The sequence below is a fragment of the Salvelinus alpinus genome, chromosome 2 (assembly GCF_045679555.1).
Source record: "Salvelinus alpinus chromosome 2, SLU_Salpinus.1, whole genome shotgun sequence".
NCBI lineage: Eukaryota > Metazoa > Chordata > Actinopteri > Salmoniformes > Salmonidae > Salvelinus > Salvelinus alpinus.
Window position 1 is genome coordinate 88,931,792 of NC_092087.1, and position 52,028 is coordinate 88,983,819.

A 52,028-nucleotide genomic window follows, 5' to 3' on the forward strand; every position below is an offset into this window, starting at 1 on the left:
TCCGATGGCACTGAGGAGTACACCACATCAGTCACTGGCTTCATCAATAAGTGCATCGATGACGTCGTCCCCACAGTGACCGTGCGTACATACTCAAACCAGAAGCCATGGATTACAGGCAACATCCGCACTAGGCTAAAGGGTAGAGCTGCCGCTTTCAATGAGTGGGACTCTAACCCGGAAGCTTATAAAAAATCCTGCTATACCCTCCGACGAACCATCAAACAGGCAATGCATCAATAAAGGACTAAGATTGAATCGTACCACACCGTCTCCAACGCTCGTTGGATGTGGCAAGGCTTGCAACTTATTATAGACTACAAAGGGAACCACTGCGGCGAGCTGCCCCGTAACACGAACATACCAGACGAGCTAAATTATTTATATGCTCGCGTCGAGGCAAAGATCAAAGATCAAACATCAGACATACAACTAATGTCTCTCCTGAGTTCTGCCCCGAACAAAAGAAAGACAGGATCTTATATACCCGAGATCACACCTTACGCTGTATCTCTGTCTCGCACAGTCCCTTTCTCACCTTTTCTCACAGTCCCTTTACTCACCTTTTCTCACACACGAGGGGCTGCGGGTTTTGGCAGAGAGCTAGACACAGACAGAGTTCTCAATATTCAGCTATACAGTGAGCATAAGTACAATGGCACGTAAGCAAATTAATATCAACATAATAAATGGTGGGGGACTTCAGAAGACCCCCAAAATCAACTTTAACCCTTCAGTAACCTGCCTAAATGACTACCGACCCATAGCACTCACGTTTTTAGCCATGAAGTGCTTTGAAAGGCTGGTCATGGCTCACATCAACACCATTATCCCAGAAACCCTAGACCCACTTAAATTTGCATACCGCACCAACAGATCCACAGATGATGCAATCTCTATTTGCACTCAATACTGCCCTTTCCCACCTGGACAAAAGGAACACCTATGTGAGAATGCTATTCATTGACTACAGCTCAGTGTTCAACACAATAGTGCCATCAAAGCTCATCATTTACCTCTTTCAGCTAGGGGGCACTATTTTTATGTTTGGAAAAATAACGTTCCCAAGGTAAACAGACTATTTCTCAGGCACAGATGCTAGAATATGCATATAATTGACAGATTAGGAGAGAAAACACTCTAAAGTTTCCAAAACTGTCATAATATTGTCTGTGAGTATAACAGAACTGATTTTGCAGGTGAAAACCTGAGGAAATCCAACCCGGAGGTGCCTTTTATTTGGAAAAATCCTTGTTCCATTGCTTGCCCATCCTCCATTTAAAGGGGCATCAACCAGATTCCTTTCCCAATGGCTTCCTCAGGCCGTGACCAGGCTTTAGACATAGTTTCAAGCTTTTATTTTGAAAAATGAGCGAGATTTATCAAAACGCGCCAGGTGTCCTTTGATTAGTTCATGCGCCCGAGAGTTGTAGCTCGACATTTTCTTTCTCTGTAGTATTGAATAGTTTACCGTCCGGTTGAAATATTATCGATTATGTATGTTAAAACCCTCAAAAAACACACAGCCATTTTCCCATCCAAAGATAGGAGTCACAAAAACAGAAATAGAGATAAAATGAATCGCTAACCTTTGATGATCTTCATCAGATGACACTCTTAGGACATCATGTTACACAATACATGTATTTTATGTTCGATAATGTGCATATTTATATCCAAAAATCTTAGTTTACATTGGCGCCATGTTCAGAAATGCCTCCAAAATATCCGGAGAAATTGCAGAGAGCAACATCTAATAACAGAAATACTCATCATACACTTTGATGAAAGATACATGTTTTACATATAATTAAAGATACACTTGTTCTTAATGCAACTGCTGTGTCAGATTTCAAAAAAACTTTACGGAAAAAGCAAACCATGCAATAATCTGAGACGGTGCTCAGATATAAACAACATTTCTCCGCCATGTTGGAGTCAACAGAAATACGAAATTACATCATAAATATTCCCTTACCTTTGATAATCTTCATCAGAATGCACTCCCAGGAATCCTAGTTCGACAATAAATTGTTGTTTTGTTCGATAATGTAAATTATTTATGTCTAAGTAGCTACTTTTGCTAGAGCGTTTAGTACACATATCCAAACGCTCGTGCAAGTCACGCATAACGTCGGACGAAAACTTCAAAAAGTTATATCACAGGTCGAATAAACTTGTCAAACTAAGTAGAGAATCAATCTTCAGGATGTTGTTATCATACATATCCAATAACGTTCCAACCGGAGCATTCCTTCGTGTCTGTATAAGTTCTGGAACGCAAGGCGATATCATGTGGAATGCGCATGACCAGGAACTGGCAATCTGCCAGACCAATGACTCAGTCCCCTCTCATCCGGCCCCAAAACACAGCATAAGCTTCATTCAACGTTCTACCGACTGTTGACATCTCGTGGAAGGCATAGGAAGTGCAAACAAATCCATATCTTCCTGGGATTTGAATAGGCGATGAGTTGAAATACAACCAGCCTCAGAATTTCCACTTCCTGTTTGGAAGTTTGCCTGCCATATGAGTTCTGTTATACTCACAGACATAATTCAAACAGTTTTAGAAACTTCAGAGTGTTTTCTATCCAATAGTACTAATATGCATATATTAGCATCTGGGACAGAGTAGGAGGCAGTTCAATTTGGGCACGCTCTTCATCCAAAGTGAAAATGCTGACCCCTATCCCTAAAAAGTTAAAAACAACCTGAGGATTGATTATAAAAAACGTTTGACATATTTCTACGAACATTACGGATACTTTTTGGAATTTTCGTCTGCCCTCGTCTGCCCTTCAGGACCGGCACGAGCCTGTGGTTTTCTGAACATAACACGCAAACCTAATGGAGGGTTTTGGTTATAAAAATAATCTTTATCGAACAAAAATAACATTTATTGTGTATCTGGGAGTCTTGTGAGTGCAAACATCCGAAGATCATCAAAGGTAAGCGATTAATTGTATTGCTTTTCTGACTTTCGTGACCAAGCTAATTTGCGGCTAGCTGTTCTTACTGTTTTGTCTAGTGATTGATCAACTCACAAACGCTTGGATTGCTTTCGGTGTAAAAGCATATTTTCAAAATCTGACACGATAGGTGGATTAACAACAAGCTAAGCTGTGTTTTGGTATATTTCACTTGTTATTTCATTATTATAAATATTTGTAGTATTTTTTTTGAATTTTGCGCTCTGCAATTCAGCGGTTGTTTACGAAAATGATCCCGCTAAAGGGTTCCGTGCGTCATGAAGTTAAGCTAAGGACGCTGGGACTAAACACCTCCCTCTGCAACTGGATCCTGGACTTCCTGACGGGCCGCCCCCAGGTGGTAAGGGTAGGGAACAACACATCAACCACGCTGATCCTCAACACGGGGGCCCCTCAGGGGTGCGTGCTCAGTCCCCTCCTGTACTCCCTGTTCACTCATGACTGCATTGCCAGGCACGACTCCAACACCATCATCAAGTTTGCCGAAAACACAACAGTGGTCGGCCTGCCTGATCACCAACAACGGCGAGACAGCAAATAGGGAGGAGGTCAGAGACCTGGTCGTGTGGTGCCAGGACAATAACCTCTCCCTCAACATGATCAAGACAAAGGAGATGATTGTGCACTACAGGAAAAGGAGGACCGAGCACGCCCCCATTCTAATCAACGGGGCTTTAGTGGAACAGGTTGAGAGCTTCAAGTTCCTTAGTGTCCACATCACCAACAAACTATCATGGTCCAAACACACTAAGACAGTCGTGAAGAGGGCATGATAAAGAATATCCCCCCTCAGGAACTGAAAGATTTGGCATAGGTCCTCAGATCCTCAAAAGGTTCTACACCTGCACAATCGAGAGCATCCTGACTGGTTGCATCACTGCCTGGTATGGCAACTGCTCGGCCTCTGACCGCAAGGCACTACAGAAGGTAGTGCGTACGGCCCAGTACACCACTGGGGCCAAGCTTCCTACCATCCAGGACCTCTATACCAGATGGTGTCAAAGGAAGGCCCTAAAAATTGTCAAAGACTCGAGCCACCCTAGTCATAGACTGTTCTCTCTGCTACCGCACGGCAAGTGGTACCGGAGCACCAAGTCTAGGTCCAAAAGGCTTCTTAACAGCTTCTAACCCCAAGCCATAAGATTCCTGAACAGCTGATTAAAGGGCTACCCAGACCCCTCATTTACGCTGCTGCCACTCTCTGTTTCTAATCTATGCGTAGTCACTTTAACTCAACCTACATGTACATATTACCTCAATAACCTCGACTAACCGGTGGACCCGAACATTGACTCTGTACCGGTACCCCCTGTATATACTGTATTCTCTCTTGTTATTTTACTGCAGCTGTTTAATTATTTGTTACTTTTACTTTCTAATTTCAATTTTTTACTGAACACTTATTTTTATTAAAACCTCTTAAAGCATTGTTGGATAAGGGTTTGTAAGTAAGCATTTCACTGTAAGATCTACACCTGTTGTATTCGGCACATGTGACAAATACAATTTGATTATTCTGATGGTCAATAGTCTAAGAGCCCTACTGTACATGCTGCCTGTATCATCACTAGGTCTCCTTCTGCTGTGTGTGTGTTTTATAATTTTGTTTATTTATTTATTTATTTACTACACCTTTATTTAACCAGGTAGGCCAGTTGAGAACAAGTTCTCGTTTACAACTGCGATCCTGGCCAAGATAAAGCAAAGCAATGTGACAAAAAACAACAACACAGAGTTACACATGGGATAAACAAAAGTACAGTCAATAACAATAAAAAAAATATAAAGTGTGTGCAAATGGAGTAAGGAGGTAAGATAATAAATTGGCCATAGTAGCGAAGGAATTACAATTTCACAAATTTACACTGGAGTGATAGATGTGCAGATGATGATGTGCAAGTAGAAATACTGGGGTGCAAAAGAGAGAAAAAAGTAAATACAAACAATATGGGGATGAGGTAGATAGTTGGATGGGCTATTTACAAATGGGCTGTGTACAGCTGCAGCGATCGGTGATGTCACGCCCTGACCTTAGAGAGCCATTTTATTTCCCTATTTGTTGAGGTCAGGGTGTGATTTGGGTGGGCATTCTATGTTTTCTATTTCTTTGTTTTTGGCCGAGTGTGGTTCCCAATCAGAGGCAGCTGTCTATCGTTGACTCTGATTGGGAATCATACTTAGGCAGCCTTTTTCCCACCTATGTTGTGGGTAATTATTTATTTTTTCTGTGTGTGTTTGTGTGCGCCACGGTTGTGTCACGTTCGGTTTCTGTTTGCCAGTTTTTTGTGAAGGTTTCACTACGAATAAAAGATGTGGAATTACATGCACGCTGCGCCTTGGCTCATCTATGACAGGGAGTTTGAAGACAGCGATCGTGACAGAATTACCCACCACAAAAAGACCAAGCAGCGTGCGCCAAATTGTAGGACGAGCTGGACCGGGGAGAAGATTATGGCAGGGGACAAGACCCGGTCACGGAAGCCTGAGAGGCAGCTCCAAAATTTTTGGGGGTGGGGGCACACGGGGATATTGGCGGAGTCAGGGTTTAGACCTGAGCCAACTTCCCGTGCTTATCGTGGGGAGCATGTGACCGGTCAGGCACCGTGTTATGCGGTGATGCACACTGTGTCTCCAGTGAGCATTCACAGGCCGGTGGGCTCTGTGCCAGCGCCCCGCATTTGCCGGGTGGGAGTGGGCATCCAGCCAGGACGGGTTGTGCCAGCTCTACGCTCGAGACCTCCAGTGCGCCTCCACGGCCCAGTGTATCCGGTACCTGCTCCACGCACCAGGCTTCCAGTGCATCTCCCCAGCCCGGTGAGAACTGTTCCGGCTCCACGTACGAAGCCTCCGGCAACAATCCACGGTCCGGAGTCTCCGGCGACGATCCACGGTCCGGTCCCACGGAAGCGGAGGGATCAGCGTGCGGAGCGGGGGCTACGTCCCGAACCGGAGCCGCCACCGAGGATAGAGGCCCACCCGGACCCTCCCCTATAGAGTCAGGTTTTGCGGCCGGAGTCTGCACCTTTCGGGGGGGGGTACTGTCACGCCCTGAACTTAGAGAGACGTTTTTTTCTCTATTTGGTTAGGTCAGGGTGTGATTTGGGTGGACATTCTATGTTTTCTATTTCTTTGTTTTTGGCCGAGTGTGGTTCCCAATCAGAGGCAGCTGTCTATCGTTGTCTCTGATTGGGAATCATACTTAGGCAGCCTTTTTGCCACCTATGTTGTGGGTAATTATTTATTTTTTCTGTGTGTGTTTGTGTGCGCCACGGTTGCGTCACGTTCGGTTTCTGTTTGCCTGTTTTTTGTGAAGGTTTCACTACGAATAAAAGATGTGGAATTACATGCACACTGCGCCTTGGCTCATCTATGACAGGGAGTTTGAAGACAGCGATCGTGACAGGTGAGTTGCTCAGATATCTGATGCTTAAAGTTAGTGAGGGAGATTTTTGCAATTCGTTCCAGTCATTGGCAGCAGAGAACTGGAAGGAAAGGCGGCCAAAAGATATGTTGGCTTTGGGGATGACCAGTGAGTTATACCTGCTGGAGCGCGTGCTACGGGTGGGTGTTGTTATGGTGACCAGTGAACTGAGATAAGGCAGAGCTTTACCTAGCAAAGACGTATAGATGACTTGGAGCCAGTGGGTCTGGTGACGAATATGTAGCGAGGGCCAGCCAACGAGAGCATACAGGTCGCAGTGGTGGGTGGTATATGGGGTTTGGTGACAAAATGGAAGGCACTGTGATAGACTGCATCCATTTTGATGAGTAGAGTCCTGGAGGCTATTTGTAAATGACTTTGCGGAAGTCGAGGATCGGTAGGATGGTCAGTTTTACGAGGGTATGTTTGGCAGCATGAGTGAAGGATGCTTTGTTTGCGAAATCGGAAGCCGATTCTCAAATTTATTTTTGATTGGAGATGCTTAATGTGAGTCTGGAAGGAGAGTTTAAAGTCTAGCCAGACACCTAGGTATTTGTAGTTGTCCACATATTCTAAGTCAGAACCGTCCAGAGTAGTGATGTTAGTCGGGCGGGCCGGTGCGGGCAGCGACCGGTTGAAGAGCATGCATTTAGTTTTACTAACGTTTAAGAGCAGTTGGAGGCCACGGAAGGAGTGTTGTATGGCATGAAGCTCATTTGGAGGTGTTTTAATTAACACAGTGTCCAAAGAAAGGCCAGATGTATGCAGAATGGTGTAGTCTGCGTAGAGGTGGATCAAGGAATCACACTCAGCAAGAGCGACATCATTGATATATACAGAGAAAAGAGTCGGCCCGAGAATTGAACCCTGTGGTACCCCCATAGAGACTGCCAGAGGTCCGGACAACATGCCCTCCGATTTGACACATTGAACTCTATCTGAGAAGTTGTTGGTGAACCAGACAAGGCAGTCATTTGAGAAACCAAGGCTGTTGAGTCTGCCGATAAGAATACAGTGATTGTGTGTGTTTGTTTGTGTGTGTGTGTGTGTGTGTTTGTGCGTGTGTGTGTGAATACTACTACTGGAGAGTGACTTACACCAAGAGGAGAATCAGTGTCTTGAAGGCCTCCACAGTGAACATATCCTGCTCTTACACTCATCCCACTAGTTATATAGAACAAGGTTCATTCTGGTTTACACAGAAAAGACCCTGTAGATCTCAGTTCATATCCAGTGTGAAGGTCGTGTGGAGTACAATAGGAACACAGAGAACCACCACACCATGACAATAACAGACCTGACAGAGAAGGACTCGGCTGAATACAAACTCAGATTAATAACAACAGTTGAGGAGAGAGTTACAAACAGCATACAAAGACATTATAGACGATTCTGTGCTTACAACTTTATGGCAACAATTTGTGTCTCAGACTAGACTAGGAGGGCTGATCAATTTAACTTTTTAGATCATTATTGTATGGACCAGGGGGACCTGATCTTAGATCAGCACTCCTACACTGAGACACTTCATGAATACAGGCCCTGATGTAACAACAAAAACACAGCTCAAAGCAAAACAAAAAGTTAAATGATTCAATAGGTTGTGGCATGTGATCTGTCTATGTGAATACTGTCTGTCTGTAAGTCTATTGCATGTATTTAATGTGTGCGACATGTTGCACGTCTGTCTATTTAAGCTGCCTGAGGCAAAATACTTTCCTAATGGATACAATAAAGTCATCATCAACAACGTATTGAACAGATCTGTAGAACTGTAAACACATATTTCTACATTGATTTGTTCATTTTTGTTCATTTGTTCATTGATTGTTGTGAAGCTGTTTTATTCTCAGAACCCCAAATATATAGGAGGATAAATGTTCAAACGCCTGACCAGAGGGGAAGATACAGGAAACCAAGGACCATCCTGACCACTCTGACCATCCCGACCACTCTGACCACCCTGACCACTCTGACCACTCTGACCATCCTGATCACCCTGATCACCCGTCAAGCTGTACAGCAGCCTAAAGACTGACCACCAGGTTCAATAACAGCTCCTATCCCCAAGCTGTGAGGCTAAACAGCAAGTGACTCACACACACACACACACACACACACACACACACACACACACACACACACACACACACACACACACACACACACACACACACACACACACACACACACACACACACACACACACACACTGCAGTGCTACAATGTTTGTTTGCATGTCTATTTTACCCTGGCTAATCATCTCATCACTATGTAGATCAACACTCCTACACTGAGACACTTTATGAATACTGACCCTGATGTAACAACCAAAACACAGCTCAAAACATAACAAGAAGTAAAATGATACATTACCTTCAAGTATATGACCTATGACTAAAAACAAAAAAAATAAACTATATTTCAAGATATTGTCAAGAGTACTGACAGAGTGAAGTGAAGGGGAGAGGTCTTGTACAGTGAGTCAACTTACTGGTAGTGAGTGGGAACTGCTAGTAGGTGTCAGTTCTGTGGTTGATACATATTTAAAGTAGTCACAATACAAGTAGCTGATACAGAACTGTCCTTTCCTTCCTCTTTAAGACATTATGCATGACGACCAGAACTGCATGTCAGAAAGGGGAGGTTACTGTATTAAAATGGGTCCTACATTTCTAAAATGGACAAAATGTCCCCCATTTCCACTTTTATTTAAATACAGAACCATGTTAACAATATGTTGACTATTCTATATGGAATGTTTATAATATCTTAGAATGTGTTGCCTTGTCCCTCTGAGTTCTACATGGAACAGGTCAAAGTTCAATTTACATTTGGTCAGTTCCATGATGTCATTCATTCTATTCTACAAACACATTCAATTTACACTCCTCATCAGCTGCATCAAAGTGGTACTGAAGGTTCCAGTGTTCTAGACTAGAGTTCTCCCTACTGGGATCTCAACATTACTGCAGTGTTCTAGAGTAGAGTTCTCCCCACTGGCATCTCAACATTACTGCAGTGTTCTAGAGTAGAGTTCTCCCTACTGGCATCTCAACATTACTGCAGTGTTCTAGACTAGAGTTCTCCCTACTGGCATCTCAACATTACTGCACCATCCTAATAATCATGTCCTCATTAATGTTGGGTTAATAACAACATTACAAACTGACATTACATCAGATAGAATGGTGAAACACAACTCTGGCTACTTGACAAAGTCACATTTAATCACACAAACACTGATGTCTGTAGTAGAACAACATGCCACTATCATATTATGTTACACTGTTGACCCTTGTGTACAGTACTGGTAGTAGCATTAGTTAGCAGAGGAATCAGTATCATCATCACCATAACCTGCTGTATTGACTGCTGCTGTCCATATACTGTATAGTCTAATGTGGCCTGTTATCTATATATAGTCTAATGCAGCCTGTTATCTATATATAGTCTATATATAGTCTAATGTAGCCTGTTATCCATATATAGTCTAATGTAGCCTGTTATCCATATATAGTCAAATGTAGCCTGTTATCCATATATAGTCTAATGTAGCCTGTTATCCATATATAGTCTAATGTAGCCTGTTATCCATATATAGTCTAATGTAGCCTGTTATCCATATATAGTCTAATGTAGCCTGTTATCTATATATAGTCTAATGTAGCCTGTTATCTATATATAGTCTAATGTAGCCTGTTATCCATATAGAGTCTAATGTTGTGGCGTATTCTGCACAGAGCCTTCACCGTGCGCTGCCACTTTAAGAGCACATCAGCAGTCAGGAAGGAGGAAATAAAGCTCTTCTGGCTCTCTGTGTGGAGCTGTTGGTTGGTGCACAGTGTGTGCAACTCTGCAGAAGACTTGTTTATTTTCAGCGTGCTTAGTTGTAAAGTGTTAAGTCGATCGCCGGTGTTACCTCTCTTGGTCGTGGTTTTAAAATACTTATTTTTCCAGATGTTGAAGTTAGGTTCACTTTAGGTTCTGAATGAAAGATGAAGAGACGTGATTTATGTACGTCTGTGTTTGGGCCAAATGAAAGCTGGTCCAGACTGGGCAAAATCTCAACCAAACACCGACGTCTATGATTGGTTCAGATTTGGTCCGGACCAGACAAAAAAACGACGTCTGTGAACATGGAAATGAAGCCCGGTCCAGAATGCACCAAAAAAAACATCCAAGAGGCGTCAGTGTAGGACGGTGCTTAATGAGGTACAGCCTACAGTGTAGGACGGTGCTTAATGAGGTACAGCCTACAGTGTAGGACGGTGCTTAATGAGGTACAGCCTACAGTGTAGGACGGTGCTTAATGAGGTACAGCCTACAGTGTAGGACGGTGCTTAATGAGGTACAGCCTACAGTGTAGGACGGTGCTTAATGAGGCACAGCCTACAGTGTTGTCTGAAATGTCATTTTAGGAATGCCCATCTATGTTGTAGGCAGTGGCGTGCCGTGGGCCTGGGGCCTAGGCCTTCAGTGAGGTACTACACAGTCCCACCCGAATTAATCCACCTCTTATTATCATCAATTATGCCATGGCTCTAGACACTATACATTTAGACAGAAACGCAGTATAACCAGGCGTTGCGTCACCTTGAAATTGACAAATTGAAATTTTTGGGTAAACAGTGTTTAACAGACAACTCAAGTTTGCAAAGCCAGTGTGGCTCCAAAAACCAAATCGATCACTTGCAAATAATAGGCATTCCCAGCAGTACAGTTTGCAGTGCTTCTCGGAGCCTTTGAGCCATTGACAGCGCTCGTAGTTGAAACTTTGAAAGTGGCGAGCGAACGAACCCCTTTCCCGCCTGTGACAGGCTTTGTGGCGTCGGGCGACCTCTCCTTACAATGTCTAACTTTTCTTGAAAAGTTCGTCTTGAGAATGGCGTTATAATTATATCCTCGACGAAATCGATATCTTCTCCTCCTTCCGCCATTGTGGGTTCAAAAAACAGCTTAGTAGAGTTTCCTAGATCTGCATAGACCTGCCCATAGGACCTGCCTCTCAATATTGGTAATCCAATCAAAAGACGTGGACGCCCTACGCCTGCTAGCTGGCTCCTGTGTAACACTGGAGCCAGCCAGCAGGCGTACAATAGCCAACTCTAAAGCTGATTGGTTGACACAAAATTTTAATTTCCATTCACTTTAAGCTACAAGCGCCCGCACTGTTGATTCTGAAGGCCTGAGAGCAGATTTTAGACCCCTGGCAACACATGATGGCTGAATATGATTGGATAAAAGATCTAACATAAAGACCAGCCCTCCAAATCTCAACCTGGGGCTGGAAGCAGTGCAACCAAGAGGAAAGCTATGAAATGAAGAGTATAACTCTTACTCTGGGGAATAATTTAATACATATTTGTGGGAAAATATATTTAAAAAAAAATTATATTCTGATGATGTTTAGGCCAGCAGAGAAGGCCTTGCAGGCCCTGACGGCCCACCACTGGTTGTAGGCCTACCATTTGTAAAACACCAAAGAAGACTGCCAGTTAGGACCTGACCAAAAAAGATGTCCAAAAGACGTCGGCCTGTGTTTACGGGGGTGTTTTCTACCATGTCGGCCCACAATAGAATTTCATGAATGCCCATCCATTTGGTAGGTCCACCGTTTGTAAAACAGGCCATTTCATCAACTTAATTAGTCCTGATTCCTGTGACTAATCAATTTGGCTAATTAAGCTCTTAATTTCAGCTACCCAACTTTATCAGGAGGAGTAATCCTGAGCCTATTTGCAATGTGTTTACACAGCGGCAAATACAGAAATAAGATTTTTCTCTCACTATGATCAGCTTAGTAAAACACTGAAGGATACAAACTTGAAACCACTGATCATGACAATTTAGCCCACGGGATGAATCTCCTGGACAGCAGTGACTAGCCTGGTTGTCCAGTCCATATTGTCTATTTTACTTTGACCTGTCCTGTTTTTAGAATATGTTTTCTGTGTTGTCGGAGGTGGGTCTTGGTCAGTTTAGCTCAGAAAATGCTGCCCTCGTCAATTTGCCACCATAGGCCTAATCCTATGCAGGCCGGCCTTGTGTTTCATGTTAATACTACTCCTAAACGCAACCCACCATCACTGTGTCTCAGGTTAATACTACTCCTAAACACAACACACCATCACTGTGTCTCATGTTAATACTACTCCTAAACACAACCCACCATCACTGTGTCTCATGTTAATACTACTCCTAAACACAACCCACCATCACTGTGTCTCATGTTAATACTACTCCTAAACACAACCCACCATCACTGTGTCTCTTGTTAATACTACTCCTAAACACAACCCACCATCACTGTGTCTCATGTTAATACTACTCCTAAACACAACCCACCATCACTGTGTCTCTTGTTAATACTACTCCTAAACACAACCCACCATCACTGTGTCTCATGTTAATACTACTCCTAAACACAACCCAACATCACTGTGTCTCATGTTAATACTACTCCTAAACACAACCCACCATCACTGTGTCTCTTGTTAATACTACTCCTAAACACAACACACCATCACTGTGTCTCATGTTAATACTACTCCTAAACACAACCCACCATCACTGTGTCTCATGTTAATACTACTCCTAAACACAACCCACCATCACTGTGTCTCTTGTTAATACTACTCCTAAACACAACCCACCATCACTGTCTCATGTTAATATTACTCCTAAACACAACCCACCATCACTGTGTCTCTTGTTAATACTACTCCTAAACACAACCCACCATCAGTGTCTCATGTTAATACTACTCCTAAACACAACCCACCATCACTGTGTCTCATGTTAATACTACTCCTAAACACAACCCACCATCACTGTGTCTCATGTTAATACTACTCCTAAACACAACCCACCATCACTGTGGCTCATGTTAAAACTACTCCTAAACACAACCCATCATCACTGTGTCTCATGTTAAAACTACTCCTAAACACAACCCACCATCACTGTGTCTCATGTTAATACTACTCCTAAACACAACCCACCATCACCGTGTCTCATGTTAAAACTACTCCTAAACACAACCCACCATCACTGTGTCTCATGTTAATACTACTCCTAAACACAACCTACCATCACTGTGTCTCATGTTAATACTACTCCTAAACACAACCCACCATCACTGTGTCTCATGTTAATACTACTCCTAAACACAACCTACCATCACTGTGTCTCATGTTAATACTACTCCTAAACACAACCCACCATCACTGTGTCTCATGTTAATACTACTCCTAAACACAACCCACCATCACTGTGTCTCATGTTAATACTACTCCTAAACACAACCTACCATCACTGTGTCTCATGTTAATACTACTCCTAAACACAACCCACCATCACTGTGTCTCATGTTAATACTACTCCTAAACACAACTTACCATCACTGTGTCTCATGTTAATACTACTCCTAAACACAACCCACCATCACTGTGTCTCATGTTAATACTACTCCTAAACACAACCTACCATCACTGTGTCTCATGTTAATACTACTCCTAAACACAACCCACCATCACTGTGTCTCATGTTAATACTACTCCTAAACACAACCTACCATCACTGTGTCTCATGTTAATACTACTCCTAAACACAACCCACCATCACTGTGTCTCATGTTAATACTACTCCTAAACACAACCTACCATCACTGTGTCTCATGTTAATACTACTCCTAAACACAACCTACCATCACTGTGTCTCATGTTAATAATACTCCTAAACACAACAATATAGCTCAGTGTTTGTCATGGGTGCCAATGATTATGGTCGTGACTGTATATCTAACAAATCAGATTAATATGTCGAAATACATGTATACACACACACACACGCACGTGCACGCGCACACACGCACACACGCACACACACACACATTTATACTTGACCCTGTTATACTTTGACAGTGAACATGACCCTATTGAATGGAGATCTGGGTATTCCTGGTGAAACAACAGTCCAGGGTCAGTATTCACAAAGTGTATCAGAGTAGCAGAGCTGATCTGGGATCAGTTTAGCCTTTTAGATCATAATTATACGGACCGTCTGAGACACTTTATGAATACAGGCCCTGATGTAACAACCAAAACACAGTTCAAAATAAACCAACAAGAACAAAGATACAGGAAGTCATGTGATGTTTGGCTAAAAACATCAAAACTAAAACTATATTTCAAGATATCGTCAAATGTACTTACAGAGTGAAGTGAAGGGGAGAGGTCTTGTACAGTGAGTCAACGTACTGTCACTGTGTGGAAACAAGAAGTAGTCTACTGTAAGTATTAGTAGAAGCAGGCGTAGCCTAAGTGTGAGTTCTGTGGTTGACACATTTAAAAGTAGTCTAGTCAGGTCATTAACATGCAGGAACAGCATGTCACATAAGGGATGTTACTGTATCTAAATAGAAAATGGTCTAAAGTCAGAATACTGTAGTTACATTTCTTTATTTGAGGAGTGGACCTACATGTTTTACAAGAGGCAAAATGTGACCCATTCCCATCACTCTTCATCAGCTGGTACTGAAGGTTCCAGAACAGATGAAAGGCGTTGTATGTTTGGTTCCAGTGTTCCATACTAGAGCGCTCCCTACTGGCAACTCAACATTACTACAGCCTCCAGTCTATATGTCTCCACTTGTCTCGGAAATCCCAGACGTAGTGAAACAGCCACAACCTTGTTAACATTGTTAGAGGCAACCTGTCTGCCCTGGGAGACTAATATGTCCCAATCATATCCTCGTCCACTTGGTTCAATAACAAAATAACAAACCTGGCACTAAGGCCCGAGGGAGGGAAGGGGGAAGGAAATCACTTTGATTGACACTTCAAACACTCATACTGTATGTCCAGTGTGCTGTCTGTGCTGTGTGTCAGAAGACTACAAAAGGGGTGACACCCCCCAACACCCCCATTCTATCCAAGCCTCCTGTTCTCTTTTAAAGTAGGGGAAATGTCTTCCTCTTTTTCAATCTTCATATTCATTATTCTGTTCTTCCTCTTCCTCCCTCTGTCATATCCGGAAGGTGCGTGGTGTTCAGGGTGGTCAGATTTGCCATGGTTTCCTGTATCTTTCTCTCTGGTCAGGCTTATGGTTGAAGAGAGAAAGAGAGAGAGAGAGATACGGGAGCGAGAGAGAGAGGGGGGGGGGAAGAGAGAGAGAGGAGAGGGGGTTAGAGAGAGAGAGAGAGTGTGAGAGATGGAGAGAAAGAGAAAGGGGGGAGAGAGAGAGGAGAGGGTGTTAAAGAGAGAGAGAGGAGAGGGTGTTAGAGAGAGAGAGAGTGTGAGAGACAGAGAGAAAGAGAGTGAGAGATAGAGATACGGGAGCGAGAGAGAGAGAGGGGGGGGTAGGGGGAGAGAGAGAGATAGAGAAGGGGGGAGAGAGAGCGAGAGAAAGAGAGGGGGGAGAGAGAGAGAAAGGGAGAAAGAGAAGGGGGAGAGAGAGAGAGAGAGGGGGGATAGGGAGAGAGAGGAAGAGAGAGAGAGGAGAGGGGGTGAGAGAGAGAGAGAGAGAGAGAGAGAGAGAGAGAGTGTGAGAGATAGAGAGAAATAGAGAGAAATAGAAGAGAGAGAGAGAGAGAGTGTGAGAGATAGAGAGAAATAGAAGAGGGGGAGAGAGAGAGAAAGAAAGAGAGATACGGGAGCAAGAGAGAGGGGGGTAGAGAGAGAGAGAGAGAGAGAGAGAGAGAGAGATAGAGAGAAAGAGAAGAGGGGGTGAAAGAGGGGGGGTAGGGAGAGAGAGGGGGAAGAGAGAGAGAGAGGAGAGGGGGTTAGAGAGAGAGAGAGTGTGAGAGATTGAGAGAAAGAGAAGAGGGGGAGAGAGCGAGAGAGTGAGAGAAAGAAAGAGAGATACGGGAGCGAGAGAGAGAGGGGGGGGGAGAGAGAGCGAGAGAGAGAGAGCGAGAGAAAGAGAAGAGGGGGGAGAGAGAGAGTGCGAGAGAAAGAAAGAGAGCTACGGGAGCGAGAGAGAGAGGGGGAGAGAGCGAGAGAGCGGGGGGGAGAGAGGGGCGGGAGAGAGAGCGAGAGATGGGGGGAGAGGGGGAGAGAGCGGGGGGGGAGAGAGGGGCGGGAGAGAGAGCGAGAGATGGGGGGAGAGAGAGATGGGGGAGAGAGAGAGAGGAGGGAGAGAGAGAGAGAGGAGAGGGGGTTAGAGAGAGAGAGAGAGAGTGTGAGAGATTGAGAGAAAGAGAAGAGGGGGAGAGAGCGAGAGAGTGAGAGAAAGAAAGAGAGATACGGGAGCGAGAGAGAGCGAGAGATGGGGGGAGAGAGAGATGGGGGAGAGAGAGAGAGGGGGAAAGAGAGAGAGAGAGAGTGGGGAGAGAGAGAGCGAGAGAGACATTGTTACAAAACTGTATATTGACATAACATGACATTTGAAATGTCTATACTCATTTGGAGCTGTTTTGTAATGATCACTGTACATTTTTTTGAGTTGATTTGACTTTTGTTTATTATCTATTTCCCTTTCTTTGGCAATGTAAACATATATTTCCCATGCCAATAAAGGCCTTTGAATTGATTTGAAATGAATTTAATTGAGAGAGAGAAACCTGAAAGTGAAAGTCCTCAAAGGTGCTGCCAATGCTAAAACTGTCTTTTGGGCACTAGAGTCCTCTGTCTATCTCTATGGAGGTATGATATATGAGTTGATTGGTAAAAACCTGCTTAAATATGTTTATAAATGATAGCTGATGTTTTGACAAAGACAGATGTTCTTACCCTGTGGAAGTGTACTGGGGGGCTGAGGAGGTGTTGAGGCCTATAGGGTTGGTCCTCTGAGGAGAGGGAGGGGTTCTCTGCATCCAGCGGTCTGGGTACCTGATCACCAGCCTGGTGCTCTCCAGCTCCACCCCCTGGACAGGAGGACAAACAGCAGGCACCAATGTGTGGGAGGAAACACTGTTTAACTGACGACCGACGTCAGCTTGCAGGCGCCAGGCCACAAGGAGTTACTAGAGCATGATGAGACAAGGACATCCCGGCCGGCTAAACCCTCCACTAACCCAGATGACCCTGGGCCAACTGTGCTCCGCCTCATAGGTCTCCCGGTCACAGCCGGCTGTAACAGTCCGGGATCAAACCCGGGCCTGCAGTGCTGCCTTAGCACTCATTGTTGAATTTGTGATTTCCAACTTGTTGTGTAATGTTTATGTCCAATGGCCAATGAGCACTGATACGTTTTATCTATCATTTCAAATGACAAGGATTGAGAAGGATTTGCCAGTAGATTGTTGACCTGATGCATGATGATGACTGCTTGTCAGCTAAGATTTTGAAAGTTTGTCCAATCAGTCCAATCAAAGCTATGGTAGATTTAACGCGATTTGACGTAATTTTGTCTTAGCCAATGACCTTGAGCCTTTTTGGATGGGCATTTCTAATGTAAATCTATGGCAGCACCCAAGGGGCTTGACATTTCGAGCTCTACCCATAGATTTTGCTGTGACGTAGTGTCCCCATGAGTGACAGAACACTGGGCCAATCACAGCACAACTAGAGAACATTACCAACCCCTACGCTCCGTATTTTATGCTGGCTGCCCCGCCACCACAGAAAGCACTAAGCTGCAACACCTGCATTTTGGAGCTGCCTTACTCAAGAAAGCAAAAACGAGACCATGTTTGTATGCGACTTTATTAACTTGTTATGGCTGCAGGGGGCGTATTGAATAACTGGAAAAAGGTGCCCATTTTCAAACGGCCTCTTACTCAATTTTTGCTCGTACAATATGCATATTATTATTACTATTGGATAGAAAACAGTCTCTAGTTTCTAAAACCGTTTGAATTATTTCTCTAAGTGGAACAGAACTCTTTTTACAGCCCATTTCCTATCCGGAAGTGAGATTTCCAAAAGCGATGTCTCTCTTCAAGACCTTGTCTATAAAAGGGCATGTCACTTAGGACTGTAGAAACACGTCATACGCCTTCCCCTGGGTGTCATGCGGAAGTGAGAGCAGAAATGACTTGATTATCTCGTCCTGGGATTGAACACAACCTCTTGGAGTGAGAAGTGCGCACTTTATTTTTTTTCCTGGGCGCGAAGTTGGACCTTGACTCGGCTCCTGGAAAACCCTCGTTAAAGGTGAATATGATCTCCGGCTTCGATTTTATTTGATACATGTCACAATATCATCCTAAAGTATGTTTTTTCAATATAGTTTAATTATATTATTGAAATTTATTCTGGACTTTAGAGGTGATGCGTCGCAAGAATTGGTTCAAGAAAGAGAGGTTAGCACCGCACGGCCAGTGTGCTTGCTAATTCAAGAGGGAAATCGTTCGTTCTGGATCGAAATAAAGACGGTTCTGAACAAAGGACCCCTTGGAGAACATTCTGATGGAAGATCAACAAAGATAAGGACCCAATTTGGGATGCTTTTTCATATATCTGTCGAACTGTGCTATCGCTACCGTTTGACTAGAATCAATGCTGCTGTGTGCTAGCTATTGTAGTAAGCTAATATAACGATATATTGTGTTTTCGCTGTAAAACACTTCAAAAATCGGAAATATTGGCTGTATTCACAAGATATTTGTCTTTCATTAGCTATCCACCATATATTTGTCTGAAATGTTTTATGATGAGTAATTAGGTAGTTGACGTTGGTGTCTGTATTTTCTCTGGCTACTCCCGTGCGATTTCTGACTGTAGCTGTGATGGTGGCTATGATGGTAGCAGTAATGTAAAACTGATTTATAGCTAAAATATGCAAATTTTTCGAACAAAACATAGATTTATTGTGTAACATGTTATAGGACTGTCATCTGAGGGAGTTTTTTCTAGGTTATTTAGGTTGGTTCTAGGTTGGTTCTAGGTTAGTTAGGTTAGCTTTGTGCATGCTAATTGCATGCTACCGTTGCTGTGAAAAATGTCTGTCTGTCTTTTGTATTTGGTGGTGAACTAACATAAATATATGTGGTGTTTTCGCTGTAAAACACTTCAAAAATCGGAAATATTGGCTGTATTCACAAGATCTTTGTCTTTCATTAGCTATCCACCATATATTTTTCTGAAATGTTTTATGATGTGTAATTAGGTAGTTGACGTTGGTGTCTGTATTTTCTCTGGCTACTCCCGTGCGATTTCTGACTGTAGCTATGATGGTAGCAGTAATGTAAAACTGATTTATAGCTAAAATATGCACATTTTTTGAACAAAACATAGATTTATTGTGTAACATGTTATAGGACTGTCATCTGAGGTAGTTTTTTCTAGGTCATTTAGGTTGGTTCTAGGTTAGTTAGGTTGGCTTGTGCATGCTACTTGTATCCTACTTGTGCTGTGAAAAATGTCTGTCCTCTTTTTTTTTTGGTGGTGAACTAACATAAATATATGTGGTGTTTTCTCTGTAAAACATTTAAAAAATCGGACATGTTGGCTGGATTCACAAGATGTTTATCTTTCAAATGTTGTATTGGACTTGTTAATGTGTGAAAGTTAAATATTTAAAAAAAATAGATTTTGAATTTCGCGCCCTGCACTTGAGCTGGATGTTGTCATAGGTGTACCGGCGTCGGGCTTGCAGCCATAACAGGCTTGCAGCCATCAATGCTTTTTTTTAAACTTTGTTTGCAAACTGATATGTGACACGTATTAATGTCAAAATAGGCAAAAAAGCAACGTAAAAATCTAACCATGGGGCTGAAAACAGATTGAGCTCTGTTCCAGCTGCCTTGAATGACGTGTCACCACTGCATGTATTTAGAAATTATAGACAAGTTGACTAACAAATAGCCTACCAAAATGTCAGAAATTAGAAGTAAAAACTGCAAATGTTTAAATGTATGTAATGGACTGATTACATTTATTTTTATATAAAAAATATATCATGACACGGAACAATATGGTATTACGTATTATAAAATGAGTAATAATACCTGACAGCAATACAAAGTAAATCATCATTGAACACATCAGGAGAACTTGACCCAAGAGCTAAAAATATTAAAAAGCTGTTATCAGTATTATTAATGTTAGTTGCTGATCAAAGTAAGACTATTGATGTTATAAAACATCTGTATGTGGCAAAATCCCATAGAAAAAGATCTAAATAAAACTAAAGATAGTAAACACATTGGTACACAAGAAAATAAGATTTTTTCCTCCTGATTCTCTTCAGTCCAGGATCTGTGGTGCTTCTCTTCAGTCCAGGATCTGTGGTGGTTCTCTTCAGTCCAGGATCTGTGGTGCTTCTCTTCAGTCCAGGATCTGTGGTGCTTCTCTTTAGTCCAGGATCTGTGGTGCTTCTCTTCAGTCCAGGATCTGTGGTGCTTCTCTTCAGTCCAGGTTCTGTGGTGATTCTCTTCAGTCCAGGATCTGTGGTGCTTCTCTTCAGTCCAGGTTCTGTGGTGATTCTCTTCAGTCCAGGATCTGTGGTGATTCTCTTCAGTCCAGGGTCTGTGGTGATTCTCTTCAGTCCAGGGTCTGTGGTGATTCTCTTCAGTCCAGGGTCTGTGGTGATTCTCTTCAGTCCAGGTTATGTGGTGCTTCACTTCAGTGGGAGATTCCCCTCACATTCTGAAAGAAGACATACTGAAGTAGCACTCCCACTAAACATTTTATACGCACACACACACACACACACACACACACACACACACACACACACACACACACACACACACACACACACACACACACACACACACACACACACACACACACACACACACACACACACACACACACACACACACACACACACACACACACACACACACACACTTACTGCCAGGGTGTCATACTCTGGTGACCTGGTCCTCATGTTCAAAGGTGTGTACGTATCACTGTTAGGGTCAGGATGGACACTCTGTGGGCAGAAAGAGAAAGAGAGCGAGAAAGAGAGAGCGGGAGAGAAGGAGAGGGAGGGAGAGAGAGAGAGAGCGGGAGAGAAGGCGAGAGAGACAGAGACAGAGAGAGAGAGAGAGAGAGAGAGAGAGACAGAGAGAGAGACTGAAACACTAGTCTTTCCATCATTTTCTCTAAACACATTCAAATATAAAACACCAACACACTCACAAACAATCAACATGAATGATAAGAGACTTACTGCCAGAGTGTCGTAGTCAGGGGACGTGGTCCTCATGTTCAGAGCTGTGTACGTGTCACTGTTACAGTCAGGACGGACACTCTGTGGAGAGAGAGAGAGAGAGGTAACAATGAAAATAGTACGAAAGAGACTGTCGTGACACTGTTAGTCCGGACGGACACTCTGTGGAGAGAGAGAGGTAACAATGAAAATAGTATGAGAGAGACTGTCATGTCACTGTTAGTCAGGACGGACACTCTGTGGAGAGAGAGAGAGGTAACAATGAAAATAGTATGAGAGAGACTGTAATTTCACCGTAAATGAATGAAAACGGAGTTATAACCCCCTGGGTGCACATTTAGTTTGTTGCCCCATTAAGACACAGCTGAAAGCCTGTTGCAACTAATAGAATCACCTGTGTGTCTGCTGTGGCATCACTTCCTCCTGTGGATCTCCTGTAATGAGGGACAGAGTGAGTTCTGCTCTGTAAGTAAGTAAGTTTATATGTTACTAATACATCTTTATTTAACTAGGCAAGTCAGTTACAAACACATTCTTATTTTCAATGATGGCCTTGGATCAGTGGGTTAACTGCCTTGTTCAGGGGCAGAACAACTAAACTTTATATTTTCAGCTCTGGGATTTGATCTTGCAACCTTTTGGGTACAAATTCAACGCTCTAACCACTAAGCTACCTGCCGTACCAGGAAGCCTAACTGTTAAGGGCGTTGTGCCAATAAATGAATGACAGAATGAAGTTAGTAACAAATCAGTGTGAAAGAATAATACAAACATCCATTTTAACTCACCTGAACCACATGAGTCCAGAGAGACAGAGGATGAGAACCAGAACAACCACTATGATTCCTACAGCTGCAGTCAGAACTGATGACTGTTTCTCTAAAAGATAATGTAGATGATACGAGTGCTGGCATGTTATAAACTGAAAATAAACGTAGTACAGGACAATAATACAATGTTTGTTAAGGGATCTCATCTCAACGTATATATAATTAAAAAACATTATAAGCCAAAGTGTAATTATTAATATTAGTTTGAAACGTTGTTTTGTATTGAAATATATAAGATGAAACTTCACCTGGTAAAATGATCATCAGAGCTGTAGAGTTCCTAGATCCTCTTCCATTCCAGGCCTCACAGTGGTAATGTCCATTGTCCTTAGACTTGAACTTACTTATGTTGTAGATCTGTCCAAATCCATTTAGAAAAGTCTCATTTTGAAAGTACCAGGTGTATTTGTCCACAGGTGGGTTGGCATCACTGCTGCAGGTCAGAGTCACTGAACTGCCCTCCACTATTTCACCAGAGGGACTGACTGACACTGAGGTGTTCTTTGGGCCATCTGGTGGACAATATGTGACAATAGTGTTTTAAATAGTGTTTTACTTGTAATTGAAATATGAATTTAAATGTGATCCTCTGATCAAAAGATGAGGTTAGGTGTACTAACACTGAACGTCCACAGACACAGAAGAAGAGTTGAGACTCCCATATATACTCTCAGCCTCACAGTAGTATTCTCCACTGTCCTCAGAGTTAATGTTGGTGATGAGGAAGGAGTTTTCAGATCCTGTCAGTGAAGCTCCATTCTTCTTGTACCAGGTGTATTTGTCCACAGGTGGGTTGGCATCACTGCTGCAGGTCAGAGTCACTGAACTGCCCTCCACTATTTCACCAGAGGGACTGACTGACACTGAGGTGTTCCTTGGACCATCTGGTGTAAAATACATTGTATTTATTTATAGCAACACTTGTGTTTACATTTTACGGGTGAGTTTGAAATAATTTATAAATTATAATAAATTATTAATTCAGAGTAAAATAAATTCTGAAACAGAATCACTAAAAATAATGATGACATTGTGGTAAAGCACATTCAGGGAAATGGATGAGTCACGATCGTGTGGAGAGACGGACCAGGACGCAGCGTGATTGGAGTTCCACATCTTTATTTTTAGTGAAACTTAAAATAAACCAAGAAACAAACAACAACCGTGCAGCACTGAGGTGCAACATGCACTCACTCAAAAACAATATCCCACAAAGCAGGCTCCTAAATATGATCCCCAATTAGAGGCAACGATTACCAGCTGCCTCTAATTGGGAACCATACAAACCAGCCACATAGAAAATAAATGACTAGAACACCCCCCTAGTCACACTCTGACCTAAACACCATAGAGAACCGAGGGCTCTCTATGGTCAGGGACTGACAGGATGTTACACACTAAAATATTGATTGATAGATATACACTGCTCAAAAAAATAAAGGGAACACTTAAACAACACAATGTAACTCCAAGTCAATCACACTTCTGTGAAATCAAACTGTCCACTTAGGAAGCAACACTGATTGACAATAAATTTCACATGCTGTTGTGCAAATGGACAAAAGGTATAGACAAATAGACAAAAGGTGGAAATTATAGGCAATTAGCAAGACACCCCCAATAAAGGAGTGGTTCTGCAGGTGGTGACCACAGACCACTTCTCAGTTCCTATGCTTCCTGGCTGATGTTTTGGTCACTTTTGAATGCTGGCGGTGCTTTCACTCTAGTGGTAGCATGAGACGGAGTCTACAACCCACACAAGTGGCTCAGGTAGCGCAGCTCATCCAGGATGGATCAGTTCCATGATGTCATTCATTCTATTCTACAAACCCATTACATTTACACTCATCATCAGCTGTATCAAAGTGGTACTGAAGGTTCCAGTGTTCTAGACTAGAGCTCTCCCTACTGGCATCTCAACATTACTGCAGTGTTCTAGACTAGAGTTCTCCCTACTGGCATCTCAACATTACTGCAGTGTTCTAGACTAGAGCTCTCCCTACTGGCATCTCAACATTACTGCAGTGTTCTAGACTAGAGCTCTCCCTACTGGCATCTCAACATTACTGCACCATCCTAATAATAAAGTCCTCAATAATGTTGGACTAATAACAACATTACAAACTGACAATACATCAGATAGAATGGTGAAACACAACACTGGCTACTTGACAAAGTCACATTTAATTACACAAACACTGATGTCTGTAGTAGTACAACATGCCACTATCATATTATGTTACACTGTTGACCCTTGTGTACAGTACTGGTAGTAGCATTAGTTAGCAGAGGAATCAGTAACATCATCACCATAGCCTACTGTATTGACTGCTGCTGTCCATATACTGTATAGTCTAATGTGGCCTGTTATCTATATATAGTCTAATGCAGCCTGTTATCTATATATAGTCTATATATAGTCTATATATAGTCTAATGTAGCCTGTTATCCATATATAGTCTAATGTAGCCTGTTATCCATATATAGTCTAATGTAGCCTGTTATCCATATATAGTCTAATGTAGCCTGTTATCCATATATAGTCTAATGTAGCCTGTTATCCATATATAGTCTAATGTAGCCTGTTATCCATTTAAATAGTCTATTGTAGCCTGTTATCCATATATAGTCTAATGTAGCCTGTTATCCATATATAGTCTAATGTAGCCTGTTATCCATATATAGTCTAATGTAGCCTGTTATCCATATATAGTCTAATGTAGCCTGTTATCCATATATAGTTTAATGTTGTGGTGTATTCTGCACAGAGCCTTCACCGTGCGCTGCCACTTTAAGAGCACATCAGCAGTCAGGAAGGAGGAAATAAAGCTCTTCTGGCTCTCTGTGTGGAGCTGTTGGTTGGTGCACAGTGTGTGCTGCTCTGCAGAAGGCTTGTTTATTTTCAGCGTGCTTAGTTGTAAAGTGTTAAGTCGATCGCCGGTGTTACCTCTCTAGGTCATGGTTTTAAAATGCTTGTTTTTCCAGACGTTGAAGTTAGGTTCACTTTAGGTTCCGAATGAAAGATTAAAAGACGTGATTTATGTACGTCTGTGTTTGGGCCAAATGAAAGCTGGTCCAGACTGGGCAAAATCTCAACCAAACACCGACGTCTATGATTGGTTCAGATTTGGTCCGGACCAGACCAAAAACCAACGTCTGTGAACGTGGAAATGAAGCCCGGTCCAGAATGCACCAAAAAAATACATCCAAAAGGCGTCAGTGTTGGACGGTGCTTAATGAGGTATAGCCTACAGTGTTGTCTGAAATGTATTTTTAGGAATGCCCATCTATGTTGTAGGCCTACCATTTGTAAAACACCAAAGAAGACTGCCAGTTCGGACATGACCAAAAAAGATGTCCAAAAGACTTCGGCCTGTGTTTACGGGGGTGTTTTCTACCATATCGGCCCACAATAGAATTTAATGAATGCCCATCCATTTGGTAGGTCCACCGTTTGTAAAACAGGCTGTTTCATCAACTTAATTAGTCCTGATTCCTGTGACTAATCAATTTGGCTAATTAAGCTCTTAATTTCAGCTACCCAATTTTATCAGGAGGAGTAATCCTGAGCCTATTTGCAATGTGTTTACACAGCGGCAAATACAGAAATATGATTTTTCTCTCACTATGATCAGCTTAGTAAAACACTGAAGGATACAAACTTGAAACCACTGATCATGACAATTTAGCCCACGGGATGAATCTCCTGGACAGCAGTGACTAGCCTGGTTGTCCAGACCATATTGTCTATTTTACTTTGACCTGTCCTGTTTTTAGAATATGTTGTTTGTTAAGTGTCAGCTGATTTTTTATGTGATTGGGCGTCATTTAGGTTAGGCTATTTGATCGGAGAAAGCTGATGTAAAAAGTTTACTGAAAAGGCCACATTCTTTATACCAAATGTTATATCTGCTGCATTATTTTTTACAGAATGTTGGTGGAGCGCTGCAGTGATGCGTCTCTCCAACAGCACCCTGGAGAGGCATGCTGGGAATTACAATATACATATTTTGCATCCCTGCCTTGACAAAGTGGTTACTGCTTATCACAGGGTGGAATCAGCACTCACCTAAAAACCCCGCTGGTTGAGAGAAATTGTCTTTCTTTTTAGGCAGAATTATGTGAGGTTTTCTGTGTTGTTGGAGGTGGGTCTTGGTCAGTTTAGCTCAGAAAATGCTGCCCTCATCAATTTGCCACCATAGGCCTAATCCTATGCAGGCCGGCCTTGTGTTTCATGTTAATACTACTCCTAAACACAACCCACCATCACTGTGTCTCAGGTTTATACTACTCCTAAACACAACCCACCGTCACTGTGTCTCATGTTAATACTACTCCTAAACACAACCCACCATCACTGTGTCTCATGTTAATACTACTCCTAAACACAACCCACCATCACTGTGTCTCATGTTAATACTACTCCTAAACACAAGCCACCATCACTGTGTCTCATGTTAATACTACTCCTAAACACAACCCACCATCACTGTGTCTCATGTTAATACTACTCCTAAAGCTCTTATGAAGCATTAACTCAATCACTCTTACTGTCACTCTGTTGCTCTTAATTAAAAAAGCATGCTAAAGTCTTCATGTCAATCAACATGTACAATGTACATCCCATCTTTTGTAGCATACAATATAGCTCAGTATTTGTCATGGGTGCCAATGATTTTGGTCGTGACTGTATATCTAACAATCAGATTAATATGTCGAAATACATGTATACACACACACACACGCACACGCACGTGCACACACACGCACACACACACGCACACACACACACACACACACAGTTATACTTGACCCTGTTATACTTTGACAGTGAACATGACCCTATTGAATGGAGATCTGGGTATTAACAGTCCAGGGTCCGTATTCACAAAGTGTATCAGAGTAGGAGAGCTGATCTGGGATCAGTTTACCCTTTTAGATCATAATTATATGGACCGTCTGAGACACTTTATGAATACAGGCCCTGATGTAACAACCAAAACACAGATCAAAATTAACCAACAAGTACAAAGATACAGGAAGTCATGTGATGTTTGGCTAAAAACATCAAAACTAAAACTATATTTCAAGATATCGTCAAGTGTACTTACAGAGTGAAGTGAAGGGGAGAGGTCTTGAACAGTGAGTCAACGTACTGTCACTGTGTGGAAACAAGAAGTAGTCTACTGTAAGTGTTAGTAGAAGCAGGCATAGCCTAAGTGTGAGTTCTGTGGTTGACACATTTTAAAAGTAGTCTAGTCAGGTCATTAACATGCAGAAACAGCATGTCACATAAGGGATGTTACTGTATCTAAATAGAAAATGGTCTAAAGTCAGCATACTGTAGTTACATTTCTTTATTTGAGGAGTGGGCCTACATGTTTAACAAGAGACAAAATGTGACCGATTCCCATCGCTCTTCAGCAGCTGCATCAGCTGGTACTGAAGGTTCCAGAACAGATGAAAGGGGAGTATCTTTGGTACCAGTGTTCTAGACTAGAGCTCTCCCTACTGACATCTCAACATTACTGCAGCTTCCAGGCTTCATATGTCCCTACTAGTCCGATGAAAATATACAAAATAGAAGGTAGAACATTTAAAAAAAAAAAAATACATTTAGAATAAACCAGGCACACACATAAAAGTACTGTTATTGGGACTTATGTTGATCTGGCGTTTCAATTGAGCGAACTAGTGAGCTCAGCTAGCTTGTTAGCTACATGAAGCTGCTGTTATTCAGTGATAAACAAGGATTTTTGTGCATCACACAGCTACTCTGAATGGACTGGATTGTGAACAATATGATGTGTTGCAGCTGAATTACAGCAATACCCCATAGTTAGCTAGTGAGCTAGCTAGTTACCTAACTTTGAGCTATCAACATTAGCTAACTAGAAACAACAGACAACAGTGTCATGTCATTATGCCAAGGCCAAGGCAAGCTGCTCTGAGTTTCCAGTGTGTTCTTGTGTGAAAGAGATGTCTTCAGCTCACTGATCTTCAGAACAACGGACCCAAAGTGAACCCTGACATGTATATAACTAAGTCTGTCTTTCTGTCTGGGATTATTGTGTCCCATTGTGTCTGACTGATGCGTGTTTTTTTTAAATGACAATGAATAATCTTTCATGTAATTATTTATTGCTGCTTCGTTATTGTTATTTTATTGTGTGATTTATTTGTATTTTTTTTGCATTTTTATAATTTAAATAATCGAATATTTTCTTACATAAAAACAACTGCATTGTTGCTTAAGGGCTTGTAAGTAACCATTTCACAATATGGTCTACACCTGTTGTATTCGGCGCATGTGACTAATACAATTTGATTTGATTTGTGTGTTTAGGTGCTGGACATTGCTCCCTCTGACACTGGGTTTCTGACCCTCTAAAAGTCTGAGCTGTTTGGGGGGGTTCTACTAGCTGACATATGGAATTGTTTTAAGGTGGTCATACAGTGGATCATTTAGATATTTGATTTTGAATTATAGTACCCCTGAATTATAGTACCCCTTTAGGTTAAAAAGGAGAAGGACTAATGTTTGTGAGAGCAGGCAGGTGACTGCAATATAGTCTGCCTGGAACATGCCCAATATTCAATTGTAATTCAATTCAAAAATAGCATTTATTTATCCCCTGTAGGGGCAATTACTAGGCACCCTATGGCATCAGACTGGCAGTAAGTCTCACAGTGACATCACAAGGGGTCACACTTTCAGGTCACATGTCCAGTCACATGACCATACATACATACACAGTAAAACACATGATAACAACAGATGTCAGCCCCCTTAGTGTCTACTACATGGTCATCACAGAGGAGATTCACTGGGCAAAGATCCCTTCAAGGTTCTAATGATGTCATTTCCATGTTTCACAGCTCAGGCCGAGGGAGAGGGGGAAGGAAATCAGAGGTGCACTCCTCTTCACTTTGATTGACACTTCACACACTCATTATATATGTCCAGTGTTCTGTCTGGGATCTGTGGTCTGTGCCAGAGGACTACAAACGGGGTGACACCCTCCCAAGCATCCTGTTCCCTTTTAAAGTAGGGACACAGTCCCTCATCCTCTTCCTTCATCTTCATCATTCTCCTCCCTCTCTACTATCCAGTCGCTGCGTGGTGGTCAGGGATGACATGGTTTCCTGTCTCTTCCTTTCTGGTCAGGCTTGTGTTTGAAGCGACACTTGTCACCATAGAAACAGCCGGTGGTCCTCCAGAAGAAACACTCGTCACCATTGATGGGAGCCATCCTCCTGGTCCTGGGAGAGAGAGAGACAAACAGTATGAAAACACAAACACCTGCACCTGTGCTCTTGCTTCCTCCTTCCATCACTTTGTACATTTCAAAAGTTTATATGAGTTGAATGGTAACACTTTAGAATACCTCATAATGATGTTTTGAATGACAGACGGATGTCCTTACCCTGTGGAGGCGTACTGGGAGGCTGAAGAGGTGTTGAGACCCATAGGGTTGGTCCTCTGAGGAGAGGGAGGGGTTCTCTGCATCCAGCGGTCTGGGTACCTGATCACCAGCCTGGTGCTCTCCAGCTCCACCCCCTGGACAGGAATACAAACCGCAGGAGCAGTCCAAATACATACAATTGAACCAATAGCATAGTCCCAAAAGGACAATGGAACTAATAGCATTGTCACAAAAGTACAATGAAACGAATAACATTGCATTGTATTTTATAACCACCAGAAAGGAGTTGAATCGTTGTACTTTTCTCTCTGTGTTGGATCAATGATGATACTATTTATGTGCAAGACTCAAGCTCTACACTGAAGGCTCTTGACTCTGTGTATCATGCAGAGACGTCTAACTCACCATTGTGATCTCTACAGTGCTGTCAGGTGGACATCAGTAGCAACACGCAGGCTCAAACCCTGGTACATTCTTATTCAGAAGACCATTTAATAAGGAAAACTGCCATTTTATATATCCTCTCTTCTAGCAGGAAATGAGAACACATACAAACTCACATCTCAATCTTGTTTTATGCTAACAGTACCGAAAATTGGAACCAAACATGGGAAAAAGTCCTTTCATTATTCAGCCCCTTGATCTTGGAATGTCTTTCCTTGGAGGAGTTCAAAGGACAAATAGATGAACAGGTTATTGAGACATGTAGCTGTTTCTAGTTATCAGTCCAAGTCACTAGTTTGCATTGCCTTTTTTTAAGACCCGTTCCCACAGGAGACATTTTGCCTCTCGCCAGGCCACCATTGTAAATAAGAATTTGTTCTTAATAGACTTGACTGGTTAAATAAAGGTTAAATAAGGATTATCCTAAAAGTGCAATGGAACCAATAGCATAGTCCTAAAAGTACAATATAACCAATCACGTAGTCCTAAGTGTACAATGGAACCAATGGCATAGTCCCAAAAGTACAATTGAAGCAATAGCATGGTCCCAAAAGTACACACTCCTTAAGTTCAAGCAAAAAAATTGAAAGCACATCTCACATAGTTAAATGCATATGACAGCATTATGTTTCATCCCACCTCTCACCTTTAGCCTCTCCAAGGTGCAAGTGGACATGTTGGGATTCTTCAAGTTGACAAAGGCACATAATCTCTCTTGTAGAATTCTGATACTCTCTCTTTCCCCACACCTACAGTACATAACCTAGATTTAGAACGTAGAACTCTGATACTCTCTATCTCCCCTCACCGACAGCACATAATATAGAAGGAGGAGAGGAAGGGAGGAAGTTGACCACAGTCAAAATACAGGGAATATAGGAACAGGGTGCTATTTGAGACAGCCTATAGAACCTATAACTGTAGGAATGTATACTGTGGAATAACCAGAATTAAACATACTCACCCACAGTAGTCCTGAGGGAAGGAGAGGTCCACCATTGGAGTCCTGAGGGAAAGAGAGGTCCACCACAGTAGTCCTGAGGGAAGGAGAGGTCCACCACAGTAGTCCTGAGGGAAGGAGAGGTCCACCACAGTAGTCCTGAGGGAAGGAGAGGTCCACTACTGGAGTCCATAGGGGAGGAGAGGTCCACCACTGGAGTCATGAGGGGAGGATAGGTCCACCACTGGAGTCATGAGGGGAGGAGAGGTCCACCACTGGAGTCATGAGGGGAGGAGAGGTCCACCACCGGAGTCCAGAGGGGAGGAGAGGTCCATCACCGGAGTCCTGGGGGGGGAGAGGTCCACCACCGGAGTCCTGAGGGGAGGAGAGGTCCACCACTGGAGTCCATAGGAGAGGAGAGGTCCATCACTGGAGTCCTGAGGAGAGGAGAAGTCCATCACTGGAGTCCTGAGGAGAGGAGAGATCCACCACTGGAGTCCTGAGGGGAGGAGAGCCCCACCAATGGAGACCTGAGAGAAGGAGAGGTCCACCAGTGGAGAATTGAGAGGAGGAGATGTCCACCACATGCGTCCTGGTGGGGAGGAGAGGTCCACCACTGAAGTCCTGAGGGGAGGAGAGGTCTACCAATGGAGTCCATAGAGGAGGAGAGGTCCACCACTGGAGTCCATTGGGGAGGAGAGGTCCACCACCGGAGAACTGAGAGGAGGAGAGGTCCACCACTGGAGTCCATTGGGGAGGAGAGGTCCACCACTGGAGTCCATTGGGGAGGAGAGGTCCACCACCGGAGAACTGAGAGGAGGAGAGGTCCACCACTGGAGTCCATTGGGGAGGAGAGGTCCACCACCGGAGAACTGAGAGGAGGAGAGGTCTACCACTGGAATCCTTATGGGAGGAGAGATCCAACACTGGAGTACGGAGGGGAGGAGAAGTCAACCACTGGAGTCCATAAGGGAGGAGAGGTCCACCCCTGGAGAACTGAGAGGAGGAGAGGTCAAAAACTGTAGTCATGAGGGGAGAAGAGGTCCACCACTGGAATCCTAATGGGAGGAGAAATCCAACACTGGAGTACGTAGGGGTGGAGAGGTCCACCACTGGAGTCCTGAGGGGAGGAGAGGTCCATACTATACTATGTCCCATGTGGTGGGGTCTGGTAGTGCAGACTGTCTATACTATGTCCTCTGTGGCTCCATTGTAAACTTCTAGCAACAACATAATCTGCATCTCCTCAAAACCCAGATCATACAGGAGAGAGAGAGAGAGAGAGAGAGAGAGAGAGAGAGAGAGAGAGAGAGAGAGAGAGAGAGAGAGAGAGAGAGAGAGAGAGAGAGAGAGAGAGAGAGAGAGAGAGAGAGAGAGAGAGAGAGAGAGAAATTGATATCGGTTCAGATCTCAGAACAAACATATGAAAATTCAAAGAAGCAGACAAGTTCACCAATCAACAAAGCTTTGGACACTTTGAAAAATCCAATAACACAAGCCTAGAGCCTGACCCCTGACCCCTGTCTTCCCTCACCATGAGCTGCAGGACCTCACAGTAGAAGAGCTTAGTGGAGGCCTCCTCACAGTCCTGATCCAGCTTCAACACCTGCTGCATGGCCCTCTCTGCCTCACCATACTGCTGGAGAGAGAAGAGGGGAGGAAGAGAGGGGGAAAAGGGAGGGGAGAGTTGCCTCACCATACTGCTTGAAAGGGAGGGGAGAGATGCTGCACCATAGCTTGTCTATTTTACCCTGGTTAATCATCTCATCACTATGTAGATCAACACTCCTACACTGAGACACTTTATGAATACTGACCCTGATGTAACAACCAAAACACAGCTCAAAACATAACAACAAGTAAAATGATACATTACCCTCAAGAATATGACTTACGCCTAAAAACAAATATCCCAAAACTATATTTCAAGATATTGTCAAGAGTACTTACAGAGTGAAGTGAAGGGGAGAGGTCTTGTACAATGAGTCAACTTACTGGTAGTGCATGGAAACTGACATGAAGTGTGTGTTCTGTGGTTGATACATATTTAAAGTAGTTAAGACACAAGTAGCTGATGCAGAACGTCCTTCCTCTTAAAGTCATTAACATGCATGAGGACCAGACTAGCACATAGAAAGGGGAGGTTACTGTATTTCAATAGAAAATGTACAACAGACTGCATATCTAGTTGCCTTTCTTCATTTGAGTACTGGGCTTACATTGTTTTAAATGTGGCCCATTTACAATGTATTATATTGCCTAAATACAGAATCATGTTACTATAGCCTACTATTTTACTGTAGCCTCCCTCTGAGTTCTACATGGAACAGGTCAAAGTTCCATTTACATTTGGTCAGTTCCATGATGTCATTCATTCTATTCTACAAACACATTCAGTTTACACTCCTCATCAGCTGCATCAAAGTGGTACTGAAGGTTCCAGTGTTCTAAACTAGAGCTCCACCTAGTGGCATCTCAACATTACTGCAGCCGCCAGATATGAATGTCCTTAACTTCTTGCAACTATAGGGGGTGCTGTTCCGCATTAGCATATTTGGGTCTCCAAATTAAACTGCCTCGTGCTAAATTCTTGATCGTACAATATGCATATTATTGTTATTATTGGATAGAAAACAGTCTATAGTTTCTATAGGAGTTGAAATTTTGTCTCTGAGTGGTACAGAACAATTTTTACAGCACTTTTCATGACAGGGTTCAGATTTCAGAAATTTTTACCTCTGATCTGGGGTCTGTTTATAAGGCCACAGTGAATGCTATGAAGAAACCGACACTGCCTACGTCTTCCTCTGGGTGTCTGTACGTCATCACGTTTTCAATGAAATCGATGGGACATTCACAGCCATTATAAATGACCAAAATGTACAGAGACCGCCCTTTCTCAACGTGCGCCTCAAGCGTGAAGGCCATCGGACCTGTCTCGTTCCAAATCGTTTTCTAACCAGCTATATTTCTCCGGTCATGTTTTCAGTCGTTATAGTTGTTAAAAACATCAGAATGTAGTTAATTTTAACCGTTTTATAGCAATTTATATCCGTTTAGTGCGATTCTGAGGAATTTATTTGTCGTGCACTTTCTAGCTTTGGGAACGTTTCGCGGTCTCGGTCGTTGTTAGTGGACATTTCGAAGGACAGAGGACATCTATCGACCAAAAGACGTTTATAACATAGAAAGGATACATTGCCCAAGAATATGATGGAAGATCAGCTCAAAGTAAGCAATATTTAATATGATAAACCGTGTTTCTGTCGAAATATTTTAAACGCATACATCGCCATTTTGTTTGGTGTAGCTTCACTTGGCCAACCCTGTATTGAAAAGTAAGGATAATTTTAAAAATGTAAATCAGCGGTTGCATTAAGAACTAATTTGTCTTTCGATTCCTGTCAACCCTGTATTTTTTAGTCAAGTATATGATTAGCTTTTAATTAAACTAGATCACTCTGATAGATGACGTCAGACATATTGAGGCTTGATTTCCTAGTATTTTTATTGTGTAACCACGGTTTTGTATGGCTAAATATGCACCTTTTCGAACAAACTGTATATGTATGTTGTAAAATGATGTTACAGGAGTGTCATCGGAAGAATTCTGAGAAGGTTAGTGAAAAAATTAATATCTTTTGGCGGTGATTACGTTATAGCGCTCTTTGGCTGGAATCGATGCTCTGGTAACGTTTTCACATGTAGTATGCTAACTTATCGATTTATTGTGTTTTCGCTGTAAAACGCTTAGAAAATCTGAAATATTGTCTGGAATCACAAGATCTGGGTCTTTCCATTGCTATGCTTTGTCTATTCTTATGAAATGTTTTATGATGAGTAAATTGGTCATACACGTTGCTCTATCTAGTAATTCTAGTCGATTTGCGATGGTCGGTGCAATTGTAAACTGTGATTTCTACCTGAAATATGCACTTTTTTCTAACAAAAACTATCCTATACCATGAATATGTTATCAGACTGTCATCTGAAGAGGTTTTTTCTTGGTTAGTGGATATCAATATCTTAGTTGAGCCGAATTGGTGATAGCACCTGAAGGAGTAAGAAACTGATGGAGTTAGAATAGTGGTGTATTTTGCTAACGTGTTTAGCTAATAGATTTACATATTTTGTCTTCCCTGTAAAACATTTTAAAAATCTGAAATGGTGGCTTTATTCACAAGATCTGTATCTTTCATCTGGTGTCTTGGACTTGTGATTTAATGATATTTAGATGCTACTATCTACTTCTGAAGCTATGCTATCTATGCTAATCAGTGTGTGGGGGGTGGGGGGTGATCCCGGATCCGGGGTTGAGGTTCTAGAAAGGTTAATAATGTTGGGATAATAACAACATTACAAACTGGAAATTAATCAGATAAAATGGTGAAAAACAACACTGTCTAGTACTTGACAAAGTCACATTTAATAAGCACACAAACACGTGTAATCCTGCATGTAGTCTTCACCGTGCACTTTAAGAGCGCAGCAGCAGTCAGGAAGGAGGAAATCAAGACGGCTCTTCCGGCTCAGTGTCGGAGCTCTCGATTGGCTGGGCAGTTTTGACGGGTGTGTTCAACTCCGCTTACGTCTTGTTTGGTTTCAGCTTGCTTAGTTTATAACATTTCTAAGTGTGATCGCTGTTGTTATCGCGCTACTCCTGACGAGTTGGAAGCGTTCTGGCCTCTGATCTCATCGATTACTAGCAACATTGTTGCAAGCTTTTGTCAAACGAACAACCAAGTATTGTGTCGGACGGACAAATAGGTTCTCTATCTATCCTACTCTTTTCAGTTCAGCAGGTTAATACCTGTCTGGTAGTGGTTCTCTATCTATCCTACTCTTTTCAGTTCAGCAGGTTAATACCTGTCTGGTACTGGTTCTCTATCTATTCTACTCTTTTCAGTTCAGCAGGTTAATACCTGTCTGGTAGTGGTTCTCTATCTATCCTACTCTTTTCAGTTCAGCAGGTTAATACCTGTCTGGTAGTGGTTCTCTATCTATCCTACTCTTTTCAGTTCAACAGGTTAATACCTGTCTGGTACTGGTTCTCTATCTATCCTACTCTTTTCAGTTCAGCAGGTTAATACCTGTCTGGTAGTGGTTCTCTATCTATCCTACTCTTTTCAGTTCAGCAGGTTAATACCTGTCTGGTAGTGGTTCTCTATCTATCCTACTCTTTTCAGTTCAGCAGGTTAATACCTGTCTGGTACTGGTTCTCTATCTATCCTACTCTTTTCAGTTCAGCAGGTTAATACCTGTCTGGTAGTGGTTCTCTATCTATCCTACTCTTTTCAGTTCAGCAGGTTAATACCTGTCTGGTAGTGGTTCTCTATCTATCCTACTCTTTTCAGTTCAGCAGGTTAATACCTGTCTGGTAGTGGTTCTCTATCTATCCTACTCTTTTCAGTTCAACAGGGTTAATACCTGTCTGGTACTGGTTCTCTATCTATCCTACTCTTTTCAGTTCAGCAGGTTAATACCTGTCTGGTACTGGTTCTCTATCTATCCTACTCTTTTCAGTTCAGCAGGTTAATACCTGTCTGGTACTGGTTCTCTATCTATCCTACTCTTTTCAGTTCAGCAGGTTAATACCTGTCTGGTAGTGGTTCTCTATCTATCCTACTCTTTTCAGTTCAACAGGTTAATACCTGTCTGGCAGTGGTTCTCTATCTATTCTACTCTTTTCAGTTCAACAGGGTTAATACCTGTCTGGTACTGGTTCTCTATCTATCCTACTCTTTTCAGTTCAGCAGGTTAATACCTGTCTGGTAGTGGTTCTCTATCTATTCTACTCTTTTCAGTTCAGCAGGTTAATACCTGTCTGGTACTGCTTCTCTATCTATTCTACTCTTTTCAGTTCAGCAGGTTAATACCTGTCTGGTAGTGGTTCTCTATCTATCCTACTCTTTTCAGTTCAGCAGGTTAATACCTGTCTGGTACTGGTTCTCTATCTATTCTACTCTTTTCAGTTCAGCAGGTTAATACCTGTCTGGTAGTGGTTCTCTATCTATCCTACTCTTTTCAGTTCAGCAGGTTAATACCTGTCTGGTAGTGGTTCTCTATCTATCCTACTCTTTTCAGTTCAGCAGGTTAATACCTGTCTGGTAGTGGTTCTCTATCTATCCTACTCTTTTCAGTTCAACAGGTTAATACCTGTCTGGTACTGGTTCTCTATCTATCCTACTCTTTTCAGTTCAGCAGGTTAACACCTGTCTGGTAGTGGTTCTCTATCTATCCTACTCTTTTCAGTTCAGCAGGTTAATACCTGTCTGGCAGTGGTTCTCTATCTATCCTACTCTTTTCAGTTCAACAGGTTAATACCTGTCTGGTACTGGTTCTCTATCTATCCTACTCTTTTCAGTTCAGCAGGTTAATACCTGTCTGGTAGTGGTTCTCTATCTATCCTACTCTTTTCAGTTCAGTAGGTTAATACCTGTCTGGTACTGGTTCTCTATCTATTCTACTCTTTTCAGGTCAGCAGGTTAATACCTGTCTGGTAGTGGTTCTCTATCTATCCTACTCTTTTCAGTTCAGTAGGTTAATACCTGTCTGGTACTGGTTCTCTATCTATTCTACTCTTTTCAGGTCAGCAGGTTAATACCTGTCTGGTAGTGGTTCTCTATCTATCCTACTCTTTTCAGTTCAGCAGGTTAATACCTGTCTGGTAGTGGTTCTCTATCTATCCTACTCTTTTCAGTTCAGCAGGTTAATACCTGTCTGGTAGTGGTTCTCTATCTATCCTACTCTTTTCAGTTCAGCAGGTTAATACCTGTCTGGTAGTGGTTCTCTATCTATCCTACTCTTTTCAGTTCAGTAGGTTAATACCTGTCTGGTAGTGGTTCTCTATCTATCCTACTCTTTTCAGTTCAGCAGGTTAATACCTGTCTGGTAGTGGTTCTCTATCTATTCTACTCTTTTCAGTTCAGCAGGTTAATACCTGTCTGGTAGTGGTTCTCTATCTATCCTACTCTTTTCAGTTCAACAGGTTAATACCTGTCTGGTAGTGGTTCTCTATCTATCCTACTCTTTTCAGTTCAACAGGGTTAATACCTGTCTGGTAATGGTTCTCTATCTATCCTACTCTTTTCAGTTCAACAGGTTAATACCTGTCTGGTAGTGGTTCTCTATCTATCCTACTCTTTTCAGTTCAACAGGGTTAATACCTGTCTGGTAATGGTTCTCTATCTATCCTACTCTTTTCAGTTCAACAGGGTTAATACCTGTCTGGTAGTGGTTCTCTATCTATCCTACTCTTTTCAGTTCAACAGGGTTAATACCTGTCTGGTAGTGGTTCTCTATCTATTCTACTCTTTTCAGTTCAACAGGTTAATACCTGTCTGGTAGTGGTTCTCTATCTATCCTACTCTTTTCAGTTCAGCAGGTTAATACCTGTCTGGTACTGGTTCTCTATCTATTCTACTCTTTTCAGTTCAGCAGGTTAATACCTGTCTGGTAGTGGTTCTCTATCTATCCTACTCTTTTCAGTTCAGCAGGTTAATACCTGTCTGGTACTGGTTCTCTATCTATTCTACTCTTTTCAGTTCAGCAGGTTAATACCTGTCTGGTAGTGGTTCTCTATCTATCCTACTCTTTTCAGTTCAGCAGGTTAATACCTGTCTGGTACTGGTTCTCTATCTATTCTACTCTTTTCAGTTCAGCAGGTTAATACCTGTCTGGTACTGGTTTTCTATCTATCCTACTCTTTTCAGTTCAGCAGGTTAATACCTGTCTGGTAGTGGTTCTCTATCTATCCTACTCTTTTCAGTTCAGCAGGTTAATACCTGTCTGGTACTGGTTCTCTATCTATTCTACTCTTTTCAGTTCAGCAGGTTAATACCTGTCTGGTACTGCTTCTCTATCTATTCTACTCTTTTCAGTTCAGCAGGTTAATACCTGTCTGGTAGTGGTTCTCTATCTATCCTACTCTTTTCAGTTCAGCAGGTTAATACCTGTCTGGTAGTGGTTCTCTATCTATCCTACTCTTTTCAGTTCAGCAGGTTAACACCTGTCTGGTAGTGGTTCTCTATCTATCCTACTCTTTTCAGTTCAGCAGGTTAATACCTGTCTGGTAGTGGTTCTCTATCTATCCTACTCTTTTCAGTTCAGTAGGTTAATACCTGTCTGGTAGTGGTTCTCTATCTATCCTACTCTTTTCAGTTCAACAGGTTAATACCTGTCTGGTAGTGGTTCTCTATCTATCCTACTCTTTTCAGTTCAACAGGTTAATACCTGCCTGGCGCCTCTCTCTAACAACACTGCTACAAACTGATGTCTGTATTGGTCAACATGTCAATGTTATATGCTGTTACACTGTTTCTGTCTCAAATGGCACCCTAATCCCTGTATAGTGCAATACTTTGTGTGTGTTCATTCCAGGGGATGACTGATATCATGCACTCCATCTATGATACAGTATGATGGGAATGTGTTTGTCAGCAGCATACCACCCTGCATACCACTGCTGGCTTGATTCTAAACAGGGTTGGTCCCTGGATGGGAGACCAGATGCTGCTGGAAGTGGTGTTGGAGAGCCATTAGGAGGCACTCTTTCCTCTGGTCTAAAAAATATCCCAATGTCCCAGGGCAGTGATTGGGGACATTGCCCTGTGTAGGGTGCCGTCTTTCAGATGGGATGCTAAACGGGTGTCCTGACTCTCTGGTCACTAAAGATCCCATGCCACTTATCATAAGAGTAGGGGTGTTAACCCTGGTGTCTTTGCTAAATTCCCAATCTGTCCCTCACACCATCACGGTCACCTAATCATCCCCAGCTTCCAATTGGCTGATTCATCCCCCTCCTCTCCCTGTAATTATTCCCCAGGTCAGTGCTGTAAATGAGAATGTGTTCAGTCAACTTACTTGGTTTAATATAAAAAACGTACCCCTGTATGCAGAACAATTTACCCATGGAGCATGTGGACCACTTATTCCAGGTAACAGAACTAACCACAGGTCTGAATACTTATGTAAATGTGATATTTCAGTATTTTTTTTATACATTTGCAAACATTTTTAAATGTGTTTTTGCTTTGTCATTAATGGGTATTGTGTGTAGATTGACGGGAAAATAAACAATTTCATCCATTTTAGAATAAGGCTGTAACTTAACAAAATGTGGAAAAAGCCAAGGGGTCTGAATGCTTTCCGAATCCACTGTGGGCCTTGATTCAATCCTAATGTGCTTGTAGACAATGCTTTTATTTAAAGGCAGAGTTCCTGTGTTAGTGGAGATCACATTCAAGGTAAACACAGCAGATGTTGGCTCATTTGGAAATGACCTTTAAATGCTTTAGCACGGTTTCTAATTGGATCCAGGCCCCAGGGTTAGATAATTCTACATCCATTGTTTTTCACAATGATTTTAAAAGGACCCTCTAGACATAACCTCCTTATTGTTGCATTCTGACTTTGAACAACCAAAAGGTCAAATAGAGGTTGCTTATATTTGTCCTGTTTCAGGTGTAAGTGTGTAACCTGTACAGTGTGTGTGGTGTGAAATGGAAATAGTTTGTTGCATATCCCACTCCTCCTGAGACGTCCTCGGGGAGGAGAAAGGGTTGCATATTCAACTGTTTCTCTGTTAGAAAATGGACAAGAACAAAGATGGTGTGGTCACCATTGAGGAATTTCTGGACAGGGTGCCCATATTTAGCCCCACAGCCTCCACCCCTATCTCTCCTCTATCCCCAAACACAGACTCATTAGGGCTGTCAGGGGGGTAAAACGTACCCCTCCATGGATCTCCACTCTCCCATCCGGCCCAATATCTACTGTTTGTTTACGGAATTCTGTGTGATTATTTAGTTAGTAAATATATAAGCCAATTTGTTTATTGCTGATTCATTATGGAAACCAGAGTTCATGCAGATAACCAATAATTTGATGACATTCAGATGAGACTGAGGTCAAGAATAATTGATGACTGAAATGTAAGAGATTTAGATCTGTAAGAGTTCATTCGGAAGACAGAACTCCTTTAAATAACTTCTCCGTGGTGCCCCAGGTTATTACTGAGTTAATTGTTACATGATTTAATTCAATCACGTAATCAATTAAACGTTAGGTAATCGATTTAATAAAATAGCATGTCATCACATTAATGACAGTCACAGACACTACAAATTGATAAGAAACGTTGCATCAGGACACTGAGGCAAAATATTACCATAACTTTGTCATAAAACCAATAATAAATGTATATGAACACACCAAGTAAACATATATTATGTGTATCATCTTACAGTACTATATACTGTAATAGAATAGTACAGGACTGTATACTGTAATAGAATAGAAACAATACTGTATACTGGAATAGTACAGGACTGTATACTGTAATAGAATAGTACAGGACTGTATAATGTAATAGAATAGTACAGTACTGTATACTGTAATAGAATAGTACAGTACTGTAATAGAATAGTACTGTATAATGTAATAGAATAGTACAGTACTGTAATAGTACAGTACTGTAATAGAATATGACTGTATAACATACTAGAATAGTACAGTATACTGCAATAGAATAGTACTGAAGAATGTACCGTAATAGAAGAGAACAGGACTGTAGAATGTAATATAATGGTACTGTAGAATAGAAGTATTGTTCCTGTGAACGAACATCAAGAAGAAATTAAAACATATATTTATAATGTTCTCAGCCTTCATATAAAATATAACTGGACATCGAGGCTATTTCAGAAATACAAAGCAAAGTTATTGTGTTCAGATTCTGTTCCATGTTACTTAAATGAATGGAAACATATTTAACATAAAAAATATTTACAAGGTTCCCCCTCTTATTCATCATAGTTTAAAAGGCAAAACTGACCCTAGATCAGCACTCCAACTAAGTGTGAATACAGTAGTCCTGTGTATTGGTAAAGCATGGTGCTGACCCTAGATCAGCTCTCCAACTAAGTGTGAATACAGTAGTCCTGTGTGTTGGTAGAGCATGGTGCTGACCCTAGATCAGCTCTCCAACTAAGTGTGAATACAGTAGTCCTGTGTGTTGGTAGAGCCTGGTGTATGGGTTCAATTCCCAATGGGGCCACCGGCATGAAAGATGTATCCACACAGAATAAGTCACTTAGGATAAAAGTGTTTCTAAATGGCATATCATGATATATTATTATAACACTTAGTTGGACTATACAGGTCCAGATATACAGGGTTTCTGTCAAACTTGTGTTCAGATCTTCCTGGTTCTGGGTTTGTTGTGTTCAGGTCCTCTTGGTTCTGGGTTTGTTGTGTTCAGGTCTTCTTGGTTTGTTGTGTTCAGGTCTTGGTTCTTGGTTTGTTGTGTTCAGGTCCTCTTGGTTCTGGGTTTGTTGTGTTCAGGTCTTCTTGGTCCTTGGTTTGTTGTGTTCAGGTCCTCTTGGTCCTTGGTTTGTTGTGTTCAGGTCCTCTTGGTTCTGGGTTTGTTGTGTTCAGGTCCTCTTGGTTCTGGGTTTGTTGTGTTCAGGTCTTCTGGGTTTGTTGTGTTCAGGTCTTCTGGGTTTGTTGACTCTACTATAGATCTCAGAGGAGTCCTCAGCTGCTTGTGCTGCCGTGGGTCTGAAGAGAGAAACAGAAATTAAACAGAATCTGCATCCCAAAAAACCCTTCATATACTCTTTATAGTGCATTACTTTGACCAAGGCCTATATGGCTCTGGTGAAAAGTAGAGCACTAAATAGGGAATAGGGATCCATTTGGAACACAGCACAGTTCCTCAAAACCACCACTCTCTCATTATATTGTCGGGTTTGTAAGGAAATGACATCACTAGTGGCCACTAGGGGTCAACTCTTTCGCTTATTAATGATGTCATGGTCTTCTCATCCAATAAGCAGCAGCATATGAATGAGCTGTAATCAAGAATAAAGCTTGTTTACAACCAAATCTAAACACATATGGAACTGGGATGTTATAGGAGGGTCAGATTTTCTTTGTGAATTCACTTGTTTTTGAGAAACTATCCCCAACCATCTATTCACTTCCTCATCCTCGTTGTTCAGTAAGTGGCTCCAAAAACACCCAAAACATCCTTTTAGAAACTAAAAAGCTCTAAGTAGTCTATAGTGATGCAGGTCTTTACATGTTGTACACATGAAATTGTGTCATTCTGAACTTAATCCACAACGTTATGTTCCATGTTGTTGAGACTTGAACGATGCTTCTCGTCCGTTCTAGCAGCATGATACACTGAGAATGGAACAGTTGGACGGGGAAACAGCAGGAGTGTCACGTTCCTGACCTGTTTTATGTTATTTTTGTATGTGTTTAGTTGGTCAGGGCGTGAGTTGGGGTGGGCATTTTATGTTTTGTGTTTCTATGTTTAGGTCACTTGTAATTAGCCTTATATGGTTCTCAATCAGAGACAGGTGTTTGACGTTTTCCTCTGATTGAGAACCATATATAGGTTGGCTGTTCACACTGTTTGTTTGTGGGTGATTGTCTTCCGTGTCTGTGTCTATGCACCACACGGGACTGTTTCGGTTCGTTCGTTTATATGTAGTCTGTTCCTGTTCGTGCGTTCTTCGTGTCTATGTAAGTTCTCATGTTTAGGTCAGTCTACGTCGTTTGTTATTTTGTATCATTTCAAGTGTAGTTCGTGTTCGTTTTCGTCTTGTCAATAAATTCATTATGTATTCACAACCCGCTGCATTTTGGTCCTCCGATCCTTCTCTCCTCTCCTCGTCCGAGGAGGAGGAAGATCTAGACACCCGTTACAAGGAGTCACACAATGGAATATAACGTTGTGGATAAAGTTTGTAATTACACTTTAATGTGTACAACTGTTCCATCTAAAGTCCTGCATCACTATACTGAGAGCTTTCTGTTTCTAAAAGACGTATTTGTGTTTTTGGAGCATTTGTTCATGTTTTTCAGAGCCTCTACTGCACAACGAGGATGAGGAAGTGAATTGCTGGTTGGGGAAAGTTTCTTTAAAACAAGTGAAGTCACAATAAAAGGTGTCTGGACCTTTCTATAACATGGCATTTACATAAAATAGAAATTTGGTTGTAAAAAAACAACTTCTGCTTTATTGTGGGGTATCACAATGCTCTAGAAATGACTCTGTTGTTGTAATGGCAGAATATGCTCACCGGTTGGAGTTGCTGGGCCAGTTGAATTTCACAGCATCGTACTGGACATCCTCTTCCTGTTTCTGGGGTTGAGGCAGCTGGACGGTGGAGTACAGAGGCACTTCCTGTATTTTGGAGTGAGAGAAGTGGACGCTGGCATAGTGAACATCATCCTGGTCGTCTGTGGCTGCTGTCTGTGCTGCAGTAGAGGTCATGGTCATGACTGAGACGTTTTCATACACTGGACTAGAGTCTCCCTGACGGGAAGAGAGGACAGACAACACAATGAGTAGAAATGTCCCACAAAGCAATACAAATAATCTGATAACAGACTCACCTGTACATTCTCTGATGTGTCTCTTGTGTCAGAGGTGGATTTGGAGGCCTTCTTCCTGGTTTGCACATTAATGAATTTATTATTGAAAGAATGAATGAATAAATGAACAAAGTAAGTTAATAAAAAGTGTTAAAGTGAAATAATCTTTAAAAGATCTCTCACCTGAACCACATGAGTCCAGAGAGACAGAGGATGAGAACCAGAACAACAACTGTGATTCCTACAGCTGCAGTCAGAACTGTTTGTTTCCCTACAATAAAATATGGATGATATGAGTACAATAGTACAATATTTGGACAATAGTACAATATTTGTTAACTGATCTAATCTCAAAGTATATATAATTATAAAACAAAGTATGATAAGCCAAAGTATAATTATTAATATTAGTTTGTAACATAATTTTGTATTGAAATATATAAGATGAATCTTCACCTGGTAAAATGATCATCAGAGCTGTAGAGTTCCTAGATCCTCTTCCATTCTGGGCCTCACAGTGGTAATGTCCATTGTCCTTAGACTTGAACTTACTTATGTTGTAGATCTGTCCAAATCCATTTAGAAAAGTCTCATTTTGAAAGTACCAGGTGTATTTGTCCACAGGTGGGTTGGCATCACTGCTGCAGGTCAGAGTCACTGAACTGCCCTCCACTATTTCACCAGAGGGACTGACTGACACTGAGGTGTTCTTTGGTTTATCTGATGTAAAAGACCAAACATTTTGTCAGAGTAATATTAACAATTAGTAAAAAATATATTTTTGTTCTAAAATGATTGATAAAGTAAGACATGTCTCTTTTGCCTGAATACATGATACTTGCTGAGTAGAATACTGTACTATTGTACTGTACTCACACACTGCAGGAGAGTGGAGATCCTCATGGCCTTTTACAGCACAGTAGAATGAACTGTCTTCATTCTCACTGCTGATGGAGTACACGGGGGAGGAGTTATCTTGTACATTCCATCCATTCCTGTACCAGATGTAGGTGGGGTTGGGGTTGTCAGTCAGAGTACAGGTGGTGCTACAGGTCAGTGTCTTCTGTCCCTCTGCAGCAGGAGTCACATTCACCTGCAGACCTGAAACAATATGTATAAAACCACATACACCTCTGTGTTAACAGGATGGTTCATGTATTTATCCTGTAATTCAATATGATGTACAGTTGTATCATACAGCAGTATTACCTGTGACAGACAGAGTTGTTCCTGGGAAACTACGACCCCATTCAATGTAGTCTGTTTTAAAAGTGAAGCGATACTCAGCTGAGTCCTCCTCTCTCAGATCTGTGATTCTCAGGGTGGAGGGACCTTTGTATTTTCCAGTGTACTCCACACGACCTGCATACCCTGGGTCTCTGGTTAGGTCTTCAGGGGTCGACTTATCACTTCTAAACCAGAATGTTGATGTGGTGGAATAATAACCAACATAAGTACAGGACATGTCCACTGTTGACCCCTTCAAGACACAGATTCTCCTCTTGGTGTAAGTCACTCTGTTGCAGCTCTGACCATCAACACCTGAAATATAAAGAGGGCATGATTTACACAGTAGAACATTGAGCTTCAGTAATCGTGTGATACAGTTTTGTTAGACAACTCTGAAGCTGTTTAGCAGAGAGAATAATTATATCTGAAAAGTTATACTAGAATACTGAGTTGAATTCATACTCACACACTGCAGGAGAGCTGAGATCCTCATGGCCTTTTACAGCACAGGAGTAGCTGTCTACAGCATCAGAGTAGACTGAATAGGGGGACGTGTTGTCAGTTATTATCTGTCCGTTCTTTTACCAGATGTAGGTGGGGTTGGGGTTACCAGTCAGAATACAGGTGGTGATACAGGTCAGTGTCATTGATGTTGCCCACCGTGTTGGAGTCACCTCCACCTGAAAACCTGAATTAAAGGGGAGTAAAAACAGAGTACATTGTTTAGAATTAATGATTCATTTCCTGACTCTTCAACACTGTATAATGTGCTGTGCAGTGTTACCTGTGACAGAGTACATACATCTATGACATTGTCTGTAATTTCTATGTAATGATGAATATTGAAGTATTACCCTTCTCATTGACCTTAAATGATTGATACTTCCTAAGTAGAATCTTAGTTTCATTCATACTCACAAACTACAGGAGAGTGGAGGTCCTCATGACCTTCAACAGCACAGTAGTAAATGTTCACAGACGAATCCCAGAACACCAGCAAATTACTAGAGTGTTGTTGGGAAACAGGCTCATGTAGACGTTGTCCGTTCTTGTACCAGATGTAGGTGGGGTTGGGGTTGTCAGTCAGAGTACAGGTGGTGCTACAGGTCAGTGTCTTCTGTCCCTCTGCAGCAGGAGTCACCTTCACCTGCAGACCTGAAACAATATGTATTAAACCACATACACCTCTGTGTTAACAGGATGGTTCATTTATTTATCCTGTAATTCATTATTATTTACAGTTGTATTACAGTGCAGTATTACCTGTGACAGACAGAGTTGTTCCTGGGAAACTACGACCCCATTCAAAGTTGTCTGTTTTAAAAGTGAAGCGATACTCAGCTGAGTCCTCCTCTCTCAGATCTGTGATTCTCAGGGTGAAGGGACCTCTGTATGTTCCAGTGTACTTCACACGACCTGCATACCCTGGGTCTGTGGTTAGGTCTTCAGGGGTCAACTTATCACTTCTAAACCAGAATGTTGATGTGGTGTAATAATAACCAACATAAGTACAGGATATGTCCACTGTTGACCCCTTCAAGACACAGATTCTCCTCTTGGTGTAAGTCACTCTGCTGCAGCTCTGACCATGAACACCTGAAACACAGTGACATAACAAGAGGTCAACTGGATTATATTCTCAGTTCTTTCTAGAAATGCTAAAAGTTCTCAAAGTGAAACCACCACACACAGAGGTTAAACAGTATTGTTAATTAAATTCACACTCACACACTGCAGGAGAGAGGAGATCCTCATGGCCTTTTACAGTACAGGAGTAACTGTCTTCAGCATGAGAGTAGACTGAATAGGGGGACGTGTTGTCAGTTATTATCTGTCCGTTCTTGTACCAGATGTAGGTGGGGTTACCAGTCAGAATACAGGTGGTGCTACAGGTCAGTGTCTTATACTCTGAATACTGTTCAGGAGTCACCTTCACCTGAAAACCTGAATTAAAGGGGAGTAAAAACAGAGTACATCTTTTAGAATTAATGATTCATTTCCTGAGTCTTCAACACTGTATAATGTGCTGTGCAGTGTTACCTGTGACAGAGTACATACATCTATTACATTGTCTGTAATTTCTATGTAATGATGAATATTGAAGTATTACCCTTCTCATTGACCATAAAACTTCTTGTCAATAGGGGGGCACTATTTTCACTTTGGAAAAAATCGTGCCCAATTTAAACGGCCTCGTACTCTTTTCTAGATCATACAATATGCATATTATTATTACTATTGGATAGAAAACACTCTCAAGTTTCTAAAACTGTTTGAATTATATCTGTGAGTGAAACAGAACTCATTTGGCAGCAAACTTCCAGACAGGAAGTGAAAAATCTGAAAACGAGGCTCTGTTCCAGGGCCTGCCTATTCAATTGCCTTATATTTATCAATATGCATGCACTGCATACGCCTTCCACTAGATGTCAACAGGCAGTGGAAGGTGGAATGGGGTGTCTAGCTTGATCTGAGGTCGAACAAGAGCTCTTGGAATGACGTGTCCAGAATTTCCTTTGTCTACCAAGGCGCGGGAAGCACCTCCATATTGTCTTATGATAAGCGTTCGGTATACACGGCTAATATCTCCGGCTCTGATTTTATTTGATACATGTGATAATAACATCGTAAAGCAGGTTTTTTCAACCGAGTTCTATCAGTTTATTCAACGTTTATTTGGACTTTTGGGGATTTCCGTTCTTTGCGTCGAGAGAATATGGGAACGTTATCAACCTTGGCTAGCCTTGTGGAGCGAATTCGACAGAAGAAAATGACATTCTAAAACCAAACAACAATTTATTCTGGACCTAGGACTCCTTGTACAAGATTCTGATGGAAGCTCAGCAAAAGTAAGAACAATTTATGATGTTATTTCGTATTTCTGTGGAAAATGTTATTTCTATTCTCTGCCATTTTGGCGGGCGCTGTCTCGCAATAACGCAAGCTGTTTGTTTTGGTAAAGTTCTTTTTAAAAATCGAACACGGCGGTTGCATTAAGAACCAGTGTATCTTTCATTTGCTGTCCAACATGTATTCTTTAGTAAAGTTTATGATGAGTTCTTTGGTCAGATTAGGTGAGTGTCCAAAATATCTCCTGACATTCTGGGGAAATGTTGCTACATTTTCACAATGTATAACCACGGTTTGCAGCTCTAAATATGCACATTTTCGAACAAAACATAAGTGTATTGTATGACCTGATGTTATAAGACTGTCATCTGATGAAGTTGTCCAAGGTTAGTGATTAATTTTATATATTTTGCTGGTTTTTGCGATAGCTACCTTTTGCTGCTAATAAATGCATTTGTGTGTTTGGTTATTGTGGTAAGCTAATATAATGCTATATTGTGTTTTCGCTGTAAAACACTTAAAAAATCTGAAATATTGGCTGGATTCACAAGATGTTTATCTTTCATTTGCTGTACACCATGTATTTTTCATAAATGTTTTATGATGAGTATTTGGGTATTTCACGTTGCTCTCTGTAATTATTCTGGCTGCTTTGGTGATATTTTTGATGGTAGCTGCAATGTAAAACTATGATTTATACCTCAAATATGCACATTTTCGAACAAAACAGATTTATTGTATAACATGTTATAAGACTGTCATCTGATGAAGTTGTTTCTTGGTTAGTGACTAATTAGATCTATATTTGGTCGGTTTTGTGATAGCTACCTATGCGGTAGAAACATGGTGAAAATATGCGGTTGAGTCTTTGGCTATTGTGGTTAGCTAATAGAAATACATATTGTGTTTTCGCTGTAGAACATTTAAAAAATCGGAAAATGGCTGGATTCACAAGATGTTTATCTTTCATTTGCTGTATTGGACTTGTGATTTCATGATATTCTTATGCTATTATTTTCTTGTGGCGCTATGCTAGGCTATGCTAGTCAGCTTTTACTGATGAGGATGCTCCAGGATCCGGGATGGGTGTTAAGTAAAGGTTAAATAATTGATACTTCCTAAGTAGAATCCTAGTTTCATTCATACTCACAAACTACAGGAGAGTGGAGGTCCTCATGACCTTCAACAGCACCGTAGTAAATGTTCACAGAAGAAGCCCAGACCACCAGCAAATTACTAGAGTGTTGTTGGGAAACAGGCTCATGTAGACGTTGTCCGTTCTTGTACCAGATGTAGGTGGGGTTGGGGTTGTCAGTCAGAGTACAGGTGGTGCTACAGGTCAGTGTCCTCTGTCCCTCTGCAGCAGGAGTCACATTCACCTGCAGACCTGAAACAATATGTATAAAACCACATACACCTCTGTGTTAACAGGATGGTTAATTCATTTATCCTGTAATATATTATGATATACAGTTGTATCATACAGTGTAGTATTACCTGTGACAGACAGAGTTGTTCCTGGGAAACTATGACCCCATTCAAAGTTTTGAGTTTTAAAAGTGAAGCGATACTCAGCTGAGTCCTCCTCTCTCAGATCTGTGATTCTCAGGGTGAAGGGACCTTCGTATGTTCCAGTGTACTCCACACGACCTGCATACCCTGGGTCTGTGGTTAGGTCTTCAGCGATCGACTTATCACTTCTAAACCAGAATGATGATGTGGTGGAATAATAACCAACATAAGTACAGGATATGTCCACTGTTGACCCCTTCAAGACACAGATTCTCCTCTTGGTGTAAGTCACTCTGTTGCAGCTCTGACCCTGAACACCTGAAACACAAAGAGGGCATTATTTACACAGTGGAATATTGAGCTTCAGTAATCGTGTGATACAGTTTTGTTAGACAACTCTGAAGCTGTTTAGCAGACAGAATAATTATATCTGAAAGATTATACTAGAATACTGAGTTGAATTCATACTCACACACTGCAGGAGAGTGGAGATCCTCATGGCCCTTTACAGCACAGGAGTAGCTGTCCTTATCATTAGGGATGACTGAATAGGTGGAAGTCTTCACAGTTACTACCTGTCCGTTCTTGTACCAGGTGTAGGTGGGGTTACCAGTCAGAGGATAGCTGGTGGTTTTACAGGTCAGTTTCTTCCACTGTGACCAATGTGAAGGAGTCACCTTCACCTGCAGAGCTGTAGTAGATCAAAACATTAAAACCCTACATCACCTATTCTATAGTTTAATCACATGATGCAAGACATTCTCAAACACATTTAATTCTTAAATCTTTCATATATACAAATCCAATTTCTAGACCTAAATGGACAGTAGATATTAATTGAACAGACTAGCAGTATAAAGCATGTAACTGTACCTGTTACAGACAGAGTGACTCCAGGATCGCCATAATATCTCCCTTCAGTCTGATCTGTTGTAAATCTGAACTTGTACGTAGCTGAGTCTCTCTCTCTCAGGTCTGTGATTCTCAGGGTACAGTCTTTCTTCTTATCTCCATGATACTCCAGGCGACCTGCATACTCTGGGTCCTGACCTATATCTTCAGGTTCTACACCAGTCTTCATTTTAGTGAACCAGAAGGTTGATGTGACTTTATGACCACTGGGATATTTGTAAGAGCAGGACATCTCCACTGATGACCCCTTCAAGGTACAGATACTCTGAGTGGTGTAAGTCACACTCCAGCCATACTGACCCAGTACCACTGAACAGTCACGGAACACAAGGGTATTACACTAAGTCAATGCCAATTGGCTAACACTAACAGTAAAGGCTTTGTCCGTACTTTGTTGCCATAGTTGCTGAGTTGAGTGTGATTGGAAAACACATAAGCATCATTCAGTAAGGTAAGTGAGGTGTGAAAGATAACTACTGAAGTGAAGTGGAGACGCCTAACAGAACACAACAGAATAATAAAACACAAATGTAATTTTAACGTTCTACAAATGTCTGTAGATTGACAAACATATAAGTTATGAATGAGACCATACCTGTCACAGACCAGAGAAAGACCACCAACACACTTCCTGCTGTTCTCAAGACCATTGTTGCATCTCCCACCCTGCAGTCTTAGAAACATAAACAACAACTCACTCTATAGCTGGTGAATAACTCCACCTGATACATTGAAGTAGAAACTGTAAATGGGGTCCAGGGCCTCATTACTGAAAATGAACCAGGCTCATATTGTGTTGTGTTGTATTGTGCTATATGGTTGTCTATGTGAATACTGTCTCTCTAAGTCTATTGCACTATGTATGTAATGTGTGTGACGTGTTGCATGTCTGTCTACATCTGTCTATTTAAGATGTTATGTTGTATGATGCAAAAATAATTTCCTAATATATACAATCAAGTCATCAACAACAACAACAACAACAACAATACGTTACTGAACAGGGGCCTGTTG

General features: G+C 41.8%; 2 protein-coding genes and 1 long non-coding RNA gene across 3 annotated transcripts; all 3 read right to left on the reverse strand.

The window, feature by feature from the left end:
- Positions 1-17,143: 17,143 nt before the first annotated feature.
- On the reverse strand, positions 17,144-24,199 carry LOC139551942 (B-cell receptor CD22-like). Its single transcript, XM_071363271.1, has 5 exons — positions 22,931-24,199; positions 22,554-22,831; positions 21,481-21,561; positions 21,160-21,240; positions 17,144-17,281 (listed from the first exon to the last, which is right to left on the reverse strand). The coding sequence occupies exons 1-5, from the start codon at positions 23,208-23,210 to the stop codon at positions 17,144-17,146; spliced, it is 858 nt and encodes a 285-aa protein (XP_071219372.1). The 5' UTR covers positions 23,211-24,199.
- Positions 24,200-44,971: 20,772 nt separating this feature from the next.
- Positions 44,972-46,897, reverse strand: LOC139568096 (uncharacterized). Its single transcript, XR_011673512.1, has 3 exons — positions 46,659-46,897; positions 46,207-46,428; positions 44,972-45,230 (listed from the first exon to the last, which is right to left on the reverse strand). It is a non-coding gene; the product is annotated as an uncharacterized lncRNA (long non-coding RNA).
- A 580-nt stretch (positions 46,898-47,477) lies between these two features.
- On the reverse strand, positions 47,478-51,779 carry LOC139551313 (sialic acid-binding Ig-like lectin 14). Its single transcript, XM_071362820.1, has 5 exons — positions 51,610-51,779; positions 50,976-51,323; positions 50,575-50,793; positions 49,741-50,420; positions 47,478-47,684 (listed from the first exon to the last, which is right to left on the reverse strand). The coding sequence occupies exons 1-4, from the start codon at positions 51,662-51,664 to the stop codon at positions 50,032-50,034; spliced, it is 1,011 nt and encodes a 336-aa protein (XP_071218921.1). The 5' UTR covers positions 51,665-51,779; the 3' UTR covers positions 47,478-47,684; positions 49,741-50,031.
- Between the last annotated feature and the right edge of the window lie 249 nt (positions 51,780-52,028).

Coding starts and splice junctions, on each gene's coding strand:
- LOC139551942 (XM_071363271.1), bottom strand. CDS start 23,210: ATGTATTTTACACCAGATGGTCCAAGGAACACCTCAGTGTCAGTCAGT. Junction 21,562..22,553: donor TGATCATTTTACCAGGTGAA/GTTTCATCTTAT, acceptor CTCTCTCCACAG/AGTGTCCGTCCTGACTGTAA. Junction 21,241..21,480: donor CTGACTACGACACTCTGGCA/GTAAGTCTCTTA, acceptor TTCTGCCCACAG/AGTGTCCATCCTGACCCTAA.
- LOC139551313 (XM_071362820.1), bottom strand. CDS start 51,664: ATGGTCTTGAGAACAGCAGGAAGTGTGTTGGTGGTCTTTCTCTGGTCT. Junction 50,794..50,975: donor AGTCACTCTGTCTGTAACAG/GTACAGTTACAT, acceptor GATCTACTACAG/CTCTGCAGGTGAAGGTGACT. Junction 50,421..50,574: donor TCTCCACTCTCCTGCAGTGT/GTGAGTATGAAT, acceptor TTTGTGTTTCAG/GTGTTCAGGGTCAGAGCTGC.